Genomic DNA, 64,102 nt, shown 5'->3' with positions numbered 1-64,102 from the left:
AATCATTTATGCATGGCAATTAAAGTATAACATTTTTTATTTTAAATAAACATCCTTAATTCATAATGGGGTTCAACACTTATTCATATACTATTAATAACATAAATTCATCTTTTAAAATTAGTTTTTTTTAACAATGAAATTTAATTTGAAATTATGTGTGATTTTAGTTTGGAATGCACGTAGAAGAAGATGAAGAAGTGGATTTGAATTAGGAAATAAAAATAGAATCCAACATTAATTAATTAATTCCATAATATATTGATTAGATGTCCAGTTCTAACAAGGAAAGGAGATCCAAAATATTTCCTAATACAATTACAAAACCCTTTCTCCATCACCTGCTTATATATACCCACCACCATTAATTAATCTCATTACCCATCGACAATTAAGAAAAAAATTAAAGAAAATCAATTTAATCACCAGAAATTAATTAATTAATTGGAATGGAGATATTAAAGTTGTTAATTGGGGTTGAATTTCCACGGCCGGAATATTCTTTTGCTCCGACACCTCGCCGCCAAAGTCCGCCTTTGCCACAAGATGATGTTCAACAAAAGCGTGTTCCAGAATCTCTCGTTGCCGCTGATGTCATCACCGGAATCCACCCTTCTTCCGCCGCCGTCCACGAAGAAGATGTTCATAACCCCCCACCAGCACCACCATCGGAATATTCCTCTACTCCGAGCAGCAGCTGCCCAGTTGCGGTCTTGCCACCCGATGATGTTCAAGAAAAGCGTGTTCCTGCATCTCAAGCTGCTGCCGCCGCTGCCGCTGATATCATCACCGGAAACCTCCCTTCTTTCTCCTCCTCCGGCGACAGTACAAAAATTCCGATGAATTTTAAACCCTCAAAGAAAAGGAAGTTCGACGGAAGTCACGATCCGGAGCCACTGCAATCTTTTCCTCCGATGAATCATCAAGAAGTGGGCCCCACCTCCCCTGTTAACGGCCGGAAAAACAAGAAGGCAAAACCCGACGACGAAAAGAAATCGGCGGCGGAGAAAAAATCACCGGTGGCGAGGAAATCGAAGCGGAAAACCAGCATCGGCAATGAAGAAGAAGCTGCTGTTCCGCTGGAGGAGATTCCAGGGTTAATGGAAATAATCAACAACTCCCAAAACGAAAACGAAAACGAAAACGAAAACGGGTCAAGTAGTAGTAGTAGTAGTAATAATACCCGACGACCTGTTTTCTTGTACCGCAAGAAACTGGAAGAATCCGACGTAAATCCAGGTCTGAATAGGCTGATGGTGAACAGAGAAGAAAAGATGTTGGAGTTTCTGACAGAGGAAGAAAGGAAAGATGTATTAACTCCCCGAGATCAAGAAGAGAAACCACGAGGGTTAGAGTTAACCGGGCTCGATCAAAACGGCAATCTTTATAAGCTGTGTTACAAATTATGGGCAAGCTTGAACAAAACAGCTATTAACAAACAATGGAATAAACTCATCGCTCAGCACAACGCCAAGAAAGGCGATTGGGTCGAAGTCTGGGGTTATCGAGTCATCAACAATGAACATGAAAACGAAAACGGACCCCGTTTCGTTATCAACTTTCGAAAGAATGATCCGAACATAGTTGACGATAGAGCAGCTGCTGCTGGTTCAAGTAGCATGCAGTAGTACGGGCTATATTGTTTTCGGTTCGGTCACGTATAGGTGGTGAAGGTGTTGTCTTCCCATCGGTTCATCTTGCTTAATAAAATTTCTTGTTTGCTTGTTAAAAAAAAAAGAAAAAAAGAAAAAAAACCCTCTTGCAATTTACGATTTTTATTAAGCGGTTTGTTTCAATTTTTTCAATTTTCCGATTTGATCTTGAATAGAAAAGCCATTTATTTAATTTTACATTGTATCGAATTTTTACGATTCAAAATGTATATTATTTTTTGTGTTAAAAAATAAAATTTACCATATTATTTGAAATAAATAAAAATATTATAAAACATGAATTAAATAAGATTTTTTTCTTTTTTTTTTTTTATAAAAAACATCAAACGTAATATAATGTAATTAGAAAGTCTCTTTTGGTTCTGAATTGGCATTGAATCATAGGACAAAGCTGTTTTGCTTGTTGATCTTAGATCCGCAGCTGCAACTTCTTTTGATTCTAACAAATATAAATAGGCTTAATTCCACTTTGCACCCTTGAAATATACCATTTTGGCACTTTGCACCCTCGAAAAATAATAATAGCACTTTGCACCCTCAAAACACAATAAATCATTCACTATGCACCCTCAGTTGAATAATAAAGGCAATTTTATTTTTCATTGGTGTTTTTCTTTTTGGGGTACAAAATAAAAAAAATTGTTGTTTTCTTGAACCTCAAACCTAATTTCGAGCGGACAAAGTGCGAAAAAATAAAAATTACACCGGATTATTTTAAAAAAACTACATTATCTTACAAAAGAAAAATAAAAAAAATAATCTTTTATCACTAAATTATTCGATTGTGGATCTTTTATGTCACTGTTTGTAAAATATTAGGTGAAAATATTTAGAAGAAAAAAGAATTTTCAGATAACTTGATAACGTAATAGCTGAATGATTTTTTTTCGTAAAGTATTTTATTTTGATAAAACAATATAATTTTTAAATATGTTGATGGAATGTATTTTTATTTTTGAACTTTATAGTTTCAAAATGATTGATGAATAAAAAAAATATTTGACATTTGGCATCCTAAAAAAATATCACTACAATTATTAAATTTATATTTTTTAGCTTTAAAAAATCATTTGGGGTGCATTATGCATGATTTATTGTATTTCGAGGGTGCAAAGTGCTATTAATTTATTTCGATGGTGCAAAGTGCCAAAATGGTATATTTCAAGGGTGCAAAGTGGAATTAAGCCAATATAAATATATATAAAAAAAATTAATAGTATATATAACATAAACTTAGTGACTGAATTAATATAAGGCGGCGGATATATACAAGCTTATTTCCTTATTAGTTCAAACTCATATAAATGAGTTTATTAGTTCAAGCCCGAAAATTAATTTCATTTATTAGATCAAGACCAAACAGGACGAATATACCCTTATCAATAAATAATACCAAAATACAAAGAAACTCTATTTTTAATTTGTTCAAGACCAAAAAATAAAAAGTAAAAAAAGTAAAAAAAGAACAAAAAAAAATAGAAAAAAAATAGAAAAAACTCACAACTGCCGCCACAGACCGCCGAGACACCGACCAACGAGACTTCCACCGCGCCGATAACGACCAGCGACCCACCCACCGCACCACATCCACCGCACCATCACCACCACCCCACCACCACCAACAAGTCCTTTTTACTAAACTTTTGTTTGTTAATTCAAAAACATTAATCGAGCATCGATTCTTAATAAATATGCGTGGATGAACATTAATCTATGCTTACTTCTTGTTGAGTTGCAGTTTTAGCCGATTTTGGAAAAACAATTGAGATTGAAATTGATTTTTTTGTGTATTTTCTTTGGTTTCCCAAATCGGTTTATCCAGACCGATTTTGTAACGAAAATCGGCGTCACAATGCCGATTTTTGCTAACCAAATCGGCGATACAACGCCGACTTTACAAGTCAAAATCGGCGTTGTAACGCCGATTCTTTTTTTTTTTTTTTTTTGATTTATGTTTTTTTATTTGGTTTTGAATTTCATTAAGGGTAAATTAGTATTTTTATGTTGGAGGTCTTGAATTAATAAAAAAATGAGCTTGCATATATCCGCCGCGTTAATATAAATATAAGAAATATAACGTTCATACTTATATCCACGTTAGCTCCCCCACCGGAGTACTTCGACTACCTAATTGTTGACGGCGACGCTCACCGCGTCCACAAAAGTCAGATGATTTCTTGCAAGGCTTGATTGATGAATACAAATACAATGATCGACCATTTGCTCTCTTTCCAAGAACCAGAGCCTGAATCCAACACAGATCCTCAACAATGGCTTATAATCTGAACACAGAGCTACCGAGAAACGCCGTCTGTAGACCGCGTCGACAACAAGCCGAGTTCGGTATCAAGGGTTAATGGAAATAATCAACAACTCCCAAAACAAAAACAAAAACGAAAACGAAAACGAAAACGACAACGAAAACGAGAACGAAAACGAAAACGAGAACGAAAACAAAAACGGGTCAAGTAGTAGTAGTAGTAATACCCGACGACCCGTTTTCTTGTACCGCAAGAAACTGGAAGAATCCGACATAAATCCAGGTCTGAATAGGCTGATGGTGAACAGAGAAGAAAAGATGTTGGAGTTTCTGACAGAGGAAGAAAGGAAAGATGTATTAACTCCCCGAGATCAAGAAGAGAAACCACGAGGGTTAGAGTTAACCGGGCTCGATCAAAACGGCAAGCTTTATAAGCTGTGTTACAAATTATGGGCAAGCTTGAACAAAACAGCTATTAACAAACAATGGAATAAACTCATCGCTCAGCACAACGCCAAGAAAGGCGATTGGGTCGAAGTCTGGGGTTATCGAGTCATCAACAATGAACATGAAAACGAAAACGGACCCCGTTTCGTTATCAACTTTCGAAAGAATGATCCGAACATACTTGACGATAGAGCAGCTGCTGGTTCAAGTAGCAGTAGTATTCTTACTTAGCCTTAATTAGATTCGGATATGCGGTTTGGTTTTTGTTTTCTGAATTTTTCGAGTTTAAGTTAATTAAGAGTTACTAATTTGTTAGGTTACGGGCTGTACCGGAAATGAGTTACCTCTTGCTTTTGTTTTCGGTCACGTATAGGTGGTGATGGTGTTGTCTTCCCATCGGTTATTGCATCATCTTGCTTAATAAAATTTATTGTTTGCTCGTTAAAAAAAAATAATAAAAAAAAAAAAAAAAAAAACCATCTTGCAATTTAGGATTTTTATTCAGCGGTTCGTTTCAATTTTTCCAATTTTCCGATTTAATCTTAGAAAAGCCATTTATTTAATTTTACATAATTATATCGAATTTTTACGATTCAAAATGTACATTATTTTTGTGTTAACAAATAAAATTTACCATCTTGATTGAAATAAATAAAAATATTATAAAACATAAATTAAATAAGATTATTTTTTTTTGTATAAAAAACATCAAACATAATATAATTAGAAGTCTCTTTTGGTTCTGAATTGGCATTGAGTCACAGCACAAAGCTGTTTTGCTTGTTCTTAGATCCGCAGCTGCAACTTCTTTCGATTTTAAAAAATATAAATATAAAAAAAAAATTAATAGTATATATAACATAAACTTAGTGATTGAATTAATATAAATATAAGAAATATAACATTCATACTTGTATCCACACCTCTAATTATTTACACAGAAAATCCCTCTGTTTGCCTTAGTACCACATCAAGATTGGATAAGTGATTTCAAACACTCTCTTGAATCCAAAATTTTCGTCGTACTCGTTTATTAACATTTTTTAACCCGCGAGATTGCTGCATTCACAATCTTGAAAATCTTGTGTCAAAATCATACAATAATTTTTTTATATCCAAATTAAAAAAAAATAGAAAGAAAAAAGACCCAATAAAGATTATAAGTATATATACCGGAAAAATTATCAAAACCGGACGAGTTGGGAAGAACGAATGATCTCATCTATGTGCCGATAAATCAAAAGATGAACCACAGGTAAACTGCTGATTCTTCATTATTGGATATACTATCCGAAACAATTGGAAAAAACAATAGTACCATATAAGGGAGAAGAATGATGCTTTTTATGTATAAAAGAAAGAAAGGTTAGGGTAACCCTACGAATACTTAATGGCATTTTGTAATTATTTTTTAATTATATTTTATTTTTTTCTTTACTAATTTTTTAACTATAAAAAGTTCAAAATCCGTGTAGAATCTTCTCATCATCAATCTCTTAAAAATAAAATAATTCATGTATGTATTATGTAAAGAAGAACATATGAGTTTATTTACAAATTAGAATTTCAAGACCATATATCAACATGCATGGACAGTAGCACTTTTTGGTACGTGAAAACAATGAGGCACTAATGAATGAATCCCGTGCGAAAATCTTGACGACAAGTGGCCGTGGTGGTGGTGGCGGCGGTGGTGGCGGTTGTGGTTTTTGATGTAGGGATGATTCAGAAGCATGTCGGCTGTCCACCTGGCAGTCGGATCCTTAACGAAGCACCTCTTGAGAAAATCTTGAGCATCTTTCGAAATCTTCTTGGTAGCCGGAATCTCCGGAATAGCATCGCTGCAACCAATCTTGAACATAACATCTTTAGCCGTCACGTGTTTGTCGAAAGTCCAAGGCGAATTCCCGGTCAACATATGTAGAACCGTGCACCCCAACGACCACACATCCGACTCCGGCACGTATATTTGCCTAGATATTGACTCCGGCGCCGCGTACAATACGGTCCCCCTGAAATCACCGTTGTTGCCCTCGTCGGCGAATCTCACACAGCTGCCAAAATCTGCAAGCTTTGCTTCTACTTCCCAATAATCTCCATCTTCATTGGTTTGTTTGAAAAGAAGGATGTTGTGTGGCTTTACATCGCAGTGGACGTACCCGAGTTTGTGGATGTGACACAGTGCGGTGAGAATTGACTTTGTGTAGCGGCTGACCATCTTCTCTGGCAGGGCTTTTCTTTCTCCTACTTTAGCGGTGGTGATACGGTCGATCAGGCAGCCACCAGATGCGTACTCCAGCAGAATATTGTAGAGTTGTTGGCCATTCTCGGTGGTGTAATCTTCACGAAAGCAGCGCAGAATTGACGCGCATCCATTGAATTTGTCGAGCAGATCCTTCTCCTTTGACAGAGATTTCGAATCTGATTCTTTCGCTGATTTTACTGCCATCAACGCCGGAAGGCCGCTGGCTTGTTGGTGGCGGCTGGTGCTTCTGGCGATGGATACAAACCCAAACGAACCTTCTCCCAATTTCTCTCCCCTCGTCCAGAACTCCATCTCTCTCTCCTCTTTTTCTTTCTCTCTCTCCCTCTCTTTTTCTCTTGTTTTGTGTTTTGATATATATATTTTGAGAATAATGTTGCATGGTGGTGATATATATAATGCACGGTAGATTAAAGAAGTAATTGTATAGGATAAGGATACAACAAAATTATGTTTACAATTTTCCATACATAAATAAAACCTGATTTGCTTCAAACATCTAAATTGACTATTAATTAAAGTTTTGATCAGCTTTAAAGATTTATATCGATCTTACACAAATGAGAAAAAGGAAAAACCCTAAAACTTTGAGAAAAAAATAATATTTATTTTCTAAGAAAATATATAGATGGTGGATTGGCTTACATTTCTAGAAAGAAGTGAGTGTCTATTGAAATTTTTAAATATTTCACCCCGATCCCTGTATTTTCATATTTTTACACTTAGATCGCTACCTCGTTTGATTTTAGGGCTGGGACTGTGTTCGTTTTTATCCACCAACCGACCCATTACCGACCATATTTTTAGGCGGATAATCAATTTTTAACTGACCCATTGGATCGGGTCGAAAATTTCAACCAACCTATCTATAATGGATCGGTTGGTGGTTTCTAATATTATCAAAAGTTGGTTGACCGATAATTATCGGTTATCCAGCTATACTATTAATTTTTTATTAAAAATATAAAATAAAAGCTGTGTTTTTTTAAGTGGTTATTGAAATTATCAAAATAATTAGTATTTTAAATTTTAAAACAATCAATAAAGGAAAAAAATTGACCTATATCTTCGACTAGTTTTTTTATGCCCAAGCTTAAACAAAAAGCCCACAAAACTCCATTTAATCTCTTGTGCATGTTTGAAATTACTTTGAATTTTCTAATTATATTTTTCATTAAATTGTTATTAATTATTTTAAACTGATAAATGATGATTGCACCGTGGCATTACGCAAAATGTGGATATTTTTACTCCAAAATTTGATTTGTTTCAAGTAAACTAGGTGGCGGGTATAAACCATCAACCTGTTAGAGTAGGTGACCAACAAGCCAACATGGCTGTGGTCTTTCGTATTTATTATTGTAATAAACGAACATTTATTCGTATTAATGAAAAAACACATTGGCATTCTATATCTTTGTCCCTTTGTCACAAGCATAGATATAGTCCTTACAGTTATTACAAGTACTAGTAATTGATCGTTAGGATCGTGAGATATTTACGTAAGTATTATAACTGTTAAACGTGTTCCTAGTCGAAGGGTTACGCCACCAATGAGGATATCGGCCTTTCCCATTAACAGACTAGCACTTAGTGTATGTGTACTGCATCTCATCAGTAAACGGTATTGTGATATCGGCATGCATAAGTGGGTGCTCGTAAGTTGACGAGTTCACTGAACTCCCTCACCCTAGAAATCTCTAAGTGGTTCCCAATAATCGAGTAGAGATATCTATGGTATAGTTGTACACCATTAGTCCTTATGACCTAGACATCACCGTGACTTCACTAGAGGACCAGCTGTATCGTGACCTGTCCCTGAGTTCCACCGAGGACCATCCCAAGGGCCAGTGTTCGTGCAGTCCGAAATCTAGTGGGAGGTCTGTGCATTGTAGTCGGGGATTCGATCGCTAGAATAGTCTTGGATGTCCTGTGTGTTCTGGAAGTTTGTAATCATTCTAAGTCTCTGGCCAGAGCTGACTAAGTGATGATTAGAGAATTCGATTCTCTAAGTCATGCACATAACGATTACAACACTTAGAACGATCGCACCGTCATTGAACATATAAAGAGGTCTCGACGAACCAATGCCTCTAGTTCAATCGGGACATATGTATCGAAGGGACCGTACTGTACGTTAACTATATCTGAAGGTTCTTGCAGGCACTTCATTTGTATATAGGGAATCATGACACGTAGTTGCTAGACGCCAATCTTGATTCGTTGGGTGATTAAGGTGAAACGAGTTTCATCTTAATCGTAACTCTAAGGGATGAGTTTTGACCACAAAGAGTTGTAGGCCCACGGCTAGCTTACACCTGAACCATCGAGGGTCACACTGCTCGTGCACATGAGATCTTTGAATAAACGGTCAGAGATAAAATAGTTTATCTTTGCATGATTGGAAGTCAATACGATTGGGTCCAACATTCGTAATTTGGAATTATGAATGAGAATAAGAAAAGGAAAAGAATAGGCGAACATTGTAGTGGACTTTCTAAATCGGGAAGTTTGCACTGAACTAGGGTTTCCACTTTTGGAAAGTTGGAAATTGAGAATTGGCACTCGTAATGACGAGGACTTTATAATGATTCCGAAAATGTAATCGTTGCAATTTTTCGGCCATTGAATTGAGAGAGACGAGCAAGTAAAAGTACTAGCGAACTTAAGCTGTTGGGCCCGGTCCAACTTAAGCCCGCTAGGGTTTTATGCAAGGCACTATAAATACAAGATTTATAGGTCTTGCACAAACACAACACGAAACCCTAACCCTAGCTGTCACTCTCTCTCTCTCTCGGCCACCCTCTCCCACGGGCACCACCGCCGTCGCCGTCGCCGCTTTGCCGGAATCGGCCATTCATTGGCCGATCACCTTCGGTATTCTTTTCCCTCTTTCTTTTCTTCCGTTATTTCTAACTATTACATGTCTAGTGCTACGTGTTTAGTAGATCGAAGTATACGAGGTGAAATCCGAGAGGAGGAATATCGAAGATCGAAGAATCGAGGAGCAGCACACGAGCCGGAGCCGCACGCAACCCCACGCGCCGCCCGAAGACCGCGCGTGAGTTACACGCGCCGCCGTGGCCGTAACACCGCTGCTGCCCCGGATTGTACGGATTGGTTTCCGTAGCAATCTCGTCTTGCTTAGTGCGCCTACCTCACGCTTCAAGAGGTAAACTCACGATTCATTGTTTTTGATTCGTATACGTTTAAATTAAATATGTATGTTCGTTCTTGTATGATTTTATGTGAATACATGAAATTGATTTATATGTTACAAGCATGTTATTTGATTTAAACGCGAGCATGCTAAATGATTTAAATTCGGTTAAATAATTGAGCATGTATGTCGTTTTAATTTTCGCTGGAAGCGCAAAGGTACGCAATTAATTGTTATAATTATCGGGCATGTGTTTATGTGTTTTAAAGTTGTTTAAATCGCATAAAATTTTTGTTTTCCGCTGCGTACACGTGCCCGAAACCCAACAGTGGTATCAGAGCTCGTTGCGCAATTAATTGCGTTCGTTATAATATGCTATGATTTTATGCATGTTCGATTTATTAAAGCAGTGATTGTTGTATTATGTAATTGGGAGTTTTCGTAAGTTTAAAATATTTTTGAAATATTGTTTAGAATTTTTCCAGCTTTAAAATTGTTTAAAATTGGAAAATCGGATCTGAAATTGTTTTTAAAACATCGATTTTTAATTGTTCGGATCGAACCGGTCGAAACGGCCGGTTCGATGGTTGTGTGCGATCCAATTGACCGAATCCAAGTGGATTCGGGTCGGTCAGACCGGTTCTCGGTCCGACTGACCCGGCCCACTGATTTGGGTCAACTGGACCGGGCATAACCAGACCGTTTCGGTCCGAACCGGTTCGCTGAAAATAAATAAAAAAAAAAAATTCCAGATTTCTAAAATTCAACTTAAAACAAATTGATTTTAATTTTTGGAAAATTATTTTCAATTAATCCCAATTAGATAATCGAGTCAACAATCATCTATTTTAGTAAATGGGTGTTAGATTAATTAAATTAATTTAAATTGTTAAATTGATTTCAATTAATAGAACACATATATAATATTGATTATAAGTTCAACTTAATTAGTAGTGCCTCAACATTATATGAATGATTTATGCTAGTTGAGGTTCTATAATTATTTTGAAAAACCCGATAATTAATTAATGTAATTAATTATGTAGTTAGGTCGTATGTTCCTCTTAGGACAATATGCGTTTCCATATACCTTTAGAGAACATAGATGTAGGAATCACATAGACTTATCCGAACCTTCTGATGAGATAAAACTTTTAATAAAAATCCCTCATTCTTAATCTAATTAAGAATCATTTCAAGCTATAAAGAAAAACCCAATCTGTTGAGTTATTTCTTTCCTTCTGCCAACGGTTGGATTATGTGTAGCCCTTCACTGTAGTGCAGTAAGCCGTGTTAGCGGGGAGTGCTATGGTAGAGTAAGCTGTAATTCAATTGACATAGCGATAAAGGTAGCCATAGAAAAGGGTTATGTTGGATTAACGTGGTCGGCTAGATTAACTAGGGACTGCATTAGTTTGGCATAATCAAGTTCTATGAGCATCTTTGATTGGTAGGTTAGACTTGACACATGACGATTTTGATATTCGCGAGATTAACTTAGGTCATTATCAAGTGTGAGGAAAATTAATTTAGGGTCATATTGTGGATATGATTGATTGTGATCTACCTTTGGGCAAATATAATCGGGCTAGATTAACTACGGGTTATATTTGTCTATTGGGCCTAAAGCCCGTTAAGAAAAATCAGTTTTCTCGTTTGTCTACTAGAGGGAAGTGGAATTCGATAAAATTAGTGGGAGAACAATTAAATAACATAAGACCAAACATTTAATTGTAACAATCATTTAACGCGAATCTCTAATAATCCTCTTCTCTATACCTCTCAGATAATCATGTCTAAGAATCCCATAATGTCAATCCTCGACAACAAACTCAATGGCCCTAATTACCTAGATTGGTTGCGTAGTCTTAAGCTTGTGCTAACCGTTGAGGGGCGTCTCTATGTTTTGAACGAGAGACTTCCCGCCACTATACCTGCCACAGCGACTGATGCTGAAAAGGAAACTTATGAAGCATGGAAGAAAGATGACACACATGCTAGGTGCTATATGATAGCCGCCATGGAGCCCGCGCTTGCGAGGAAATATGAGTCTCACATGCATGCTTTCGATATAAAGGCTCATCTCGATAGCATGTATAGTGAGAATATTAGGGCATCGAGGTACGCTGCTACAAAAGAGTTGATCACGGCGAGACTGCGCGAAGGGACTTCGGTCCATGAGCACTGTCTCAAAATGATCACTCTCCTTGAAAAGCTAGTGAATCTCGATGTCACCCTCCCGGCCGAGCTCTCTTTGGATTTGATCATGTTGTGTCTTCCTAGTTCATATGAATCGTTCATAGTGAACTTCAACATGAACAAACTAGATCCTCCTTGGATGAGTTAATGAACATGTTGGTCAGTTTCGAGTCCACCATTAAGAAAGAGAAGTCTGTTCTCATTGCTGCTACTTCTGGAAAGAAGAGTTCTTCCCAAAAGAAGAGAAAGGAAAGAGTTCCCTTCCCAAACAGCAAGTTCGAAGTGGGTGAAGGTAGTGGGGGCCCCAAGGAAAAGGTCAGCAAGCAAGTTGATGATGCTTGCCATCATTGTGGAAAGAAAGGACATTGGCGCCGTAACTGCAAGGCTTACCTAAAGCAGAAAAGTTCTGAAAAGGGTACGTATTTCATTGACGTAAATTTGTCTGTCAATTCTTCTTCTTGGGTATTGGATACGGGCTGTGGCTCACATTTGTGCAATGATTTGCAGCTAATTACAAGAAGTCGAAAGCTTAGAGCGGGTGAGACCTACCTAAGGATGGGGAATGGAGCAAGAGTTGCTGCTGAAGCCATTGGCACGATTTACTTGAATGTTTTGGATTCTAGTTTTCCTATTGTTTTGAACGATTGTTTATTTGTTCCGTCCCTCATTAGAAACCTTATTTATATTCATGTATTAGATATTGAAGGTTTTACTTTTGTTTTTGGAAATTCGATTTGCATTATACAAAAGAATGAGAATTTAATTTGCAAAGGACGACTATTAAACAACTTGTATGAACTAAATCCAAATGAAATACCCATTAATGTTATATCAGCAAAACGTAAGGAGATAGATCAAAACCCCGCACAACTTTGGCACGCTAGATTAGGTCATGTCTCTTTAAGAAGGATGAACGATTTTGTTAGTTAAAGATTGTTCTCTTTAGAGGACGTGAAATCATTACGAACTTATGAATCCTGCCTTAAAGGGAAAATGACCAAGTCACCCCACAAAGGGAAAATGGAACGAGCCGAGGGTCTTTTGGATTTGATCCATACAGACGTATGTGGTCCACTAAGTGTTAGTGCGAAGGGTGGATACAACTACTTCGCTACCTTTACCGACGATTACTCTAGGTATGGGTATGTGTACTTGATGAAGTACAAGTCTGAAACATTTGAAAACTTCAAAGATTTTAGACACGAAGTAGAAAAGCAACTCGGACGAAGTATTAAGAAGCTGCGATCCGATCGTGGTGGATAATACTTGAGCATCGAGTTCATTGACTATCTAAAAGAGAATGGAATACAATCTCAATGGACTCCACCTGGAACTCCTCAACTTAATGGATTATCCGAACGTCGGAATCGAACTTTATTGGATATGGTTCGATCAATGATGGGGTTCACGAACTTACCGGCATACTTGTGGGGTCATGCACTTCGCACTGCCGCGTATTTGCTGAATAGAGTTAACACCAAAGCAGTTAAATCCACACCTTATGAACTTTGGCATTCCCGGAAACCCAACTACAAACATATAAGGATATGGGGTTGTCCCGCTTATGTGAAGCGATTAGTGGGAGACAAGTTGGATAATAAATCCGACTTGTGCTATTTTGTGGGGTATCCCGAAGACTCAATGGGATACGAGTTCTACTATGTCAAGGAAGCAAAAATGTTTGTTTCGAGAAATGCCACCTTTTTGGAAAGGGAGTTTCTATCGTATAGAAAATGCAGCATGATAGAACTTGAAGTAGTTCAAGAACCACAAAGTGAAGTTCAAGCGCAAGAACAAGTAATCGAACCAATACAACAAACCACTAATATACCTCCTGAACCTGCGGTACGTAGATCCGAAAGAGTTCGGAAAATGCCGGATAGGTTATTTCTCCTCGAGAATGATGAAGATCATGTTGATCTTGGACAAGATCCAAGAACATACAATGAGGCCGTATCGGATGCGGACATGGGACATTGGCTAACTGCCATGAAATCCAAAATGGACTCCATGTACTCCAACAAGGTGTGGACCTTGGTAGATCCACCTAAGGGAATTGTTCCTATAGGCTGCAAGTGGATCTATAAGAAGAAAATTGGAGTGGATGGAAAGGTATTGACCTATAAAGCTAGATTGGTAGCAAAAGGATACACTCAAAGGCAAGGTGTTGACTATGAGGAAACTTTTTCGCCAGTCGCGATGCTGAAGTCCATTAGGATTTTGCTGGCCATGGCTGCGTGGTACGACTACGAGATATGGCAAATGGATGTGAAGACCGCCTTCCTTAATGGAGACATTGAGGAAGAAATTTACATGGCGCAGCCGGAAGGCTTCATATCTTCTGGAAGTGAGCAAAAGGTTTGCAAGCTCCAGCGATCCATTTATGGATTGAAACAAGCATCCCGTAGTTGGAACATTAGGTTCGACTCAACTATCAAAGAGTTTGATTTTGAGAAGAATCCGGAGGAACCTTGTGTATACAAGAAGGTTAGTGGGAGGGCAGTGATATTTTTAGTGCTTTACGTTGATGACATTCTACTCATTGGGAATGACGTAGGAATGTTGCAACAAACGAAAGCATGGTTGTCCACACGTTTCTCAATGAAGGATTTGGGAGAAGCATCTTATGTATTAGGAATACGCATCTATAGAGATAGAGCAAGAAAGATGCTTGGATTATCCCAAAGCCTGTACATAGACACCGTTATGAAACGGTTTAGCATGGAAGAATCGAAGAAAGGATTCTTGCCAATGTCCCATGGGGTTCGTCTCTCGAAATCTATGTGTCCTCAAACACCTAGTGAAATCGAGGAGATGAAAATGACGCCTTATGCTTCTGCCATATGAAGCATAATGTATGGCATGCTGTGTACGAGACCCGATATTGCGTATGCTGTGAGTGTCACAAGCAGATATCAGTCTAACCCCGGCCCGGCTCATTGGAAAGCCGTGAAAGATATCCTCAAGTACTTACGAAGGACTAAGGATATAATTTTGGTCTATGGGGGTACCGAATTGAAATTAGAGGGTTTTACCGACTCTAGTTTTCAATCGGATGTGGACGACTCAAAGTCGAATTCGGGATTTATATTCACGCTTAATGGTCGTGCCGTGTGTTGGAAGAGTTCCAAGCAAAGCACGACGGCCGATTCCACTACCGAAGCGGAATACATTGCAGCGTCCGAAGCTGCAAAAGAAGGGACTTGGATAAGGAAGTTCATCCAAGAGTTGGGTGTCATTCCTAATGCTAGTGATCCAGTACCGTTGTACTGTGATAACACTGGAGCCGTGGCGCAAGCTAAGGAGCCGCGATCTCATCAGAAGTCGAAGCATATTCTGAGGAGGTATCATGTGATCCGAGAGATCATTGATAGAGGTGAAGTTAAAGTGGAATGAGTCACCTCGGAAGAGAACGGTGCAGACCCCTTCACGAAGCCTTTACCGAGATCGGTCCATGAGAAACATCGAGAGTCGATGGGATTGCGATTCATGAGTAGTTGGCTTTAGGTCAAGTGGGAGATTATTAGAGTAGGTGACCAACAAGCCAGCATGTGGCTGTGGTCTTTCGTATTTATTATTGTAATAAACGAACCTTTATTCGTATTAATGATAAAACACATTGGCATTCTCACTACAAAAAAAGACACTTTTAGCAAGGAGAAAAATTGTCACAATAAGTGCCTAATTTGCCGCTAAAACTTATTGAAACAGAAGATTTGTTACCTTTTGTTTGTCCTGTAAAGCTCGACGCTAGAAGTTTAGGTGACAAATATTCTATATTCGTTACAAATGTATTGGTAACGACATATTGTTTGTTACAATATCACAATTTATGGTAACAATATTATCCTCACTAAAATTGTTTGGTGTCGTTACAAGAAATAAATTCGTTACCAATAGTCAAATTTGGAGAAATATTTTATATATATTTGTAATAATAATATTCGTTACAAATACCTTATGTGACAATTTGTTTCCTCACAAATTCTCATAATTTATTAAAAAAAATATATATTTTTGCTACCTATATAATTCTCACAAATACTATATAAATATGACCATAAATCCTTCATAATAAATTTAAATTCAAAATGAATATACATCAAAAGGCATAAACTGCAACACAATGAAATCTTGTAATAGGAGCTGAAGATTACTTGGTAACACTTTATAATCACAATCAAAACAAGAGATAATATTCTTTATTACAAAAAGAAACTTGTATCTTAATTATGGATAATTACATTCTTATACAAGCTTAAAATATAAAATACATCATGTTTTATTGTTTTTTTTAAAAGCACAATATATTGATCAAAACAAAAGCAATTTTCTGCAACATCATGTTGCAATATCCACCATTGTATCTATTCCAAAAACCTGCAGACACAAGTACAATTCGACTTTACAAGATTAATTTTAATGATACACATTAGATAAGGACATACATGGAAATTAAGAACTAATATCATGAGAATAGAACAAATATTTTTAAAAGCACTGATAAGAATTCAGAGGATGAGATTTAAGCAAGCAGTAAAGAAGCAATAACAATTTCAAGTAATAGCTAGCTAGCCTAGACAACATTCAACTTAGCATCTAAAGTTTAGACAACATTCATTTTGCTACCAATGTTGTTAGCATTTGATGTTATATACTAGTTATAAGGCTTTGTAAGCAACAGACACCTATATCAACTACATACGAGTATTATTGAGAAATTCTTAAACTAGTGTTATAGTTTTTTCAAGCATTGCAAATTCACCATATACGAAGTAATATATAGGTTAATCTTTTGAGTAATATGTACAAGTGATTAAATAGAGAAGATGATCCAAAACTAATATACCAAAAGCATTTTTTACTAGTTCTACCTTAAATTTTAGCTTTGCCAATTGCCATTCCGGCTTTGTCCAATCGCCGTTGCAGCTTTGCCCAATCGCCACTCCAGCTCTGCCCAATCGCCGTTGTTGTTGCTACTTCGCCCAAAATCCATCTTCACCAAGGCCTAAAGCAACAACTCAGCCAGCTGCACAAGTATTAATAGCATTCATTGGCATGGTAAATGGAATCATATGAATACAAGAATGAGACATAACTGTCACGATATTTCAAATAACCATATCACTGGAAATTTCCTACTGATTTCCCACCATGAGGTAAGCTCAAGCTCTTGAAATTCTTATTCCGCAAATTTTCCCGTGTTTTGTAAAAAAGTCCTAGACAAATTGTCTACATTCATTCATGCTGGAAATCTCATAACTCATCAATCAAAATAACACTATCACTATCTCTCATGAACATAAAACCTTATTCACCAACTCAACTTCATCTACATAATACAGAATAACATGGAAATAAATTTCAATCCCATCCTAAAAAAAAAAATAAAAAATAAAAAATAAAAACCTAATGCCCGTATTTATGCATATTTCGTGTACATAATGCCGGTATTTGTGCATATTTCGTGTACAACAAGAGAATATTTTAACAACAATATGGAACAAATGGAACACCTTAAATCCAATCAAAATTTTATTCAAGATTGGGAGATTGAAATCGAACAAAACAGAAGTAAAAATCACCTATAGTCTCGTCGTCGTCGCCGTAAATCGAAACCTCAAACTTGAAATAGGTAAAATTAAAAATTAAAGCTTTACCTTAATCGTATACTGTCGTCTTCCTCGCCTTCTTGAAGTTGCTTATCTCCATCGCCGTCGCCGTGAAGAAACCGCTTGTCTCCATCGCCGTCGCCGTGAAAAGCTGCTTGTCTTCAAGTGAAAAGCTTGAAGGAATCTGAGTACTACCCATACGGAGTCAGATCTAAAAGCCCTAGCGCATTTTGTCCTTATGTTTTCACAAGCTGCCGCTGCTTGTGCAATATATTTTGGGCAATTTGGCCCATTTGGCCCATTTCTATAATAGATTAATTATATTTAGTCAAAAAATTATTCTTTTAGAATATATTAATTTTTTGGTCTTTTACAACTTAAAGTGTCTCTACTACTATTATTTCTATTGCAATATCAATTGATAAAATGAATTTTGGTAATCTTCAAAATCAATATTTGATATTAAAAATTTTGCTAGGTGATATGAAAATTGATGTTTAAAATTGAAAAGTTCAACTATAAAAATAATTTAGACTAATAATTAATAATAACAAATATGCTTCAAATATATTTTTTATGTTGTTCATATATTTTGTAATAACAAATAAATTGGTGTTGATGATAGTTAATTACATATGATAACATAATAAAAATAAATATGTTTCTAGTAGAATTATTTTTATTAACAATTAATTGATCATCATAAAAATTAACAAAATTGTAAAAAAAAACATTTTGTAACAAAATTAAGTCAATTGATTTGTAACCTTCTAAAAATTAACAACATTCTAAAATGTATTTGTATATTTGAATAATTAATAACTATTTAAGGCAATTCCATTAAGTTATTGTAATAGATTCAAATTTGTCACAAAAAATAACAAGTTTTTATGACAATATTATCACATTTGTAACGATTGTTTACCTTTGTCACTAGAAAATATTCTTTCGTAACAAAAATAAAGTTTTTGTAACAATTTATTAGGTTGTCGCCAAATACTGGGTTTTTGGTAACGAAATTCTTCTTTTGGTAACGATTTTATAGTACTGTTACAAAACAATGACTTATTCGTGACAAAATTTATAAGTCGTTACCATATGCTACTTATTGTGACAAATTTTACAATTGTTACCATTGTTTCTGTAACACCCTCCATGTCGTTTATATAATTAAGAATAGTTTTTAGAAAAATGGACTTTATTAAAACCTTCGGATCCTATTTGATCCTTTAGAAAATAAGTTTGGAAATCGTCAAAGCATTTTTCTTTCTTCAAAACATAACCCACATTTGAAAGATATAATTTTCATAAAGAGTGCTACTTCAACATTGACGGGGTTTTAAAGCAATACTTGTAATACAGCGGAACACAAAATAACTTTATTTTACATACACCCCGGTTTAATAGACTAGATTCCTAAGGAGAGTACATTATAAAAACTTCTCAAATTAAAACACTTAAAGAGAAAGTGACTGATATAATCTTTGAAAATAGTCGGTTGGTATAAAAGCTCGTGATTCCTCGAACTCCGCTCCACCAGTTTCCATAACCGCTTCGAGAACCTCAACCTTGACATGGGCGACGAGTTTCCCCTGCTTAACGTATACTCACAAGGTGTACTCACATAAACAAAATGTTGTATTAACATGGGGATGCATCGACCAATTAGTTGTAGTACATATAGACATCAAGTCCCTATAGTCTGTATTAACATATATAACGCATAAATGCAATATGACGGGATACCTATCAGATTCATAACATGGTTATCGGTAATAGACGTCGATATTCTGAGCCCGTTTATTAATGGAAGCTATCCACTCTATAGTCTATAGTACCGTAGTTGGAATACCGGCCCCTCCGTATTTCCGTGTCTACTCGACCGATAGCCATTTAAGATTCTGACTTCCTATACTTACCATGCAATATCATAAATGACAAATCATATAAACAATTCAAAACGTATAAATAAACATAATCATACTTATGTCAATACAATTACTATAATGTGACGGTATCCCTAGCAGATTCATAACATGGTTATCGGTAATAGACGTCGATATTCTGAGCCTGTTTTGAGGGGAGCTACCCACTCTAGTCTATAGTACCGTAGTTGGAATACTGGCCCCTCGTATTCCCGTGTCTACTCGACCGATAACCATATTACGATTCTGACTTTCCTACACTTGACCATGCAGTACCATAAATGACACATCATTGGACTCCAATAATATAAGCATGTTAGATCGAACTTGCACTTAGCATAAAACACGTAACCATATAACACAACCAAATAGCTAACAAACATATTCAAACCATTTTCTCCCTTAGAGTTTCTTCTTCAAATAACTCACATAATCAATTCAAATTGCATAAATAAACATTCTTCTAATTCACATATATTATGCAACGTACACGTACCACATACAAGAGGTATCACATACAAGAGAAGGGGATTATCATATTATTTCATATAACCACTTTCATAATTATAACATACCAACGTGATTATCTTAAATGCAATTCATGCATTTTCTAGGTTATACATTTATGTTAACATATAAGCATACGATAATCATAATAGCACGTACGCATATAATATATGAAATCCAAATCCACATTTTCTATTTCAAAGAATTACAAGGAAATCTGGCAGATTCGGCACTTCAACTTTGGAAATTCATATCTCTTAAACCGTACATACAAGCATTATGAAATTTCCACAAAACCTCCACATGTATATGATTTATACCATGTTAAAACAGTTCAGTAAAATACTTATCCATGGGAGAGAAATAATTCATTTAGTACATTAACACCAGCAGAATTTCAGAACTGAGCATTCAACTTTAAAAATACCAATTAAATCATTCTTTCCACCAAACGCCATGAAACTCCTCTGAGAATCAGATTTGTAAGTCTATAATCATATCCAGTTAGAATCGCATGAATCGGAATAAGATAAAATATAATTTAACACATAAATCATAGATGACTCAGTAATCGTGCAGTTTTAGAAAACGATTCATAACTTGATCAATATAATTCCAAATTACGCATACCGTATATGAAAACGAAGCTAACAGAAATATCTATACGAACAATAAATTTCATAATTTTCAGAAAATAAATCATCGATGAAACATGCACTGGAATCTGAGGCTACGAATCTGGAAATCGAATTAGGGTTCATTGAAATCTATGTTTCATGACCTAGATCCCTAAATCCGATTCCTAAGCATATTAATCAATTAAATCACATAAACATCATCTTATCATTATCATTAATTCAGTAGAAGGACCAAAAGTCCTTACCTCTTTGAAGAAAATCGAATACAAGGAAGAAGAGGAAACCGAAGGATTCTCGGAGCTTTGGCTGAAGGCTTTTGGGGCTGAACTTGGAGCTATCCCCTGTCCGATCCTCTTGATGGTTTTGGGGAATTTTATAGGGAAATCAATACCATTAATTAGATGTCAAACCCCCCCCCAGAGAAGAAGGGGAAATTTTGATGAGTTTCATTGAGTCTTCGGGTGAAGCTGCCGTGGAATGAGAGGAAGAAGAGTCCAGACCAAAATCCTCGTTTCTTCTTTAAGAAGAAGAAGGAACCGCCGTAGGTAAATTGAGAAGGAAAGAGGAGGAATCTTCCTTGGCTTATACTAGGAAATTAGGAGGAAATTTCCCAAGGACTGTAATGCAATATCTAAAACCATTGGGGTCTTAATAGCAATTAATCAAATATTTGCTACTCAATGATTTCCTTAATCCTTTAGTACATGGCAACTTAATACGCATATATAGTACAGCACATATACGGCACATACACACACTACACACATAAGGCACACACATGGTATATATATACACAGCTCAAACAGATATATCTATACTCGTTAAATCATAAAACATTTAGGGATGAATTGCATAGATTAATTACTACATCATAACTCACGTAGCACAACATTCACATATATGTATCTACATTCATTAAACCATAAATCGTAAAACAATTAAAGATACATTGCATAGATTAATTATCATATCATAATTTTCATGAGACCATATAAATTATAATTAAGCATGTACATGAGAAACAAATCACTATAATCTAAATTTAATATCAATATTAGCATAGATTAATTATTCGTTTAAAGCACATAATTCATTTAATCACATAGATAGAGTTACTCAATTATCTAACCAAATCGAGTCGATCACATTAAATAAAATATTATAGATCACATAAGCAGTTAGGATGCAATAAACATCCACTAGATAATTCATGAAATGGAAATCATCGATTTACTCAATATAATTTCATATAATATGCTTATGAAAATGCGGGGCGTTACAGTTTCGTTATTTAAAAGCACTTTTTTTGTAGTGTCTATATCTTTGTCCCTTTGTCACAAGCATAGATATAGTCCTTACAGTTATTACAAGTACTAGTAATTGATCGTTAGGATCGTGAGATAATTACTTAAGTATTATAACTGTTAAACGTGTTCCTAGTCGAAGGGTTACGCCACCAATGAGGATATCGGCCTTTCCCATTAAGAGACTAGCACTTAGTGTATGTGTACTGCATCTCATCAGTAAACGGTATTGTGATATCGGCATGCATAAGTGGGTGCTCGTAAGTTGACGAGTTCACTGAACTCCCTCACCCTAGAAATCTCTAAGTGGTTCCCAATAATCGAGTAGAGATATCTATGGTATAGTTGTACACCATTAGTCCTTATGACCTAGACATCACCGTGACTTCACTAGAGGACCAGCTGTATCGTGACCTGTCCCTGAGTTCCACTGAGGACCATCCCAAGGGCCAGTGTTCGTGCAGTCCGAAATCTAGTGGGAGGTCTGTGCATTGTAGTCGGGGATTCGATCGCTAGAATAGTCTTGGATGTCCTGTGTGTTCTGAAAGTTTGTAATCATTCTAAGTCTCTGGCCAGAGCTGACTAAGTGATGATTAGAGAATTCGATTCTCTAAGTCATGCACATAACGATTACAACACTTAGAACGATCGCACCGTCATTGAACATATAAAGAGGTCTCGACGAACCAATGCCTCTAGTTCAATCGGGACATATGTATCGAAAGGACCGTACTGTACGTTAACTATATCTGAAGGTTCTTGCAGGCACTTCATTTGTATATAGGGAATCATGACACGTAGTTGCTAGACGTCAATCTTGATTCGTTGGGTGATTAAGGTGAAACGAGTTTCATCTTAATCGTAACTCTAAGGGACGAGTTTTGACCACAAAGAGTTGTGGGCCCACGGCTAGCTTACACCTGAACCATCGAGGGTCACACTGCTCGTGCACATGAGATCTTTGAATAAACGGTCAGAGATAAAATAGTTTATCTTTGCATGATTGGAAGTCAATACGATTGGGTCCAACATTCGTAATTTGGAATTACGAATGAGAATAAGAAAAGGAAAAGAATAGGCGAACATTGTAGTGGACTTTCTAAATCGGGAAGTTTCCAAATTTAGAAAGTGCACTGATCTAGGGTTTCCACTTTTGGAAAGTTGGAAATTGAGAATTGGCACTCGTAATGACGAGGACTTTATAATGATTCCGAAAATGTAATCGTTGCAATTTTTCGGTCATTTAATTGAGAGAGACGAGCAAGTAAAAGTACTAGCGAACTTAAGCTGTTAGGCCCGGTCCAACTTAAGCCCGCTAGGGTTTTATGCAAGGCACTATAAATACAAGATTTATAGGTCTTGCACAAACACAACACAAAACCCTAACCCTAGCCGTCACTCTCTCTCTCTCGGCCACCCTCTCCCACGGGCACCACCGCCGTCGCCTCGCCGCTTTGCCGTAATCGGCCATTCATTGGCCGATCACCTTCGGTATTCTTTTCCCTCTTTCTTTTCTTCTGTTATTTCTAACTATTACGTGTCTAGTGCCACGTGTTTAGTAGATCGAAGTATACGAGGTGAAATCCGAGAGGAGGAATATCGAAGATCAAAGAATCGAGGAGCAGCACACGAGCCGAAGCGACACGCAACCCCACGCGCCGCCCGAAGACCGCGCGTGAGTTACACGCGCCGCCGTGGCCGTAACACCGCTGCTGCCGCTCCATCGCTGCTGCCCCGGATTGTACGGATTGGTTTCCGTAGCAATCTCGTCTTGCTTAGTGCGCCTACCTCACGCTTCAAGAGGTAAACTCACGATTCATTGTTTTTGATTCGTATACGTTTAAATTAAATATGTATGTTCGTTCTTATATGATTTTATGTGAATACATGAAATTGATTTATATGTTACGAGCATGTTATTTGATTTAAACGCGAGCATGCTAAATGATTTAAATTCGGTTAAATAATTGAGCATGTATGTCGTTTTAATTTTCGCTGGAAGCGCAAAGGTACGCAATTAATTGTTATAATTATCGGGCATGTGTTTATGTGTTTTAAAGTTGTTTAAATCGCATAAAATTTTTGTTTTCCGCTGCGTACACGTGCCCGAAATTCAACACAACCGACCCATTCCGGAACCAAATATTCGGTTGCCAACCATCAACCGACCCACAAAGGTTGGGTCGGCAACGATTTTCAAATTTGAGCAAAATTGATTTGTCGGATGGGTCGGCTTTTAAGCTGGTAATCGACCGACTCAACCCAGTCCCAGCCCTATTTGATTTTACGGACACCGGCTCTACTTTAACATAAAAGTACCAAAAAGGAAAAATTAGATGCTACTGCTGGTCATTTACACCAAGTGATTGTTGATCGTAGATCGGCTTACATAATCTTACACACTCATATGTATGTGTGCTTAGTTGGAAGTTATTCAATCTATCTAAGATTAACACTTACCAAGTGTAAATAACCAGGTGAAGCATCTAACTTTGTACGAAATATGAACACAAAAAATGTTACACCTAACATTATAAAATACTTACTACACATCGACGTTCAATGTAAGTAATACTAAAAAATGGGCCTGGGGTAATTTTATCTAGGAAAAAGAACATCACACAGAAAGGGCTACTTGATTTTAGTTAAATGGGCCTTCGGGTAATTATATCTTTTGTATATACTATTATACATTTAATTTTGGAAAAAGTGGCATATTCGAAACTAAAATCAGATCGAAAATCGGAATTTCGGGAATTTTATGTACAATTCGGATTCCATTTCATTAAAAAAAAAATGGAATGATAAATCAATTATAAATTCGGATATTTTCGGATCAGATCGGTGAAATTCGGAAATTCTCAACCACGTGTCAATTACAAAACATTTAGGGCAAATTACGGCTACCCTTGAGGTATGGACAAATTACGAAACAATTCTCTTGTTTCGGTAATTACAGCCACCCCATCCTTTTAAATATTTTTACATAAAATTTATGTAATTCGGTTATTCACCGAACAAAATCGTATATTAAATTCGGTAACCGGTATGAAATGTTGGCGTACCGAAATTTCGGTTCGATTTCACCGATTCAATATCCCTAAATTTACCTCTAGAGGAGTATTTTCGTAAGATAATATATAGTTGAGGGGTGGTCGTAATTACCCAAACAGAACGGGGTTTTTCGAAATTGACCATAACTCAGGGGTGGCCGTAAGTCTCCCATACATTTATCTTTCAAAAAATACAAAAATAGAAGAAGAAAAAAGAAGAATAAAATAAAGAGAGCTTAAAATACATAAATTAAAAAAAATTAAAAAAAAAAAAGAAAAAAGAAAAAAGAAAAGAGAAAGTGTGAAAGTGTGAATAAACAAGATTATCTATATGTAAATTGAGTGAGGAAGGTGGTTTAAAACAAGACAGGGGACCAAACTATTTGGAAATGTAGGAGCAGTTGCTACAGAAACAGCTGTAAGGCAAAGATTTTGCTGACACTGTTTTGTGAATTCGGGTCGGACCTTTCCTCGATATTCATATTTACTTCTCATCCCCTACGTTTACGGCTTTTTATTCACATGCCTATTGCCCCCCCTCCCCCCTCCCCTCTTTCTCTCTCTTCCCTACTATTTTATTCCGATTTTGCCAAATCCTCTAACCTATCTAAAATTATAAATACAGCCCAATTTTTAGTAAACGTAGGTCACTTTTTTAATTTTAATTTTTTTCTTCTTTATCCCTTCCACCTAAATTTATATTTTCACTCTTACATTTAAATTTAGTTGAATTTCTAAATCTAAATAACGACTTTTAGCTTTTTCTAAATAATTTTTATTTTATTTTGGAGTGGATGGTTTTTTTGGGAAGTTTTATTTATTTATACTCGATTAAAAATAGAAAAAAATGGTGGATCAATTGATCGAAGAAAGCTTCATAGATCCAAAAAAATCAAGCGTCTGCAGCAGATACTAGTATGATTTATACATTAAAATTTGATAAACTCATGTCATGACGATCAATAATGTGATATTCTTGAAAGAAAAAGATGGGATTTATACTAGATTTTAAATTTAATTTATTACATAAAATATCATACATTTACTAAAAGATGTAGTGCATTTTTATTCTTTAAACTATTCCTTCCCAATATCTAATTCTAGTTCTAATTACATTCAATCAAACTTGCCCATTCTATTATTTTCTTTTCATAAAAAGAAATTCGTGGTCACAAAAAATTAACGAATAAATTTAATTAAGAGAGTTATTTAAAAAATAAATAAAAAATTTAACGAATAAATTTAATTAAGAGAGTTATTTAAAAAAAGAGAAAAATTTGAGTAAAGGGGGAATTTGCTTTAGATAGATAGATTTGATTAACTGGTAATAAACAACAAAAACATTACAATGAAACGTCACAAAACTTAGAAGTGTGCAGAGAGAGAGGAGAGAGAGAGAGAGAGGAGAGAGAAAGACGTAAATAGAAAAATGGAGATGGGGGTGGGGATGGGGGTGGCGTGTATCTCAAGTCCGGCATAAGCGCCTCAAGCAAAGCAGACAGACAACTCTGCCATTTCACACGTCACACACAGACAAAGAGAAACCCAAAAAAAACCAAAAAAAAAAAAAACACTCACCCACACCGCCACTGTGTGTGAATCTGCTTCCCCCCCTCTGTTCGTAAATTAAAAAAAGAGGAATTGGAACCAAATCTTAATTCGCCGCATTATTTTTAATTTTTGGTCTCTTCACCAAAGCAGAGGTATGTATACATACATTATACATACATACATACATACGGGCACGCTTATCTATTTCAATGTTTTTTTTTTGTAACTTTCTCGAACGATTCGTGGTTAGTGAAATCAAATTGCATGAGACCGTAATGTATGTCGTATTGTTTGCCGGCGTGCTTTTTTATTTATTTTTAATTTAAAAAATATTAATTTCTGGAAAAAAAATCCTACATTTTGTTTGTTCGTTCGTCGTATGTGGCCAGAATGTTCTAGAATACCCTGCCTTTTTGAATTCCTTAGCCTTATATACTCCTGTTTTTTTTTTTTTTGTTACTTATTTCTAAAATTAATTTTATTTTTAATTTTTGATTTTCTGTCTGAATTGTTTTTGGGGGAAGACCAGTTTTTTTGGAGCAAATAATGAATGAGAATCATCAAGTGGGGTTGCATTACATAGACAGCGGCGGCTACTCTTGCCCTGCTTCAGAGGGTTTCGTAGATTTCTTCGGCGGCGGCGGCGGCGGTTTTCCGGCAGCCCCTTTGCATTACTTTAACACCGGGCAGATTCCGATGCACGATCAGGTTATTTTTTGTTCAAAATTAGTAATCATGTTACAAAAACGTTGTATTTGGTTTTCGGGTTTCGGGTTTCGGTTTTAGTGGACGAAGAATAAAAAAATGTTGTATTTGTATGTGATGAAGAGATTGATGTTTCGATACAGGAATCTGCGTATTGGTCGATGCAGCATATGAATTCGTATAGATACGGATTATCCGGTTCGGAGAGTACTTCTTCGTATTACGGAATGTACGAGGACAACGAACATTCTAGAAGGATGGATTTGAACAGAAGAGATTGGGAGTACCCTTCGATGACAATGTCGGAAGATCCGATAGCTGTCGATTTACCGTCCGAACAAAGTATGACCACCACCGTACATTCTATTCCGGAGGAACGTAAGTAACCGCTTTTTTTAATCTTTTATTTGAGTAGTATTATGTTCGAGGCAAAATGAAATTCTTGATTTTTTAGACAAAAAAAATAAATCGTGTTTTAACCGATTCTTGCATTGTTTCCTAATGCAGGGTCTCCACATCATGAAGATGCTGATAGTACTCAGGTTTGGCATTTTTTTTTTTCGATTCTATTTGACAGCTGGCTTACCTCATTTGAGAATTTTCTTTCGTTTTTCATCCGGTTTGCATGTTAGCTCATCTTCTTGCATAAATGAATTACAGGGGCTACAAAGTTGTTATTAATATTATTATTATTTTTTTGAATTTTTCGTTTGGTTTGTGTTATTGTAGGTCTTGTGGGAAGATGATATTGATCCCGACAACATGACATACGAGGTAGGGAATTTTCCCCAGTGTTATTCGGGTTTCTATAGATTTTGTTTCGATTTTGGTTTGTGTTGTCATATTTAACTGTAAGTAGTGAAAAAATTAGTACAATATATATTGGCTAGGCAACAAAACGATGTTCGAGAATGGACAATGACTATAATGCCATTAGAGATATATTTAGTGTAAAACTTAATTAAGTAATTTGTAAAAAAATGATTTCCAGAGGACATAACGAAATGGTTCAAAAGATGCCCATTGTCATATGTTTTCATTCCCTAACGACTGCAGAGTATTTACTCGGAGAAGACGAACTATTTGAATTTAAGGTTAATTTATTCATGTTTTTGTGTATGTAGGAACTTCTCGATTTAGGCGAGGCAGTGGGAACCGAAAGCCGAGGACTTCCACAAGAGCTCATTAATTTACTTCCAACTTCAAAACACAAGTTCGGTGGAATTTTCTCGAGACGAAAATCTGGAGACAGGTGACATTCTGCCGATGAGGTTCTTATTTTTCTTGCGAATCTTTAAGCCTACCTTATTTATTTATTTATTTAATTTTTTTACATTTTCCACTTGCTTTTGCCGACTGTACTACATCAATAAACCTTCTGATTAATGATGAATTGTTTCATAAACAAAATTCTCCAATCCACTTCTACATTCGGAAAGTTCTTATTAACGGTATAATGATATCAAGAAAATCAATCTCTCATAGGAAAGCATGAAGCAACAAATCGTATATCTCTTCTATATGAACATACCTATATGTTTTTTCTAGTCCCAAAGTGCTGTACTTTAGGTAAGAACGAGTCTTTTTAGGAGCCTTCCATTTTCCCGAGATGAATAATTAATTATTTGCAGCGCTGGATTTATTTAGGGAATTGTGTAAAGTCGTCGTCTTTTATTTATTTATTTTTTATTTTTGTCTTTTCAAGCTTTCCACAAAACACTTTGATCTGAAACTATCAAGATTTTTAAGTTTTAACAGCACCAATAAATATTTCATTCATAAGAATTAGTTTGTTTCGGTCTTGTTGCTTTAGCGAGCTTTTGAAGGTTTTTTTTTTTTTTTTTTTCCTGGTCTGAATTGCAGCAAATGCGGTCGAGTTTATTCATAACTACGATCAATGATAGATTGTAGATTTTTTCCTAAATGTATCAAAAAAAGCGTCGTGCTTAATTTCTGCTATGGTAAAACAGATGCGTTATTTGTCAAATGCGATATAAAAGAGGGGACCGACAAATCAATTTGCCATGCAAGCATGCGTACCATGCGGATTGCGTCTCCAAATGGTTGAGCATCAATAAGGTAAACCCAACACCATTACATTTAAAAAAAAAAAGAGAAAAAGGTAAATCTATTTTCTTAATATTTCCGACAGCTGATTTTACGACTTTTTTTTCTCCCAGGCATGTCCAGTTTGCAACACAGAGGTATTTGGCGAAGAATCAACAAATTAACTGAAAGTACGTCGTATGGCGAAAAGGGGTTGTCTCTTATACATTCTTTTATGCTCTTTAATTTCTTTTCTTCATACGAAGAAGGAATATGCCGGCTCTACTAGTTGCCTTTCTTCCTTGTAGTGTACAAGATCTACTTATATATATATGAAAAGTAATCCAAATTTTTCGGTTTAATTTTCTAATGCAAAAAGAACTGCAGTCCTATAGTTACTTTTTTCGATTTTCATAATTAATCCGAAATTTATCCTTGCTTAATTGGAGGAGAATTCGTGATGGATTTGACTATAGAACGAAAGCAAAGTATTGAAGGGAAGAGAGATACTTACAACTAAACAAACACGTTTTATTCAGTTGAATATATAAAGTACAATAACACGGAAACGAAATACATGTTTAAATACATCTAAGGTTCACAAATACATTACATATGGATGAATTCTCCGAAGTGTAACACTTTGCGGGGATTATTAAAGGAATTTTTCTTTTTTCTCCGGGCAGTTTATTTATGGTAAGGGAATGGACGTTTACGGATGTGAGGAGGGGAATATACTTTTATTTATAAAGTTTGATTTGATGAAGAAAATATTATTTAGGAAGGGTTTGATATTTGGTAATGAAATGTGGTTGGTGGAGGGATATTACAAGTCTAATAGTAACTTGGGGGTGGTGGTGGAGATTCGTACTTATAAGGTGGGGGGTGGAGGTGACTCGTACTTGTATGGAGGAGGTGGTGGGGATTTGTAAACATATGGAGGTGGTGGTGGTGATTCGTACTTGTAAGGTGGTGGCGGTGGTGATTTGTAGATGTATGGCGGTGGTGGTGGTGACTCGTATTTATAAGGTGGAGGTGGAGGCGATTTATAGACGTATGGTGGTGGTGGTGGTGACTTGCATATGTAGGGTGGTGGTGGGGGTGACTCATACTTGTAAGGTGGGGGAGGAGGTGATTCATACTTGTATGGTGGTGGTGGTGGTGGTGACTTGTAGACATAAGGTGGTGGTGGTGGAGATTTGTAAACGTATGGCGGTGGTGGAGGTGATTCATATTTATAAGGTGGTGGTGGAGGCGACTCATATTTGTATGGTGGAGGTGGTGGCGATTTGTATATGTAAGGTGGTGGAGGTGGGGACTTGTACACGTATGGAGGCGGTGGTGGAGACTCATACTTGTAAGGTGGGGGTGGTGGTGACTCATACTTGTACGGAGGAGGTGGTGGAGATTTGTATATGTAAGGTGGTGGAGGCGGGGACTTGTACACATATGGTGGCGGTGGAGACGATTTGTAGACGTAAGGTGGTGGTGGAGGAGATTCATATTTGTAAGGTGGTGGTGGTGGTGGGGATTTGTAGATATATGGTGGTGGTGGTGGCGACTTGTAAACATATGGTGGCGGTGGAGGGGACTCATACTTGTAAGGTGGAGGTGGTGGTGATTTGTAGATGTAAGGTGGTGGTGGAGGAGATTCGTATTTGTAAGGTGGTGGAGGTGGGGATTTGTATTTATATGGAGGTGGTGGTGGTGATTCATACTTGTATGGTGGGGGTGGAGGTGACTCATACTTATAAGGTGGAGGTGGTGGTGATTTATAGACATACGGTGGTGGCGGAGGAGATTCGTACTTATAAGGTGGTGGAGGTGGGGATTTGTACAAATATGGAGGCGGTGGCGGGGATTCGTACTTGTACGGTGGAGGTGGTGGTGACTTATAGACATAAGGCGGTGGAGGGGGTGATTCATACTTGTATGGTGGAGGTGGTGGTGACGTGTATACATAAGGTGGTGGTGGTGGTGATTTATAAACATATGGAGGTGGTGGCGGTGATTCATACTTGTACGGTGGAGGTGGCGGTGATTTATAGATGTAAGGTGGTGGAGGGGGAAATTCGTACTTGTAGGGTGGCGGTGGGGGTGAGGCATAAGTGTATGGCGGCGTAGAATATGAGTAGGGGTTCCAATACGGTGGCAAGTCACCGTTTACTGACGCAGTGAGGGTAACAAAGAGAGCTAACAGAACCCAACGACGGGATTCCATGTAGCTCCCCATGACTATAATTTCTAAAAGCAACGATCAAATACTGCAAATTCAAATTTAATATCTTCTTACTAAATAAACCTGAAGTTTCTGTTTTTTTTTGTTTCTGGATTGATTTATGAGAACTAATAATTTGGTTTATATAAGGAAATTTTTTTCGAAATGACGTTGAATTAGTCTTGCAGTACAAATTTTCTAATTCATGATTCATATGGTTTGGTAATTGCTTATGTAGGCCAAAGTTAAAGAATTGGTCAGTTGATTAAGAGTAGTTTGATTTTTGATGTAGCAATATGGTTCTATTTTATGTTAAATATATATTTTTGTGTAATTTTATATATAAAAGAAAGAAATGCTGGATAACCTAAAAAACCCTAATGATATTTCTGTAATTATTTATTTTTAATATTTTTTATCTACTAATTTCTAACTATAATTTTTAACAATTATCAAAATTAAAACTAACCCGTGAAGAATCCTACCTTATTGCTACTTATGTAATTATTTATTTTTAATATTTTTTATGTACTAATTTTTTAACTATAATTTTCAACAATTATTAATCTCCTATTTTTCATCAATAACTATAATTTTTAAGAATTATCAAAATTAAAACTAACCCAATACTAAAGTTATATAAAATATGAATAATACTACATTATTAAATTTTACTATATTAGTGTACTATATTTTCTTATTATGTATTAAATTGATTACTCTTTTCCATTATTTAAATATATCCCGTGCATCACACGGGGAAAAATGCTAGTTGTAAATAAATTTAATTTATGATGCTACCCGAGGCAGGCAGCCGCCCAAATTGAGATATTTTTTTTTTCTATTTGTTAATACAATATAAAATATTACTATTGAAATTTATACTTTTTAATTAAGAATTATATTCATTTTAGCCTTTTTTTTTGTGTGAATAACTCTAAAATAAATTCGGAGGGCGTTGTCCTGGAACACCTAACCTACTTTTCAATGTGCTATTTTAAACAAGTTCCCCCCTTCCAACAAAAGTGTCTACATTCATGGTCATTTCTGATAAATTGGAGGCTCTAAGCGAATTTTAAGAATTTGTAAAAATGGATTCATTCTAACGAGCATGGCCGGACACTAATTTTTTGGTAGCAGTTAAGAATTTTGGAGCAAATATAACTAAAAATTGACGAAATTAAAGTAAATAAAAAATTTCTGGGGTTCGTGGCAGACCGAAGTTCTTTTGAAAATAACCATATAAATATTATTGAACAAGTAAATATATGTAATATTAAAAACATTTCTGAGGTTTATAAGTTAATGTAATTCAAGCATATATCATTGTTGAAACTCCTTAAATTTAAAAATTATACATTATAAGTGGGTATTTTTATTTTTTTATGAGGGGCAAATAGACTAACATATAGAAATAAAAATAAAAAAATCAAAAAAAAAAATTATTGAGGGGCTGCTGCCCCCCTCTTGAGTCTTGGGGTGCCTTAGTTACGCCACTGTCTCTTGCCTGTAGTCAGAATCGGTCATGTCTAGATCCGCCCCTAATCGACCCGAGGTATGTATGTCTATTGAGTGTAGCTTTTACAAGGCTATAAAAAAATGTTAACTTATAGTTGGAGTAAAAATACTGGAGGTTTTCCCTTGTAATGACTTGAATTACTCAAAAAAAAAAAAAAAAAAATACTGGAGGTTTCTCTGCATGTAGAATCGACTAGTTCTTGTCTAAGGTTAGACTAATTCTTTGCTAATTGAAATTAAACTAACTCGAAAACGAAATTTGGCCTGCATGCATGCAGATGAACAACGACACAATTTTTTTTTTTTCTATTTCCCTTTTTTTCTTTATTTTTTTTATTTTTTAAGATAGAAATTTATCCTGCTTTTGTTTTTTTTTAAATATTAAGACGCAAATTTCTTCTGTTTTTTTCTAGTGCATATGAAAACACGACTTTAACGAGCTTAATTAAACTTTTACCAAGTCTATATAGATATCTACTACCCGAGAACTGGTAAATTTAATTACAACTTAAAGATAATAGTTGCTAATTGATGCTTACACTTGTGACTTTAAACAAAAATATAAATCTACCCGTTAAGTAGGAATTTTTTATTTTTTATTTTTTATTCAAAATAAATTGTTTTAAATATCACAATAATATATGGATAACGTTTTTTGTACTCCCTCTGTCCCATATTATATGTCTTTTTAGAGAGTTTTTTTTGTCCCAAATTATTTGTCATTTTAGATTTTCAATGCATCATTAATTGCATTATTTTTAATTTTACCCTTTCTCACTCCTGATTTGTTAGTTGTAAAATAATTAATGTCAAGGATATATTAGTATTTTCCTATGCTTTTCACTATAATCTATACACATTTATTGATTTTCTTAATATGTGTGTAACAACCCAAAACGTTATTTAAATTGGGACGAAGGGAGTAGTAAATATATCAATTTCAGGACCAATGATAGCAAAGAGAAACACAATAGGCGGCTATAAAATAATGCATTAGTGGGAAATTATGAGATGGAATTTGACCTATCAATGAGGCAACGAAGAATCCAAGAGAGTGGTTTAATTTTCACTATTACTTGTTGAATTCTTAGTTAGATTAGTATTATGAAATAATTTGGTTTAATTTATTTCATTATGAACTAATTCTTCCTCTTCTAGAGGAGATGGATCCGTGTTGAATCTATGTTAGAGATTTAAAAAAAAAAAACAGAAAAAAGTCTAACGCTGGAGAACCGCCAAGTCAACGGCATAATCTGGCCGGAAAAAAAATTTCAAACAAAAACTACTTTTTCAAAAAAATATTAAAATGGGTGTTAATGTGATATATTTATTTAAATCCGGGGTCAATGTGTAATATTGAGGAATTTAGAGTATGGTGGATGAAATTGATAAAAAGTATACTATGAAAGGTATTTTAGACAGAGATATAAGGATGAGTTTATTTGGAAGACTGTTTTTTCTATGGACCAATGTGCATTTAACTCCATTGTCATGTCCCTCTTTGCCATTTGCCAAATTTTATAAGACCTCACGTGTCTTTGTTTTTCGCGTTTGATTTAATCATTTTTAGTTTAATTAGTAGTTATTCAACCGTTATCATTATCCGATCGTCTAGATAAATTTCAGGATATTATTGTTTATAATACTTGAGCACTAGTACTGAATTAGGATGTCTTAATTACTCTTTGAGGATGAATTTTATCCTTGCAATTTACTTATAAGCATATCATTAGACTGAGAATATCTTATTCTCCTTCACCTTAACTATGCTCAAAACCACATCCATTCCCAAATATGATGTTTCTTCTACTCATTTGCCTGCCTCTCCTTACTGGTCCCCTACCATCGACCGCTTAATTTCCGTCAACCACATCACCGGAAACTATTATTCTCATCGGTCTTAGTTCTCCTTATAAGTCTAAGATGTATACTTTCAGACCAAATTCTACTACTAAGTTGTTTATTTGTCTGTTTTAAGTTTCCAATTAAGTTGTTTATTTCCATTCTAAGCTGTCCAACTAATCTGTCATAGAAACTCTTAACAAATTCAAAATATCGAGACGAACTATTAGCTAAAACAAATATTTTTGAGAGAAATTTAACCAAATTCCCCATTTTTTCCATGAGAACCTAGTTGGGTATATCCGTATAGTTCATTATTAAAGTTAAGGGTAAATTACAAACACCCCCGAGGTATGGTCAAATTACAAAAACCCCCCTCTTGTTTGGATAATTACATCTACCCCCTCAACTATGATTTTTTCTTACACCTCCACCCTTATGGTGCCAAATTCAACATAATCATCTAGATTCCGTGAAATGTGCTCTAGTTTGTATTCGTTTTGTGTAAAAATACAGTTTCCGATGCACCACAAATTGATATATACAAGTTAAAAATCACATATTATGATCATCTTGCTTCATAATGTAGAGTTTGAATGGGATAAAACGGGTACAAAAGTGATAATATTCAATATAATCTCGAAGATTCCACTAAATTTGAGGAGTTGAGGGGTGGTTGTAATTATCCAAACAAGAGGGGTGTTTTTGTAATTTGACCATACCTCAGGGGGTGTTTGTAATTTACCCATAAAGTTAATTAGCGAAAAAAGTAAAATTACAGTATTATTAATTTTCTTATATTATTTTAAAAATATATTTATTGAAATGTGAAAATATTATTGAATGAGTTAAAACTCAATACTAATTACAATTAGTCTCCCTCCAGAGGTGCGCCCTGCGTACGTCAGTGATCATTTGGGAATTGCAATTCGTATTTGATGAGTTTATATATTCTGGGCTGGTTTTATGAAGATGTGGTGTATTGCAATTTTGACACTAATGGGGCCGTTTTTGCAATATACAGAATTAAGAAGCAAGGAGTGCTGCTGGGGCCATTTCTGCAATTTACAGAAAGTTTTGCTGGGCTGTTCTGCAGATTCGGCTAAATTGCATTATCACCCCCGCCTTAGGGCCTTCCTGCAATTATCGCGAATTACTCTACTTAGGAATATAGTAGTCTTTGTTTTTTCTCTTTTAGCCCTATTTTTTGGCCTTTTGGAATAGATCGATCATATATGACTATGTTTGTTCCATTTTTATTCCTTTTCGTTTGTATGGGTTACTGTTTTCCTTGTGTAGGCCCACAGATTTTTTAACGAGGTCCTCTTGTACTTTGATAAGTATTTAAGGGGTCTTTGCAATGATTTAAAATACAAGGGTCTATATGTTATTAGACACAACTTACAGGGGGATAATATACTTTGAGTTAATTGCATAGACCCCCCTGTGTTATTTCTCGGAAGCAAAAAACCCCCTCGGAAAAAAAAATTAGCATATAACCCCCTATGTTGTGTTTTAGTCAGCCCACCGCCCCTTTGTGTGCACTGACTCGTTGACTTACGTGAAATGACAGAATTGCCCTTAATAAAAAATAAAGCAAAAAAGAAAAAAAAATCAAACTGATTTAATTATAAATAACCTAAATTTAGAGGACCAAATTGTAATTTCCAAAGTTTACACCTTCTTCCCCATTTCCTTCTTCCCCATTTCCGTCGGCCTATAATAAGTTCAGCACCGCCGCCGTCTGGCCCTCCGACACCCACCCACTCCTTCAAATTTCTCTCCCTCTACACTGCCGCTGTCTCGAATCACCGCCGCCCACCCCTCGTTCAAATTCCTCTCCTCGACACCTTACCCCAGAGCCCTTCAACTTTGTTGCGTCTGCCATGGATGTCACCTCCATGGCAGCGCACTCCCCCTTCCATCACCGGCCAATCATCACAGGATACTCCGAGCGGCGACCCAACATCACTGGAGACTCCATCGGCGACCCTAACTCACTGGAGATCTCTCCGCCGCCTACCTCACTGGAGATCTCTCCGCCGCCGATTAATAGGTGGCGATTTGGAGAAGAAGGATGTGGTTTTTATGTGGCGTAAACAAAATACACTCACCACATACATGGCCAAGCCAGAAGCCAAGTGCCGATCGGCTTGTCCAGCCGCGCCAGCCGAGCGTACGGCCGCGCATTTTCCGGCAAATAAACATCAATCCACGAACGATCGCCATTGTTGATATTCGGCTTTTTCGATTCTTCTCGTTTTCCGTCGGGTGCTGTGGTGGAAAAGCTGGAGTGCTGAATAAGTTTGTGATAGGCGCCGATTGATCTTATCGAGCTGCTGTGATTGTGCCATTGAATTTTGGAGCCAAAATTACCGGAGAGCTCGAAGAGGTGGTGCAGGCGGCGGCGAGTGGGAGGGGAGTTATAATTGCTAGAGGGTTGGGGTGAGTCGAAATAGGAGTTTGCGGTGGAGAGAGAAGGGCAGTGGTGGCGGCGGCGGCGGTGGAGACTCCGGGCGATTCGTGAGAGACGATAGAACGCACGCCCTAAAATGTCCTTTTGTTGATTGATTTTTTTGAAGGGCTTTTATGTCTTTTCCTGTCCTAAAATGTCCTAAAACGCACGCCCTGCTGCATGAACCGCGAGTGTATCCCACGATTCACTCGTAGGGTCCTTATTGTCATTGACTTCCTTTCATAGGGGGGTATTTGCTAATTTTTTTATCCGAGGGGGTTTTTTGACAATTAGACATTTCACAGGGGAGCCAAGTGCAAATACCCCAATATACTTTACTAGATATTTCGTCAAGAGTGAAAAACAAATTTCATAAAATAAAGGGCAAATTACGGCCACCCCTGAGTTATGGTCAAATTACGAAAATCCCCTCCTGTTTGAGTAATTACAGTTACCCCCTCAACTATGTATTATCTCATAAAAATACCCTCAAGAGGTAAATTTATGGATGTTAAATTGGTAAAACCAAACTGAAATTTCGGTACGCCTGCATTTCATACCGTTTTGCCTAGCTGAATATACGATTTGGTTCCTTAAATAACCGAATTACATAAAATTTATGTAAAAATATTTAAAATGAGGGAGTGGCTGTAATTACCCAAACAATACATTGTTTTTTTTTTTTTTTTTTTTTTTTTTTTTTTTTTTTTATTGTTGTTGTAATTTAGCCATATCTCAGAGGTGGTCGTAATTTGCCCTAAAATAAATAAAGTGGCTTCCATCTTTTTCAATAAAATCATCACGCAGCAATCAGATGCGTCAAATGCGGCTAATATCAAGTGAAGAAAGATTCTAAAATTTGCACCGAGTTTTTAACTACTTACAGAACATACACGAGTTTCATATTTTAAGATTAACTGAGCAAAATTAGGTTTCTATAAGTTTTCTAATCAGCTTAAATAAAAAACTTATAAATACATATTATGTCAAATAATATAATTGTGACAAATGCAAGAATGAGTACAAAAATTATCCAACACATATTTACACTAGGTCAAATTATATAGTTATGACTATTTGAATTGTTGAACTATTACCAGATTTTAAATATTATTTAATACTATTACTAACATATAAAGGGCTCCTTTGGTTCGAGTTATTACGCTTGATGGGACGAATAGTTCCTCAGTATACGGTATTTGGTTCGGCTGTTACAAGGTCTCGTGATATGTGGTCCCACTTGATTTATCAAGCAAATGATTTATTATTTGTCAAGCCGAATTTGCCTTGACTAATTAACACGTGATAATCCCTATATCTAAGTGGAGTGTACAATGTCTAAGTTGCCCTCAACAAATGAAAAATTTACAAATATATTACATATATAAACGAACTTTCTTGTCAAATTCCCCGTGACTTTGCTGCCCTAATTTTACCCAGCCCCACCTGAAGAGCATACTGAAATTCACCATATTTCTCTCAATCGAAGCTTCCTGTTCAGGTACACCCAACATTTGCGGAAAGGTTATATGAAATTGCAGGTTCTTTGCATTTTTTAAATTTTTCGTTGACATCATTCACTATATATGAAATTGCAGGTTCTTTGCATTTTTTTAATTTTCCGTTGACATCATACAGAGTTAGGGTTTCGTTCTTCAAGAGAGTCCATCAGGGTTTCGCGTAATTGTACATCGCGCCAGTCTCATAAACGGATTTCGAGTGGAGGATACAGGTACTAACCCGACTGGTATATGTAACATTTGGTTCATCCGTATATTTATTATCTGCTAGTACTCTGTGTTAATTTACATTTACTACTGTCTACTGTACGTTTGCGAAATTTGTTTCAATTTGTTTGCTTTCATCTATCTGTTATTTTCACATATTATTTGAGAGTTTGGTGTTCTTTGTAATGCGCTGCCAGATTTTCATGCTCCGTGGATACGTTGCAAAACGAAGAGGCGTACGAAGACCTCCTATTCGAAGTTATCATGACAATGAACTACCATTTCTCAAGAAACTTTGCGGAGGTTGATATCAAATGGAGAATGGAATGGTTTCGAAAACGTTTCTTAGCATTTAAGCGATACATTGCGCAAGATGGCTTGATGTTCATCCGCTCGAAAAGGAAGGTGACATTGGATAGGAGTTTTTGGCATTTGGACCGTCGTGTAAGATTTTTATTTTTTTTCTTTTTATGTGCTTCATTTAATATATTGTTAATCAATATAATACCGATTGGTCATGCATTCCATTTGTAGGAGATGGAAGAGGAGAGGGCATTTAGGGTGAATGGATTTCGGTTCTACGAACAATGCAAATATGTGTTCGAAGACAAAGAAGCTCCCATAGCCAACTTTCGAGGTTTTACCGGATACCATCGTGATAACCCAATCATCATTCACGAAGGGGATGATGGCCAGATTGTTGATCCTGAACAGGTTCCTCCGGAAAATCGTGTACTCATTCCATTTGCAGGTGACGTGGCTCAGTTTGAAGTACCCGAATATCGCTCCCCGTAACTATAACGTTTTATATTTAAGGCTATGTATAATCTGCTACTATGATGTTTATGCAATATTTTGTTATTTTGAACACTTTTTTTATTTTGTTGTTTTTTTTATCTGCTACTATGATGCAAATATGTTTTTTTTATTTTCTTGTTTTAAGTATGTGTTAAAACCGCGGAATTAAGATTCCGAATTGTGGACTAGTACTTCACCTTGTTGGAAGTACTATGTTGCGTATGTTCAGTCGGATGGTTATATTTATTATTCATATGGTTGTTATTTCATATTCTTCTCCTTTTCACAAGTCATTTAAAACACAATCCAATACATATTACGACGTAGTACAAAGATTTGAGGGTGATTGTCAATACAAAAAAGACAACCTAATTACATACAAAATTATATAAAGCAGTGGTTAACATAGCATACGTAATGCATTATGACCAACAAAAAAAAAACTCGATTCAATTTTATGCACTACACATATGATTTCATCAACGTACAGCAAAAAAAGTTACAACACAACCAGGAAATAAAAGAGTAAAGCAGCCACTGATACCGAAGCCGCCCAGAAAACTAAACGGGCCGACGTAATAGTTACCCGGTTCTCCCCATTCCCATCACTGTGCTGCTGCAATTGGGATTCCAAATCCGATATTTTGTTAACCAACACGGAGACTTCCAATGGAACCTGCTCCTCCAAATAGTTTATTCTCTTGAGCAAGCCTGGTATAATTTGCTTCGATCTATCACACATTTCAGGATCACACCAATTAAAAAAACGACAACCATTAACCTGAAATTGTATGTTCAATTCGTTAGCATCAAACATATTGTATGAATATGAAGTACAAATTAATTCGGTACATTACGAACTAATGTTTAAATTATTCATTACATTACGACACCAGATTAGCGGCGTTGTAATTTTCAGTTGTGATAATTAAGAACAAGGCATTTAATACGACACCAGATAATTCATTGCATAAACCAAAATCTTAATATAGTGTTTCAATATTGAAGAACCACTTAATAACAGTAACAAACAATTGCGATAGTCGTTCTCTGGTTTTAACTTGTAACCCAACAGATGCCCAACATCAAAACCGCACTTATTAAGGTTGAGTAATACAAAAACCTAATTACTTAAAATAAAACCATAAATTTTGAGTTAATGGAGAAACAAATTACCCCCCTTTCAGGGCAAGATACGAACCGTCGTCCTGGGTTTGTATCTGTCCATGAAGTTTGTACGGCGACCATGTACCCGCAATCGCAATATTTTGGAAGGTCCCGATTTATCTTGACTCCGTTGAAATTGTTGCTGCCCGTTCTCCGGTGAGAGCTACTACTACCAGAACTCATGATGATGTAACGAATTCAACGATTTAACTCGATTGAATGGCAGATTTATTTTTCACCGATTACCAATGTAGGGTTCGAAATTGTGGCAGGAATTGCAGATGGTTGGGGCTTTGTGAGATGAAGCAGAAAATCGATATATTATACAATATGTCAAGGGCTTTTACGGAAATTACCAATTAGGTCCACACTAATCAGCTACACAAAACAGCGTATTGTTGGTCTGGAGATTATCAGTACCGAGATAATACCACGAACCAAATGTCATAGTAAGTATAACTTGTCAACACTTCTATCTCAGTATTAACCATCCCATCCCTCTCTATATTTCAAAGCCCTCCAACCAAAGAGGCCCAAAGAGTATAAAAGAAATCATTTGGGAGCCCCTAAAACTTTCTAGAAATTCGGGGCTCTAAGCAGCCGCCTCTCTCGCCTACCATCAGAAATACGCCATATATATATGTTCAATAATTATGTTTTTAATTTGTTGATTTTTTTTTAGTATTTCGAAGATGGACACGCATTAATTAGCTCTCAATTTCAACTATCAATTGAATGTATATTTCTCAAATTCAACACAACCCTTATAAAATGTCCAGGTTTCGGCCCCTGTGTGTTACTATGGTGGTGTTTACAAAAGCTTATTTAAAAGGATAAGTTAGTGATTGTGAGTTAAGTTGATATTAAATGTTTAATTCTAAAAGTTGGGGGTGTTTGCAAAATATCTGGAAAATCAATTTAAATAGAAAAAACAGGTACATGGGTGCTTTTAAAAATATAGCTTAAAATAACTTATTTTAAGAGAAGCACAAGCAAAAATCAATTTTGCAAACACCTAAAAACAGATTATGTGGAAAAAAAAACTCATAATCTATTTTTAAAAGCTTTTGCAAACACCACCTATGTGTGTGTGTTTTGTTTTACTGTATGTTCATGTATGTAATATTATGTGTAGGGTTGTTCATTCAGTAAAACCGTGCTGAAATTTTGGTAAATTGGAATTTCGGAATGTCAAAATTTCATACTTTATACCGAACCGAAATATGTTGTTTGGACGGTAAATAACTAAATTACCGAAATTTTATTAAGAATATTTAAAATTTTGGTTTTTTATATCTTTTTTTTTTAAATTTAGTATAAAATAATAAATTATAGTTTAATTACCAATATTACATATACAAATTTATATATATAATAATAAATAAAAATAAATTTTTGGTATTCGATAAAACCGATTACCAAAAGCTTATTAATAATTAGTGATTGTGTTTTAAGTTCATATTAAGTGTTTATTTTCAAAAGTTGGAGGTTGTTTGCAAATGCTATGTAAAATCAACTTAATTAGGAAAAATAGGTTTATGGGTGTTGTTAAATTATAGCTTAAACCACCTTATTATAAGAAAAGTAAAAATACAACGATCGATTTTGTAAACACCTAAAAACATATTATGAGAAAAAAAAAAAAAAAAAAAAAAAAAACTCATAATCTATTTCCAATAGCTCTTGCAAACACCACCTTCTTCTTAGTGCATGCATGTTGTATTTGAACGTAAAATCACACACACACACACACACACACACACACACACACATATATATATATATATATATATATATATATATATATATGTTGACTAGTGCAATATATTGAATTCCTGGAAAGCCATTTAATTCATCTTCTCTCACGTACAATTTTGCTCCTAACATTGAACTCCTCCAATTCTTTTTAGTCTTGATTCTGTGCATAAAAATGTCGAAACGGCAAGTCGACTTTTCCAACCGTAGACCTGCAATATTGCACCGGATGGTGCGTTTCCGATCCTCGATCGGCTTAAAACCCTTCGACTAGCTAGCTATCATGTTAATAGTGAAGTGTATTATTATAAATTAGAGAAACAAAAAAAAAACATATCAAATAATACATAGCATGCAGTTACCAAAGCTGCAGGAAACCTAGCCAGCCAAGACTGCATGGGCGTCTCTATATCAATTGTCAACTATATATTATCTTATTTCTATCAATTCAACGCTTAGCCTTCTCTTCAAAGTCTTTGCTCTTCTTTATACAAGCTTAATTATTTACTTCAACTTGGATATTTATGGGTATTTTTATATTCTTTTATTTTTTTTACTATGCGTTTATGAACCTTTTAATTTGAAATTACACAAATTAATTAATTATTATTTTCAAGGAGTGTCTATATATATGAATGGTTTTCATCACATTTTGAAACAAATTCAGAGCGGTGGTCTTCGATATGGGGCTCAAATTATGGGGTTTAATAGCGCTCTTGCCTTTGCTAATTGCAGTTGTTAATGCTCAAATTCGGCCATGCATAATATATCCTCCAACTTTACCTCCTTTGCCAATATTGCCATCAATATTTTGCCGATCTCCACCACCACCGCCACTTAGGTCACCGCCACCACCATCACCACCTCCACCTCCATCTCCACCACCTCCCCCCTCTCCTCCACCACCACCTCCTCCATCTCCTCCACCACCACCTTCACCACCACCCCCATCGCCACCTCCACCTCCACCTCCTTCTCCACCACCACCACCTCCTTCTCCGCCACCTCCATCACCACCTCCACCTCCACCTCCTTCCCCGCCGCCACCACCATCTCCACCACCTCCATCACCTCCTCCACCCCCACCTCCTTCTCCACCCCCTCCACCTCCATCACCACCACCACCTCCACGCCCGCGCTTCTGCATAATATACCCTCCAACTTTACCTCCACTACCTATACCTCTTCCAATATTCTGCCCATCGCCACCACCACCACCTGCTGTCTAACCACCATACAACATATACGGTTAACCATTAACTTACCGGAAAATATCGTTACTCACTACTTACCAAAACGATCTTCCATCATCACTAAGCACTCTATCTTTACTTTTTTTCTTATATATATTCAGCAATAAGAACCTTTTCTAATAATTAATTTTTCTTCTATGGAGAAATTAGCAACATGCATGTAAGGTTCAAACCTCCCGAAATCCGCATGCCTAACAACCTTGAGAAGAAATTAACTAGCTTGTCAAACATGGAAATCGATTCTCAACTCCAGATAACATCATACTCTGTAGTTTTAGATGTTATTTTCATGTGACGACTCGTTAATGTCCGACTAAAGTGTAGGCATATGTTATTTTATGTACTTTTTTTTTCCGTGTAATAAATACATTGTACTGAGAATATAGAAATTATCATCTTCTCCTTATAGTAGTGTTATATCCTATATTGTTGATATTGTCATGCAGTTATACAAAGAGTTTAATGTAACTACAAATATAATGATCTATATATCTATATGCAGTTAAACCTCTATAAATTAATGCAGTCGGGACTAGCAAACTTCTATTAATTAAGCGAAATATTAAATTATCAAACTAATAATTTAGTAGGTTTTTACCTAGTCGGGACCAGAAAAAAACTTATATTTAAACGAGGTTATCAATTTATTTTCTACTGTAATTTTTTTTTTTTTCGCATCCAATGAAGGCTCTGGGCGAAATTCGAAATGTGGCCCTAAATAATACGGGGAAGTTTACTGCAGTACCTCCGATCAATGGAAATATTCAAAATCATCGACAATCACGCAAAAAGGGAAATTTTTTTACCAAGAACACATGAATTTTATTTATATTTTTATTGAACACAAACATTGTTTTTCTTGTTATTTATTCTTCTTTATTTATATTGATTCAGGAAGAAATTTACAACAAAGTTGATGATGATTCGGAGTTCAAATAAAAGGATAACAATCAATAGTATCTTAATATTTGAACTGAGTTCGACAACAGAGATGCATTAGTTTAGAGGGCAATGAATATTTCGACAAGTTATAATTTTAGCCAAGCCCTATAATTAATATAACCTTAGGGAGGTAAATAGAACACTTAACGGATAATGAAGTTAAGTTAGTCAATTTTTAATTCTCTCTGTTGAATTTGAATGCCTATCAAAGTCCACTCATCTGTTGAGACAGATTACATGTTACGACATTAGGTGACGTAACAGAATTGTTGTGTTGTCACAGTAATAAATCTACGAAAAGCAGAATAAAGAACACAACAATTTAATGTGTTCGGATACAAACGTACCCTACATCCACGAGGACTTGCAAAACTAGTTCAGATTTATGTGTACATTAATAGGACTTAATAAAACACTAAAGACTCCCTCTTTATGTGATACGCCGTTCTTGCACACGACTCGAACTTGTTGATAATCAAAGCAATTCCTCCTCCGCACTCTTGGACTTCCTCCAATGTTGAACTTCCTTCAAACGGCGGATCGACCTCTCCCGAGATCTTTTAAGCACTTCTCCCGAAACGCCGATCTTCTTTATGGCCTGGTAGAAGAAACCTGTTCTGTTGCCACACCTGATGTGCCGGCAGGGCTGCAGCACGGGCTGCACCCTTCAAAGCCTTTATGCTGGGATTTTTCTTATTAAAGCTCCATGGGACTCATATGAGGTTGAGAGCCTTATATAGGCACGAAATCCACCACCCTAAACCTAACTTGAGCCCTAAGAAATCGATTAACTAGGTAATAGAATCCTAGTCGATTTCTACTTCTATTCTAGATAAGTACAAAAGATACCTAACTAGAATATAATACATGGAAATAAATCTAAGTCCTAATAAAAATATTACAAGAATAGGACTCTAATTAATTCCAAAATAAACATGGAAAACAAATCTTTGCCAATCTTTAATTTCCACGTATGGCGGATTTCTTCAATCTTCACAAACGGAAATTTGGTGCCAACACTCTCTACGTATGAGAATTATATGGAGCCTTTAGCAATACCTTCGAATTCGGAGGGAAATTATATAGAACTAAATCGACCCCTAATTTGTGAGATCTCCCTCGATTGATTTACTTCCGCCATATATATATTTTTTTCTTTTCCTTTTTTTTTAAAAAAATTCAAAATTTTGTTTTGCAGTTTTTTATTTGTTTTTAATTCATTCTTTGCTGTTCTTCTATTTTTCTTTTAATCCGCCAGAATTATTTTATTTAAATTCGAATATTTTTTTCCCAGTTTATTTTATTTTATTTTCAATAAATGTACTACGTCGAATATGACCGACTATATTCAACAATACTATACCGTTCATGGGCGGTACTACAAAGGGGCCGGGGGGGCAGTTGACCCCCCAAGAAAAAAAAAAAAATTTTTAGCTACTTTTGCATTATATTTTTGAATATTACTTTTGGCCCCCCTAAATATTTTGTAAATATGTGTCTTAATCCTTAATTTTTTTGTTTATTCTCCATAATTTTATATAAATTATAGATATATACATATCATATTGATTATAAAAATATAAAATAAAATGGTTAAAACTTGTACTACTTTAAATAAAATTTATGAATATTTACTTATCGATCTTTGATTTTTTTATATCAATGTCTCTAAAAATAATATGAGACGGTGCCACGAATCCATTAAGGGCAATATTGTGAACCTAAATTTTTTTTCGGGGCGCTGCCCCGAACCCCGAAATTTTAGTCCGCCCCCCCTACTTTCTAATCCTGGTTCCGCCCCTGATACCGTTAACATAAACTCGAATGTGACAATCGCTGAATGTGGACATCCTCCGCGGGATAGTAACTGCAATTGTGGTGAGCTTCGACGCCGCCAACAACCTCTCCTTGTGGAAGCCCTACAACAGCCATATATTCCTTCATCAACGGCGGCATCCCTCTCAACCCCGTCAAAGCCGCTGTCCGACAACAACTACCCCTTCCGATCTCAACGGCTCCCCGACCAACAGCCAATGACAACAACGTCGTCGTTGCCGGAAAAAACAACACAATCCTTTGCGGCTTTGCCACAGCAAGGGCAGATCGACGGGCTGACCCTCCAGTCCTTCAAGGAACCATCGTCCACGGTAGCGGCGACGAGCGGACGAGTTGATGAGTGTGGGTGGAAGAGAAAAGAGTGGAAGAAATGAAAACACACGAGATAGAAAAATGGTTGTGAGTGAAGAAGTGTGGTTGGGTTAGGGTTTGTAATGAAAGGGTAGAATAGGGATGTAACAATTCTAAGAGAGGGTCTTAATAACTGAAAGTAAAATTTGGATACGAAAAAGTCTTTAAAGTTAAATGAGTTTAGTTCGTAATATTTTTCAATTGAGGGGTATTATTGTAAATTACCCCTTGAATATTTAACATTTAAGAGGTTTTATTTTTCAATTTGTTCCTGACACATTAATTAACGGCAGCCACTCCTATTCTTAGCTTTATATGTCTAGTGTGGTTTACGTATTTCGTATAATTTGCAAATTAGTATACAGGGAGTAGAGATTTATCTAGTACACATATATTATGGGGCTGCGAGTTCTTTATTAAAAAAATAAGATAATTTGGAAATAAGAAATTTTCGAGTGGCTACAGTTTATTTAGATAATAGGTAAATAGTGCAAGTGTATATTGATCGATTAATGCTTGGTTGGCTATGTGATTGAGTTATATTATTTGACAAATTGTTAGGTCACAACCTGTAATAAATACAATTTGCACCCAGTATTATATATGACAACTATGGCATTTACCCCATCTGAATTATGAACTGCGACAAAATGGCCCATGTCGTCACCCATGCACGTTACAGATTCCGTCTCCTTTCAAAGTTGATCGACCACTGCAACTAGCCTTTGGACAATGTAGGTTAAAACTACCCCTCGTCTTGTGTATGAAAGGTGTGCCTCATTCTTGACTTTTTTTTTCCCTCAATTATATTTCTTCTCAAATTTCTTCGTTCGTAGTCTAAAACGAAAGGGAGAAATGGAGAAGAATAGAGGGACAAATGGAAAATAATTTCTCACTTTCATATAAAAAAGGGTAAAATGGTAATTACACTGCACAAATTAACATCGTTGTTACAATTCTAATCTTTCGTTGTTACATTTATTGTATTTCATATATAGCCCTGGGTAAGGGGTGGCAAAAGCGACAATAATCATAGTATGATAGGGGTGCAAATTGTTTTGAGTAGATAAGTGCAAATTGTATTTGTAAACCTTGAAAACAATGTCAACTATTAAAAAACTTGCCTAATTTTAATTAATAAACTACAGCCAACTAGAGAAATAAAATATGCAAATAAACATATTATTTCAAGTATTTGCTCATATGTGTATACATATATATATATATATATATATATATATATATATATATATATATATATATATATATATATATATATATATATATATATATATATATATATATATATATGTGAGTAATACATGAACTTCATATATGCAACAAATAAATTAAGGATGGCGGCACTCAAAATATTATGGGGTTCAATAGCAATTTTATCTTTGTTTGTGGCAAGTATTAATGCTCGATCCATTCTACCATGCATAATATTCCCAAATTTACCTAGACCCCCAATTGTGCCATCTATTCTATTTTGTCGATCTCCTCCACCACCACCGCCACTTCGATCTCCACCGCCACCACCTTCACCTCCATCTCCACCACCACCACCACTTCAATCTCCACCACCACCACCACCACCCTCACCACCTCCACCTCCATCTCCACCACCACCACCACCACCACCACCACCACCACCACCACCTCCACCTCCGTCTCCATCACCACCACCTCCGCTTTCTTCTCCACCACCTCCACCTCCGTTTTCTTCTCCACCACCACCTCCATCGCCACCACCCCCTCCGGCTCCTTCTCCACTCCCTCCACCTCCTTCTCCACCACCACCCTCATCTCCACCATCACCATCACCGTCTCCACCTCCTCCTCCTTCTCCACCACCTCCACCTCCATCACCACCGCCACCAGAAGAAGGCACAATGTGAACCACCACCACCACCACCTTTTATAGGTTGTGACTATGAACAATGTGATTCACCATTAATTAATAATAAACCGAAAAAAGTTCGTTAGTTTCCGCATAAATTTTAATTCACCAATAAGACCATTTCTAGTAATCTTTCTTCACGGAAATTACTATGTAATAAAGTTCGGAGTTCGTACGATCTTGTTAATGTTCGACGAAGTTTGGCATATGATTGATGTACTTATATTATGAAAATAAACACAATATTATCTTAACCTTATGTTGTACTCCCTCCGGTCCAAATTAACTGTCGCTTTGGGGAGTTTTTCTTGTTCCATATTATCTGTCACTTTAAAATTCCAATGATGCATTAATTATTGTTTTCCCAACTATGCCCTTATTAGTTAGTACTCTTAATTAATTGAGATATAATTAATTACATGGGTATTTTAGTCATATTATATGTATTTTCCTAAAATCCACGCACATTTATTAATTTTTTTAATATGTGCATAATACCCTAAAACGACAGTTATTTTGAAACGGAGGGAGTATATCTTAACTACCTTTATATTTAAACGTATTACATTTAGTGTTGTCGAAATTCTTACCTTATATAGGAGACATCTATAATGAGAGCCGATTTTCGGTAGCAAATGGACTCGTTAATTTAATTATACAAACTCTCTAAATATTTACATGCAAAAAAATCCTGCAAAAAGCGGATTGTAATAATAAGCTTACACCTACCTACTGATCAGCTAACTAAAACATTGGCAATTTGATACTGAAAGTAACACTAAAAGTTTTAGTAGTAAAATCTTTTAAAATTAAAATGATATTCTTACATACTTTTATTTTCTTTACATATATTTATTTATTCAATTTGTTCTTTATTTTGTTTCTTGTGTTAAGACCAATTGTAATCTTTTGTTAATTTATTAAGTATGCATACAAAAAAAAAAAAGATGCATATATATATATATATATATATATATATATATATATATATATATATATATATATATATATATATATATATATATATATATATATATATATATATATATATATATATATATATATATCAACGCGTAGCATTTAATTTGGATGACTTTTCTAATATACATATAAATTATGAAAAAGTATCATTTCCCTAGAGAAAAAGATAAAATATAATTGATCGCTGCTACTGAGAATTTACAGGGGATCGGAACCTCCATAAATTAATTTGATAATTAATATTTTGCTAAATTTAAGAATTTTGCTAGTCCCAGTTGTATTAACTTATACATGTTTAGCTATATATTCATAATTTTCAATCGAACTCTTGATTTTACTGATTTATTTTATCGTCTATCGGGAGTTGACTGAGTGTCAAAGGATTTTCCCCTATAGACTATTTCGCGATAGAGGAATTGTAGTCACGATAAGAAGTCGCACCACATCAATAGCCTAACTACAATTTAATAAAGAAAAATGTTTATACAGTTAAGCATCAATAAATTAATACAGTCTAGACTAAAGAAATTTAGTGAAATATTAAATTATCGAGTTAATAATTTACCATGTTCTCACCAAATTGGGACCGAAAGAATTTATTATAATTTAAGCGATGTTATTAATTTATCGAGGTTTTACTGTATACTATATACCATGGGAAAAGAAAAATTAATATGGTTAATGCTGCCAAAATTTGAAGTAGGAGTTACCAAACCTAGAAACATAGCTAAGGCATACGTATGGGCATCTTTATGTAGCTATGTCGACTATTTTATACACCTGTTTGGTTATTTCTATGCTATATCGGGTGAATGTTATAATGGATGGATTTTTACCGTTGATTTATACACACTTATTTCACCGGTGTAGCATAGTAACAATGGTTATAATTCAGCGAGGTGGATGCAAATTACTTTATCTGAGATGACTTAATTCTACTTTGCACCATTGAAGTATAACTTTTTGGTTGGAAACAATTAAAAGCATTGTGCACCCTAAAAACACAATAAATTAGGCATAATTCATCCCTATGTTAATTTTTAAATATAACGAAGATAGTTTAATATTTTTAATGGTAATTGTTTAGGATGCCAAATGTGAAATATTCTTTTTTTAAATTCACCACTCTTATCGAAATTACAATGTGTAAACATAAAAATACATCTGATTAACATATTAAAAAATAATCACAAAAAAATATTTTACAAAGAAAAAAAAGGAAAATATATCCTTTATCTATCTTTTTATTTAAGTTATTTGAAAATTATATTTTCTTCCAAGGAATTTCTACAAAATATTTTCACTAATTCAAATTAAAGATCCATCAATTCAATAATTTATTAAGAATTTTATTTTTTGGGTAAGAAAATATAATTTTTTTCCCCAATAATTTGTAGTTATTTTTATTTTATCTTTAATTCTAGCATTTGTACGCTCAAAATTATTTTGGAAGTAGAAGAAAAATAATAATTTAATTTGTTACTTTGCACTGTACCCTGGAAATAAAAAATCAAAAAAATAATAAAAAAATTTACTCCCATTACGTTTTAAATATTCAATTAAAAGTGTATTGTGAATGATTTATTCTATTTTCAGAATGCAAAGTGCTATTATTTTTTCTAAAATGTGTAAAGTACTAAAATAATACATTTCAAGAGTGGAAAGTAAAATTAAGTCATCTCACATGCAACATTCACTTGACTCTTGAATTTAATACATATAATATATGTCGTGCATCCAAGGAAATTAAAGTCCACGATATATTAACAACTTTGGCACTTTTTCTTTGTGAAACATTTTGACAATTAATTAATATTTCGAGTCTATGTATGTATAGGATGATGAAATTTACGTGTAAAGGATGGGTCAATTTGCTAAATACCTTCGAGATCTAATATTGTTTTAAATCAGAACAAATCAACTTTTATAATTTGTTAAAAGTCTTTTGTTCTTCAGACGTTTCATACTTCGTCAGTTCTCGTCCAATCCCACTGCTATTCATTAAATCTGTTCCATCCTTATTTCCCGTCGCACACATCGTTGAAAAGTTCAGCAACATCGAGGTGCTCACACATATTCACACACCTACATATAATGTTGGGACTGGATGTGTTTTTATCCACCAACCGATCCCTTACCAACCATATTTTTAGATGGATAATGATTTTTAACTGATCCATTGGATCCGATCGAAAATATCAGCCAATCCATCTATAATGAGTCAGTTGGTGGTTTATAATATTATCAAAAATTGGTTGATCGGTCAACCAACTATATTATTCAAATTGTATTAAAAATTATAAAATTAAGGGTGTGTTTTCTTAATTACTTTGAATTTCTTAATTGTATTTTGTCAATCGTGCAGTGGCCTTTTACACAAAATGTACATATTTTTACCCCAAAATGTGATTTTTTTAGATGTAAACTAGGTAGCGGGTATAACCCATCAACCAACCCATTACAGAACCAAATATTCGGTTTTCGACCATCAACCGACCCACAAAGATTGGGTCGGCAACGATTTTCAAATTTTGAGCAAAATTGGTTTGTCGGATGGGTCGTATTTTAGGCTGGTAAGTTATCGAACAAATAATGTAGTAGGTTTTTACCGAATCAGGACCTAAAGAAACTATTATTAAAGTAAAATTATTAATTTATCGAATATTAATTTATCGAGATTCTATGCATTAAAAATTATATATAAAACAAAACCTTGGGCGGAAATGACCATTCTGCATTCCAAAGTAATTGTGATCAATAATACATTGTAATATATTGATTACTTCAATTACCATGCCGTTGACTATTCCAAGTTCCAACCCTTAATTGTACAATGGCCTAACTTTTATTAATGAACTATAACCAATCTTACGTCTATATATATGGAAACCATTCAACTTATTTTGCAAACGAATATAGAGTGATTTATGTATGGTGATGAATATGCAACTCAAATTATGGGTTTTATTAACACTCTTGCCTATTTTATCTCCTCCGCCAATATTTTGTCTATCTCCGCCGCCACGGGAACTTAGCCCTCCGCGGCCATCACCGGCTCCTCCATCTGGCCGACCTCCTTTACGTCTATCACCACCTCCATTGTTGTCTCCTCCTCCACCACCACCACCACCACCATCACGGTCTCCTCCACCACCGCGTCCACGTATATGCATACCATACCCTCCAATTTTACCTCCATTATTGATAGACCTTTCAATATTCTGCCCATTGTCACCACCGCCACCTCCACGCCGCCCGATTTTCTGCTTACTCCCGATATTATGCCGCTCTCCACCACCACCCGTCGTCTAGTTAATCTTGTGACGCTTTGGTTGTTGTGACGCCGAACAAAAGCGTCACATAGGTGGCCGTCATAATATCTTTTAGTGACGGAAGGAGCGTCTCAACAGCCACACTATGTGACGCCTTGACGCGTCCTGATTACACATATTTTGTGACGCTTGTATGCGTCATGTAATTAATTTTGAACTGCAATAACTACCTGTTTTTATGACACTCTGTAGCGTCACAATGCACATATATAATGACGATATTAAGCTCTCAATTCTATTTGTTACACGTCCCAATAACTTTATTATGTGATAATTAACACTTTTTTTTTTTACATCAATCTAATTTACATTAAAGTGTTGCTCATCAAAAAATTATATATCAACGAAAAAAAAAAAAACATTTACAGACATATACACCAAAATGTTTTCTTTATTGAAGGTTAATCATTTCAATGGTTCAAAATAACATAAATATTTAAATAAAAATTATTCCACATCTAATCTAATCTAAAATATAAAAGAAGAAACCTTCTCTTTAATAGTGCAATTAAACTGTTACATCTGATTCGACTGACTGGTTTTTCAGCGGATTGTCATGTTACTTGTACTACGACATCCCTCCATCTCCCACTTCAGAAGAACTTAGCAGCCTTTTGATGACCTTTTTTGATGTCCTGGACCTGGTCGAGATAAATGGGATTAATGAGAGCAATGTAACGAGTAGAATGAAGTTATGAAGCGACTGAAAGATTGAAAAAAAAAATATCTGACATATTCTAGAGCATATAATCTTACTGTCTTACAAGTCACTCCCTTCCTTGGCATTACTGCAAAACTTAAAGTATAAAATGATCGCACTTTTGTAATCGAAAAAATTATTAAAACCTTAGATTAAAAGCATATAAATTGAACTTACATGATGTACGGACTAACGCTGCATAACAGTACCTCATAACAGAATCTTCGACTAAAAACACATAAAAATGGCCATTATATGTATAACAAATACAAATTCTGGTCTACATAGATAAAATCTATAAAACATTACCTGTAGTGCTTGACTTTGTAGATTCCTGGAGCAATCAACACCATCTTTAACAGATTCAGCCACGATTTCCATGTTCGTATAAAGGAACCAAACCTTGCTTCAACCTGAAATTATCATTATAACAATAAAGGAACCAAACTTTGCTTCGATATGAAAGTAGTGTAAATTAAAAGTTGCTGATAATCCAACAAGGAGAACAAACACAAGAGAAATTATATGTATATATTATATATGTGTGTGCGTGTGCGTGTGTGTGTGTGTGAGAATTACAGTCTTCTTGAGAAATTAGTTTACGACTTCTGCAAGCAGGCCCAATATTTGCAGCATTTTCATATGGATATCAAATTATTCATGTCTCTTTTGCGTTAAGGAAAATATCATATACAATCAAATCATCAGAAGTTATACATATAATTTGATAACACATTGTTTTGAAAGAAAAAGTGATAAAGCTAAGCATAGGAACACATTTCAAGTAGTCCAAATCCACATCTTCTTTAGTTAATAAAAATACACCAAGCACATTCACCTATTAGCTATAAATACACATACACATCACTCATTTATTATCTTTCCACCATGGTAAAATTCCATATAGCAATAAATAAATAATCTCTTCACAGAAATACAGATCAAACCCTCAAAATTTGATATAACATTCCAGAAAAATCAACATAGATGTTCAGCATGCATCAAACTCTCGAAATTATTTCCTCACCGGAAAGATAATATAATAATTTGATTGCACTCGCACCTCAATAAATTCTTGGATTTCAATCCAATTATTCGAATCTATTCTATCTTTTGGAAAAACATAAAGAAGGCCGAGAAATAATTGTACTGTAACTTTACGAGAGAGATATGGAGATAGAGACAGAGAGGTTTTACCAGCTTTAATCCTTCTTCTTTCCACCGAATCGAAATCGAAATTCCCAATTGCTTGTCCTACCTATGGGTGAAAGGGAACAAGCGTCAATTTGACGATTCAACAAAAATCCATATCCAACTCTTTTATCGGGAAAAAACAAAATTCTAATCTGAAAATCTAGGTTTACTGTTTCTGAGATTCATAGAAGATACTTCGTAATGAATCAATTCCGAGACATAGCAGAAAATTGGAGGGCAAATTGTGAACCTAAGTATTGAGAAGAGAAGGGGGGGCCGGCAGGGGATAATGGGGGGTCAAGATTTCTACTGCCAAATGACAAATATCTCGAATTCTCAATGAGGAGAAGATGATTTTTTTTTTTATATATATAATTAATTAATAAAGATAGTGGATTTATTTGGCCACTAAATATTTTAGCATATTTATGACAATTAATAGAACATGCTATGACAGTTAATAAAAAATACCACGATATAACGAGTCTATTGTGACATTAAATATAAAACAGTCACATTTGATATTTTTTGAGAATTAATAAAATAAGTAAAAAATAAAATATTCAACAAGTAATGCGGTTTTAACTCATGGCGTCTTAATAGATTAGTTGTGGTGACGCTTTTGTTAAAGCGTCATATCATCGCATCATTAAGGCGTCACTAAAACCTATTTTTCTAGTAGTGTAAAATATAATAATAATAAGACTGCTCCCTTTTGTTAATATTTCTTCTACAAAATAATAATAATATATCTAATAAATTTTCCATGCATCCCATATGTATTGATCCAATGCCTCACAACCTTCTTGTTGAAACTAGGTTTTCGGACAACGCTATGCTATGGGATAGAGTTAAATTTAGACGATGTTTTGTCGTACGACCGATGTACTTGTACTTGTATACATAATGAATAAAATTGTTGATTTTCATGGGAATCGAACCTACGGGTTATCTCTTTGTGTGTGTGTGTATATATATGTTGGAAATGAATAAGGTAGATTCATTAATCAAGTTCAAAGTATTGAAAGTTCTAGAATTCATGAATGTGGAAGAATACATGAATGTGTCTTTTGGTGAGATTCATGTATAATGCTATGGAGGAAGAATATTATTAATTATGTGTTCATGTATTTGTTTACATACATGCTAGGAAAATCCTATAAATAGTCTATGTAGTTTTTCATTTGGAGTAAGTCAAAAAACAAGAAGTATTCTAGAGAGAATCAAAAGAGAGTTCTTGAGTGAGTTTATATATTCGTGTTGATTGAGTGAGTAATATAATTTTATCTCCTCTCCACTACTCCTCTCTGTTTTAAGTTATTCCGCTGCGTGTTTTCGATCAATATTATTAAATCGATTCAACAAAAAGGCATCAGAGCCACGTCTTAATAGAAAAGATCGATGGCAACCACAAATGGAGTTTTCCCATTTCAAAAGCTTGCAAAAGAGAACTATGATCGATGGAGCATACAAATGAAAAATTTTCTTGGTGGCCAAGCCGTTTGGGAAGTCATTGAAGAAGAATATGTTGAACCGGAGAATTTGGCTTCGTTAAGCCAAGCCCAAAGGAAGACATCCAAAGAAGCCAAGGTGAAAGATCAAAGAGCCCCCTATCCATCATTCAACTCGATGTAAACGATAGTAACTTTGAGAAAATTTCTCAAGCTACTACGGCGAAGCAAGTGTGGGATATTCTTAGCGGTACTTTCAAAGGCATTGATAAGGTGAAGAAGGTACGACTCCAATCACTTTGTGGAGAGTTCGAGTCTTTGAAGATGAAAGACTCCGAAGATGTTTCCGACTACGTCTCAAGGGTGGTTTTGATCGTTAACCAACGTGAAAGAAATGGTGAAACAATGGAAGAGAGAAGAGTGGTCGAAAAAAATACTTCGATCCCTTGATCCTAAGTTCGACTACATTGTCGTGGCAATTGAAGAGTCAAACGACGTTGAGAGTCTTAAAGTGAACGAGATATTGAGCAAGTTACAAGTACATGAGGAGAAGATCAAGAGGCGAAACAAATGGCCCGAAGTAGAACAAGCCCTTCAAGCAAAGACTAACCTTGCCGACCAACCGAAATATGATGGTGCTCGATTTTGAGGCAGAGGTAGAGGTCGTGGTCGTGGACGCGGTCATGGTCGTGGTAGAGGTCGTGAAGGAAAATCCTTGTACGACAATGATGATATGAAGCAAGAGAATCGACCAACAAGAGGTCGTGGAAGAGGTGGATTAAATTGGCGTCAAGACAAGAAAGATGTCGAATGTTACAATTGTCACAAATACGGACACTATGTTTGGGAATGTCGAAATGAGTCAAATGATGAAAAGACTCATTATGTTGAAGCAACGGAGAAAGAAGTTGCAGAGATATCCCTCTTGGCGTATGAGGTATCGACAAACGCAAAAGATAACTTGTGTTATCTTGATTCTGGTACAAGAAACCACATTTACGAAAGTAACAAAGTTGGGGACTCACTAGTAGATGAATTAACGGAGCAGTTAAAACAGAAGTCCCTTGAACTTGAGGTTAAAGATGCAAATATTCGAAAGATTAAGGAGCAACTCAAGCGAAAGACCTCAAAATGTGCGGATTTGCAAGAAACCAATGTCAAATTGCGAAATGTGATCTCTCGTAATGTCGAACAGAGAACCTTCATTCCACCAACTAGGAATGTGAATGAGTCAAATAATATGTTGCTTCTACAAGATCAAGCAAGAGAGGTTGAAGAAATGAGAAAACGATTAGTTGAAGCAACCGAGTCAAAGAAGGAGCTAGAGCTACGCAATAAGAAACTTGAAATCGAAAGTTGGTATGCTAATAGATTAGCATCAACTGCAGTAGTTGAATTCAAGATTTTGTCTGAACAAGTTGAGAAGCTAGTGAATCACAACGAGAAGTTAATGAAGCACAATGAAAAGCTAATGAATCACAATGAGATATTAGCTATCGAGATGCAAGTTATTTTGGCAGAAAAAGATCAAGTAGAAGCTGAATATGTGGCAACGACATCGAGTTTATGTCATGCAATATGGCTAAGGAGCTTATTAAAGGAGCTCAATTTTGCTTAAGAAGATTAGACACAAGTTTTTGTAGATAACAAATCAGCGATTGCACTAGCGAAAAATCCAGTGTTTCATGATAGAAGCAAACATATTGCCACTCGATATCATTTCAACCGAGAGTGCATTGCAAAGAAGGAAGTTCAAGTGAAGTTCGTGAAGTCCGAAGATCAAATTACCGATATCTTCACGAAACCCATCAAGACAAAATCGTTCGAGAAGTTGAGGAGTCAACTTGGAATGCGTGAATCAAGCTTAGGGGGGCGTGTTGGAAATAAATAAGCTAGATTCATTAATCAAGTTCAATGTATTGAAGGTTCTAGAATTCATGAATGTGGAAGAATACATGAATGTGTCTTTTGGTGAGATTCATGTAACATGCTATGGAGGAAGAATATTATTAATTATGTGTTCATGTATTTGTTTAGATACATGCTATGAAAATCCTATAAATAGTCTATGTAGTTTTTCATTTGGAGTAAGTCAAAAAACAAGAAGTATTCTAGAGAGAATCAAAAGAGAGTTCTTGAGTGAGTTTATATATTCGCGTTGATTGAGTGAGTAATATAATTTTATCCCCTCTCCACTACTCCTCCTCTCTATTTTAAGTTATTCCGTTGCGTGTTTTCGATCTATATTATTAAATTGATCCAACAATATATATATATATATATATATATATATATATATATATATATATATATATATATATATATATATATATATATATATATATATATATATATATATATATATATATATATATATAATATATATATATATATATATATATATATATATATATATATATATATATCAAAATTTAAATATTTAGTTGCGATTGTAAAATGATCGTAATTCATGAAGATGAATAAAAAGATGCAACATTCACTTGAATATAGGGTCAGAGGGTTTACGGGTTATGCTGGGTTTTTTTTTTCAATTATTAGAATCCTAATTATATTTTTATTTAAACTATCAACGTATCAATCATCCTATGGCATCCGATTTTCTATTAAAACAGGCCATCCAATCTAAATTTGCACCATTAAAGTTATACTCGAGACTAACTATAAATAAGACCTGCAACTCATTATTAAAGGAATAAAAAGATGCAACATTCACTTGAATATAGGGTTAGAGGGTTTACGGGTTATGCTGGGTTTTTTTTTTCAATTATTAGAATCCTAATTATATTTTTATTTAAACTATCAACGTATCAATCATCCTATGGCATCCGATTTTCTATTAAAACAGGCCATCCAATCTAAATTTGCACCATTAAAATTATACTCGAGATTAACTATAAATAAGACCTGCAACTCATTATTAAAGATACTCTTTTATTATTCTCTTGAGTTCTCTAGGATTTTTGTGATCTACCCCTAGATATCTAACTTGAGCGTGAAAGAATTTACGTCGGATCAACCCCCAGATCAAGAGAACCAGGAAATTTTGACAGTTGATCAAGGCACATATTCATATTTCAAGCAAACTCTTGAACATTTTGAATGTTTTTATCGTCTAGAGTTGACTCGAGTGTTAGATAAATTTTTGATTTTCTTTTTTAGCATCAAAGAGTTAACTCGGACGTCCTAACAACTATTCGTGACATAGTTAGTGCTCACAACGGAAGTCATGAAGTACGATGGAGGAACTGCAGTCATGATATGAAGTCACACGGTCACCACATCAATAGCCTTACAATTCAATGAAAGAAATGCATTTTTATGTTCCATAATAACTGTTACTTTAGAGAAATATTTGTGTTCATATTCTCCGGCATCATTTTACAATTCTAATTCTGCATTAAATGCATATATTTTTTCCCGGTTCATCCTTATTAATCAACTATAAATATTAACTATCTCTAATCACATCATTAAATAATACGATTCTTTTAGTGTTTTTTATTTATTTTTCCTAAAATCTATCAATATTTATTAACATTTTTTATAAGTTGAAAAGTGACGAATAAAAAGAAATAGAGGATATATAAAAATAGGGTAAATTACAACCAACCCCTGAAAGTATGATCCAATTACAAAAACCCCCATCTTGTTTGGATAATTACATCTAGTGTCAAACTCAATATAATCATCTACATTCCATGGAATGTTACCTAGTTTTTACTCGTTTTGTGCGAAAATACAGTTTATGATGCACCACAATCTATATATATACAAGCCAAAAAACACATCTTATGTTCATCTTGCTTTAAAATGTGGAGCTTGAAGGATATAAACACAAAATTGAAAATATTCCATATAATCTAAAAGATTTCTCTAAATTTGAAACTGCATGGGTAAACGTGTAAAATGATTTATAGTTGAGGGGATAGTTCTAATTACCCAAACAAAATGGTGTTTTCCGTAATTTGATCATAGCTCAGGGGTGATTGTAATTTACCCATAAAAATAAATAAAAATTATAGAGGTAGCAGTTACCAAACCAGGAAACATAGCGAAGGCCGAATGTGGGCATCTCTATGTCGACGACTTTATTAATTGCTTTGAAATCAATGTTTCGTCTTTCCCTAAGTCTTCACTCTTCTAATTTATCCATGCATTATTCATATTTCTGACTTGGATATTTATAATTTAGGTTAATATTTTATGTGGGTATAGGATTTTTGTGGCTCCGTACATCATATATAATAGGGTAAAAATACGGTCACTCTTCCTGAGATAAGGTTAAATTACGGTAAAAAACATTAATGCTTGGGTAATTAGAATCACTCGTCAACAATCAATCTTCTTACACGTCTACTCCTACGGTGTCAAATTTATTGGAATCTTATAAATTATGTGGAGTATTCTTGAGTTTTACCTGTTTTATCACATTCGAGCTCCACATTTTGAAACAAGCTAAGAGTGCTTGTAAATATCAATTGCGGTGCATCAGAAACTGCATATTTGCACAAAACGATACAAACGAGAAAATATTCTACATAATCTAGAAGATTATATCAAATTTGACACCATAAAAACGAACGTGTAAGAATATTTATAGTTGAGATCTAGAAGATTATATCGAATTTGACACCATAAAAATGAACGTGTAAGAATATTTATAGTTGAGGGATAGTTGTAATTAGCCAAACAAAAGAAGTTTTTTCGTAATTTAACTTCACCTCAGAATAACCGATGACCGTAACTTACCCTTCTTTTTATAATAGTTAGAATTTATTTTGTCAATAGGTTGTCTATGCAATCTCATGAATATTGTACCATGCCAGTTTGCAACCTTTATAATGGATACTTATCTTTAGAGAAATAAGTAAACTCTTAACAAATTTGAACAAACTTTGATATAATGATCCTATAAACCTAATGACAGAAAAATTATGCAAATTAAATCACTTATTATTTCAAGGATTGCCTAAGTCTTTGATGCCTATATATATGAACAATATTCATCACTTTTTTCTAAACCAATTCAGAGTGGTGTTCATAAATATGGGGTTCAAATTATGGGGTTTAATAGCGCTCTTGCCTTTGCTAATTGCAGCAGTTAACGCTCAACTTCGACCATGCATAATATATCCTCCAACTTTACCTCCTTTGCCACTACCTATCCCGTTCTTATTTTGTTCATCTCCACCACCACCACCACTTAGGTCTCCTCCACCACCATCACCCCCTCCACCTCCATCTCCACCGCCACCCCCCTCTCCTCCACCACCACCACCTTCTCCACCACCCCCATCGCCACCTCCACCTCCACCTCCTTCTCCACCACCCCCATCGTCACCTCCACCTCCACCTCCTTCTCCACCACCACCACCTCCTTCTCCGCCACCTCCATCGCCACCACCTCCTTCCCCACCGCCACCACCATCTCCACCACCTCCATCACCCCCACCACCTCCACCTCCTTCTCCACCCCCTCCACCTCCATCACCACCGCCACCTCCACGCCCACGTATCTGCATAGTCTACCCTCCAACTTTACCTCCATTACCTATATTTATACCGTTTCTATTTTGCTCTTCCCCACCGCCACCACCCCTTGGTTGACCGCCTTACATGATCGACCATTGGCATTCCGACAAATGTCACGAGTCATCACTATTTCCATCATTATAAACATCTCCACCACCACCACCTTATTTCATCAATAAAATCAAATTGTATCTTTAATTTGTAAAAATACAAAAAAAAAAAAAAAAAAAAAAACATCTTACTATATATACTTGTTCAACAATAAGTTCCTTTCCGGTAATCTTTCTTTTATAGAAAAATTACTAGCCAATAAGACCTTCACAACTTCGAGAAGATCAAAGCTCGATTGTCGGTTCTGGAGAATGCTATTTTCATGGGACGATTTAGTTAATGTTCGAGGAAGTCGTTGGGCATATATATGATATGATTGATGTACTTGTATTTTTCGTAATATAAATACATTGTTCATATGACATGAAAATAAATAAAAAAATACCTTCTTATTGTATATATGCTGATATATGATGCGATTATATGAACTGATTAAATATGTAAGAAGAAAAATAAGTTGTCCAACAAAACGTTACCATGATATATATAAGCCAAATTAGTGAAAATAAAATTAACATAAATAACGGTACATGCACAATATTTTAATGAAAGTTTTGCACAATTAATTAATATTTGGATGGGGTCTCAATACTATAGAACTGTAATCATAATTAGTAAAAAAAATGAAAATGGAGTGATAAACAAGATTTACCTCCATTGAAGTCAATCCAAGGAAACTCTATACAATTTTGCAATTTATCGGAAAAAATTAGAAATAAAAGTGAAAGAATTAAAATAAAAAATTAGTATCTCTTATATACTTATTAAAATAATAAATATATTATATAATTTTACTATTAACTTCATCGGTCCAACCTTATTCGTGTTGAGTCATTGTAAGCTCAAACTCGACTCATAAATAAATCGAGTTTAGTAAAATTGTTCAAACTCGACTCATTCAAAAGTCAAGCATATATCGACGGGAAATTAGATGCTACACCTGGTTATTTGCATTGGGTGGATTAATTTGAACCGTAAATCTACAGATAATCACACACATCCATGTATATGTGTGGTTAATAAGTAGTTCTTTTAATCAAATATGCGGTTCAAATCCACCCAATATATATTGTTAAGATATATTAGTACCATAATTATAGGATATGATTAGATACTAATATATATGGGTACCATAATTATGAGATTTGATTAGAATGTAATTTTAGAATTGATTTGATTAGGTTTCCTTGTTTAGTTTCTCAAAAAAAAAAAGGTTTCCTTGTTTAGCTTATTATTTTGTGTATAAATACTCATACCTCTATTGAGAAGAATACACACACACAAAATATTTTACTATGTTCATTGTTCATTAGTTTTAACATGGTATCAGAGCCGGGATAAAATCCTAGGCTTTTTCTCCTTCTGTCCAAGACCTCCTCTCGAAAATGCATTCTCATCCGCCTCTCTTCTCACCGCCCTTTCCATTCACTTCGTCGGCAGCCGATTTGCGAAATCCGTCTTTTTTTGCTGCCGAAAATCGTGCGTGTGAGCTCCATGCGCCACTACCTTCCGCCGCCGTTAACCCACCACCACCTTCCGCTGCCGTTAACCCACGCGTCATCGCCTAAGCCCCCTCCGACCTTCGTTTCTTTCGGTGTCTTTTTCTCCGTCAGTTCGCCGGCCTCTCACAAATCTTCTTGTGGTTGGTAATCTGCTATTTCGCTTAGATTGA

General features: G+C 35.3%; 4 protein-coding genes, 4 long non-coding RNA genes and 1 pseudogene across 18 annotated transcripts; 2 read left to right on the top strand and 7 right to left on the bottom strand.

Moving 5' to 3' along the window:
* Window positions 1-5,879: 5,879 nt before the first annotated feature.
* Window positions 5,880-6,980, bottom strand: LOC105969465 (mitogen-activated protein kinase kinase kinase 20). Its single transcript, XM_012994216.2, has one exon. The coding sequence runs from the start codon at window positions 6,935-6,937 to the stop codon at window positions 5,960-5,962; it is 978 nt and encodes a 325-aa protein (XP_012849670.2). The 5' UTR covers window positions 6,938-6,980; the 3' UTR covers window positions 5,880-5,959.
* A 9,175-nt stretch (window positions 6,981-16,155) lies between these two features.
* LOC148772416 (uncharacterized) lies at window positions 16,156-17,847 on the bottom strand. Its single transcript, XR_016030106.1, has 3 exons — window positions 17,663-17,847; window positions 16,877-17,031; window positions 16,156-16,382 (listed from the first exon to the last, which is right to left on the bottom strand). It is a non-coding gene; the product is annotated as an uncharacterized LOC148772416 (long non-coding RNA).
* A 1,104-nt stretch (window positions 17,848-18,951) lies between these two features.
* On the bottom strand, window positions 18,952-21,532 carry LOC105955053 (uncharacterized). 2 transcript variants are annotated; one of them, XR_001172587.2, is made up of 2 exons: window positions 20,930-21,532; window positions 18,952-19,528 (listed from the first exon to the last, which is right to left on the bottom strand). It is a non-coding gene; the product is annotated as an uncharacterized LOC105955053 (long non-coding RNA). The 2 variants fall into 2 exon arrangements; XR_001172586.2 differs by having other exon boundaries at window positions 18,952-19,523.
* A 4,854-nt stretch (window positions 21,533-26,386) lies between these two features.
* BB (RING/U-box superfamily protein) lies at window positions 26,387-29,705 on the top strand. Of its 3 annotated transcripts, none has more exons than XM_012994348.2 (8): window positions 26,387-26,744; window positions 27,122-27,300; window positions 27,441-27,675; window positions 27,805-27,839; window positions 28,027-28,071; window positions 28,422-28,549; window positions 29,268-29,376; window positions 29,478-29,705. In XM_012994348.2, exons 2-8 carry the CDS (start codon window positions 27,139-27,141, stop codon window positions 29,526-29,528), a joined length of 765 nt encoding a protein of 254 aa, XP_012849802.1. In that variant the 5' UTR covers window positions 26,387-26,744; window positions 27,122-27,138; the 3' UTR covers window positions 29,529-29,705. The 3 variants fall into 3 exon arrangements, with proteins under 3 accessions (XP_012849802.1, XP_088668401.1, XP_088668405.1); XM_088812275.1 differs by having other exon boundaries at window positions 26,491-26,744; window positions 27,117-27,300; XM_088812279.1 differs by having other exon boundaries at window positions 26,736-26,869.
* A 348-nt stretch (window positions 29,706-30,053) lies between these two features.
* On the bottom strand, window positions 30,054-31,660 carry LOC148772415 (uncharacterized; annotated as a pseudogene).
* A 7,689-nt stretch (window positions 31,661-39,349) lies between these two features.
* On the top strand, window positions 39,350-40,020 carry LOC148772414 (uncharacterized). The gene is made up of 2 exons (XR_016030104.1): window positions 39,350-39,547; window positions 39,638-40,020. It is a non-coding gene; the product is annotated as an uncharacterized LOC148772414 (long non-coding RNA).
* An 8,594-nt stretch (window positions 40,021-48,614) lies between these two features.
* LOC148772413 (uncharacterized) lies at window positions 48,615-49,367 on the bottom strand. 2 transcript variants are annotated; one of them, XM_088812254.1, is made up of 2 exons: window positions 48,820-49,367; window positions 48,615-48,753 (listed from the first exon to the last, which is right to left on the bottom strand). In XM_088812254.1, exons 1-2 carry the CDS (start codon window positions 49,072-49,074, stop codon window positions 48,688-48,690), a joined length of 321 nt encoding a protein of 106 aa, XP_088668380.1. In that variant the 5' UTR covers window positions 49,075-49,367; the 3' UTR covers window positions 48,615-48,687. The 2 variants fall into 2 exon arrangements, with proteins under 2 accessions (XP_088668380.1, XP_088668376.1); XM_088812250.1 differs by having other exon boundaries at window positions 48,615-48,819; window positions 48,874-49,365.
* A 4,427-nt stretch (window positions 49,368-53,794) lies between these two features.
* LOC148772412 (uncharacterized) lies at window positions 53,795-55,618 on the bottom strand. 7 transcript variants are annotated; one of them, XR_016029334.1, is made up of 6 exons: window positions 55,486-55,609; window positions 55,319-55,379; window positions 54,431-54,534; window positions 54,299-54,349; window positions 54,154-54,209; window positions 53,795-54,062 (listed from the first exon to the last, which is right to left on the bottom strand). It is a non-coding gene; the product is annotated as an uncharacterized LOC148772412 (long non-coding RNA). The 7 variants fall into 7 exon arrangements; XR_016029343.1 differs by having other exon boundaries at window positions 54,178-54,209; XR_016029348.1 differs by having other exon boundaries at window positions 53,795-54,056; window positions 54,178-54,209.
* A 6,269-nt stretch (window positions 55,619-61,887) lies between these two features.
* Window positions 61,888-62,521, bottom strand: LOC148772411 (uncharacterized). The gene is made up of 2 exons (XM_088812260.1): window positions 62,141-62,521; window positions 61,888-62,101 (listed from the first exon to the last, which is right to left on the bottom strand). The coding sequence occupies exons 1-2, from the start codon at window positions 62,333-62,335 to the stop codon at window positions 61,991-61,993; spliced, it is 306 nt and encodes a 101-aa protein (XP_088668386.1). The 5' UTR covers window positions 62,336-62,521; the 3' UTR covers window positions 61,888-61,990.
* Between the last annotated feature and the right edge of the window lie 1,581 nt (window positions 62,522-64,102).

This window comes from Erythranthe guttata, chromosome 2 (genome assembly GCF_056151865.1).
Source record: "Erythranthe guttata isolate IM_541 chromosome 2, IM_541, whole genome shotgun sequence".
Lineage (NCBI taxonomy): Eukaryota > Viridiplantae > Streptophyta > Magnoliopsida > Lamiales > Phrymaceae > Erythranthe > Erythranthe guttata.
The sequence above is the reverse complement of the archived record's forward strand: the minus strand, read 5'-3'. Positions and strand labels throughout refer to the sequence as shown.

What these genes read in the sequence shown, in the direction of transcription:
- LOC105969465 (XM_012994216.2), bottom strand. Translation starts at nt 6,937, where the DNA reads ATGGAGTTCTGGACGAGGGGAGAGAAATTGGGAGAAGGTTCGTTTGGG.
- BB (XM_012994348.2), top strand. Translation starts at nt 27,139, where the DNA reads ATGAATGAGAATCATCAAGTGGGGTTGCATTACATAGACAGCGGCGGC. An exon ending in AGACGAAAATCTGGAGACAG is followed by an intron (nt 28,550 to 29,267) that starts GTGACATTCTGC and finishes ATGGTAAAACAG; the next exon opens with ATGCGTTATTTGTCAAATGC. An exon ending in AATGGTTGAGCATCAATAAG is followed by an intron (nt 29,377 to 29,477) that starts GTAAACCCAACA and finishes TTTTTCTCCCAG; the next exon opens with GCATGTCCAGTTTGCAACAC.
- LOC148772413 (XM_088812250.1), bottom strand. Translation starts at nt 49,074, where the DNA reads ATGGAGGTGGAGGTGGTGGAGAAGGAGGAGGAGGTGGAGACGGTGATG. An exon ending in TGGTGGTGATGGAGACGGAG is followed by an intron (nt 48,820 to 48,873) that starts GTGGAGGTGGTG and finishes GTGGAGATGGAG; the next exon opens with GTGGAGGTGGTGAGGGTGGT.
- LOC148772411 (XM_088812260.1), bottom strand. Translation starts at nt 62,335, where the DNA reads ATGGAGGTAAAGTTGGAGGGTAGACTATGCAGATACGTGGGCGTGGAG. An exon ending in TGGTGGTGGTGGAGAAGGAG is followed by an intron (nt 62,102 to 62,140) that starts GTGGAGGTGGAG and finishes GTGGAGAAGGAG; the next exon opens with GTGGAGGTGGAGGTGGCGAT.